Source organism: Lacerta agilis, chromosome 4 (assembly GCF_009819535.1).
Source record: "Lacerta agilis isolate rLacAgi1 chromosome 4, rLacAgi1.pri, whole genome shotgun sequence".
In the NCBI taxonomy this organism is placed as follows: Eukaryota; Metazoa; Chordata; class Lepidosauria; order Squamata; family Lacertidae; genus Lacerta; species Lacerta agilis.
In genome coordinates, this window is record NC_046315.1 from 69,135,007 (window position 1) to 69,195,954 (window position 60,948).

General features: G+C 42.5%; 3 protein-coding genes across 4 annotated transcripts; 2 read left to right on the forward strand and 1 right to left on the reverse strand.

Moving 5' to 3' along the window:
- Positions 1-3,049: 3,049 nt before the first annotated feature.
- On the reverse strand, positions 3,050-13,072 carry AKAP17A (A-kinase anchoring protein 17A). Its single transcript, XM_033147478.1, has 4 exons — positions 11,879-13,072; positions 9,356-9,504; positions 7,844-8,084; positions 3,050-4,950 (listed from the first exon to the last, which is right to left on the reverse strand). Exons 1-4 carry the CDS (start codon positions 12,638-12,640, stop codon positions 4,054-4,056), a joined length of 2,049 nt encoding a protein of 682 aa, XP_033003369.1. The 5' UTR covers positions 12,641-13,072; the 3' UTR covers positions 3,050-4,053.
- A 14,990-nt stretch (positions 13,073-28,062) lies between these two features.
- Positions 28,063-29,764, forward strand: LOC117045912 (P2Y purinoceptor 8-like). The gene has a single exon (XM_033147480.1). It carries the CDS (start codon positions 28,084-28,086, stop codon positions 29,137-29,139), a length of 1,056 nt encoding a protein of 351 aa, XP_033003371.1. The 5' UTR covers positions 28,063-28,083; the 3' UTR covers positions 29,140-29,764.
- A 12,382-nt stretch (positions 29,765-42,146) lies between these two features.
- LOC117045913 (P2Y purinoceptor 8-like) lies at positions 42,147-60,217 on the forward strand. Of its 2 annotated transcripts, none has more exons than XM_033147481.1 (2): positions 42,147-42,195; positions 58,538-60,217. In XM_033147481.1, the coding sequence occupies exon 2, from the start codon at positions 58,605-58,607 to the stop codon at positions 59,682-59,684; it is 1,080 nt and encodes a 359-aa protein (XP_033003372.1). In that variant the 5' UTR covers positions 42,147-42,195; positions 58,538-58,604; the 3' UTR covers positions 59,685-60,217. The 2 variants fall into 2 exon arrangements, with proteins under 2 accessions (XP_033003372.1, XP_033003373.1); XM_033147482.1 differs by lacking the exon at positions 42,147-42,195 and adding an exon at positions 53,253-53,360.
- The last annotated feature ends 731 nt before the right edge of the window (positions 60,218-60,948 follow it).

Genomic DNA, 60,948 nt, shown 5'->3' on the forward strand with positions numbered 1-60,948 from the left:
AATTACTTTGATTGACTATATATATGATTAAATCCAGATGCAAAAAAAAAAAACCCGCTTTCCAGCTATGGCTCAAATGGCATCTGTCTCTTTAGGAGGCCAAAGACAATCAGCTGAAAAGATTTACTCAAGTAGTGCTTCTGAAAGAGGATTGAAGGTTCCAGTAACTAAACTGATTGAACACATTGCAAAGGTTGCACAAGCTGCTTTTTGTCCTTGATTACTACCATCTAAGCTCTCATTAGAATATGAAGATAAAACTAGAGTTTGGTTTCATTTGCCAAGAATATTTTAAGGTGCTCAAGCCTAATGCCCGAAGTGCTTTTTATGAAAACATTTTCCGTTTTTGTGGATACCTCTTGTTATCCCATCTCAAAACGGATATGGTTGAGAAAAGACGAAGTAAAGAATTGGAGCACCTTCCCAGTGAGGAAGATGGAAGCAGGCAGTAAGCAAAATTTGTGCCTCACTTGTGACAAAGGGTAATCCAGTCCTCACATATTTATAGCCAGATCAATGACAAAAAAACACAGGCTTCTGAGGAATGCAGCACATGTTCTCTTTTGATGCCAATTAATTAATTAATTAAAATGTGTTGTTTTTTTTAATTAAAAGACAGGAAAGCTTCTCTTCTCGGGAAACTGAACTGTGCAATAATAATGTGTGCTGCTGCACAGTACAATCACGGAATGTACAGAGAGCTCATTTCATGAGATCTTTTAGAAACAGGCCAACATTTTCTGCAAGGCAGCATTTGGACTACTTACGACATTTGCACACTACCTTGATTCCAAGTTCTATGTATATTAATGTGAACTTTGTCCCATTTTTTCCTCACAACTATTGTTTAAGGTACAGTGAGCCTGCAACTTATGCACATTTAACTTATGTGAATTTAGCTTTACACTTGACCCCCCCCCCCCCAAAAAAAAGGGAGAGGAAAGGGGTTTGGTGTCTGTGGGGGGAAGAGAGAATTTGACAATTCCACCCGCCATTGCACCCAATGCATGATTTTGGCTTCAGGCATGATCCCCGGAACTTAACCACATGCAAGCTGCAGGCTTACTGTATGTTAAGTTCAGAGAAAGTGTGGCTGAGCTTCAAAGCTGCGTGTGGATTTGAATCCTAGTTTCTTTGATGCAAGTCCAACTATCCCATGTTCTTCTGATGCATGTGTCAAACTACAAACATTAAAATTAGTAGGCTGAGGGACTAAAGCATATTTTATTAGTGAGCTACTGTTTTGGATGTTCTAATTCACTCTACTTTTCTTAAAACGGCCTTGTTCTCCAGCTCCATTTCATCAGTCTACATCTGTATGCCAGACATGGCTCTAATCTGCATCTGGTTATGCAACATTGTGCACATTACTGTGTGAAGTGGATGGAGTGGGTTTTAGCTTGTAAACATGCTCATTTCGTTCTAAGAGAAAAATCTCGCCTGAATTAGGTAACACTCAACATTAGAACTGCTGCAAAAACCACCAGTGTCGCATAATTGTTTTCCGCAAAAAAAAAAAAGCAATGTGCGAAAGTAACTATGTTCATGATGATACCTTTTAAGAACCTGGCCCAATTAGCCTGAGGGCTAGAAGTTCATAGTTAAATTGTGTTAACAGGAGTATCTCTTTTAAAGCCATCAGAGATGGCAAAGGGGGAAAAGGCTAAGTGAGGGTGAATTCATTCAAGGCTATTTAGGTAATAAAAAAAAAGCCACAGCAGTGATGTGGCGGCTACTTTCAAAAAACATTTTTTAAAAAAACCTGTAATTTGCTTTTAAGTTCATAGCACAGAACCCAGAAAATGTGTAGAACACTGTTACAGCAGTGCTTGATCTCTTAGGCATTTTGGAAATGCAGGTACACAGGTGTTCTCAAACACAAGCATGGCTACAAAATTTGAGGGAAGCATTAGGATACCTATTATCCACCATCAAGGGGCACACATGGAACTGTGGAGTACTTCCTGTGCAAGTGCAAACTTGACCAGACTCCAGAAGACTATGGGGTGGCTTCTGGGCAGACAGGACTTCCCTAGCCTGCTCTTACCACTGCAGCCTATGTGCCTCTAAACCAGTGTTTTTCAACCACTGTTCCGCGGCACACTAGTGTGCCGCGAGATGTTGCCTGGTGTGCCGTGGGAAAAATTCCAGCCAGAATATCAGCTTTGTGTTCAGCCAAACAGGCCCTGGTTGCACACTGAATAAAGTATTTTATAATTTTTCATATTTCTGTTTACTTACTATTTCATAATAAAGTAATTATAAAATACTTTCTTTGTGTTTGTTTGATTCCTATTCAAGAGAATTACTTTATATATAGTCAATATAGGCACAGAGTTAAATTTTTTAAACATTTTCTAATGGTGGTGTGCCTTGTGATTTTTTTCATGAAACAAGTGTGCCTTTGCCCAAAAAAGGTTGAAAAACACTGCTCTAAACAACCACTCACAAGGGTCAGGGGATCTTGCTGTACAACAGCTAACATGGTTGCAAAAAGGAAACTATGGCAAAGTGCTGTGTGTAGGTATGAACAGCTTCACACAGAAACAGGGCATTTGAGATCCTGTCCCCCAAGCTTTCAAATTTGTGAAATTCTGGATGCAAAAAAAAAAAAAAAAAAAAAAGGAGGAGGAGGAGGAAGGAAGGAAGGAAGGAAAGAAAACTGCAGCGAATAATATCTGAAATCCTGTGACTCCAGTTTAGGTCAACTCTTGCTTCAATGTAGATAGAGCAGCATTAAACTGAAATGCAACGGAAAATATTACATACAATAAGATCAAGGTATCGTTGGAAATACAGAAACAAGATTTCTAGTATTATGCCAAAGGTCAAATGTGACCTCAGGGACAAAGTTTTTTGTGCAGGAAATAAAACAAAAATCTTCCATCAATGTGAAAGATCTGCTGGAACGTTCCTGCTTCTGGGAAGAGCAAAATAGCAGATAAAAATGAAATTATCTTGTAAAAGAGAAGTAACTTTAAAATAGAACCACTTTATGTTCAGGATTCTGCATAATAAGTTATTAAAACAAAACACAAACCAATTCATATTTAATGGTGTATATATCTTTTAATGTACCGAAATACGAAACAGTAATTTGGGTTCACTGGCAATGGCTTCTGTGGTTTTACCATTAGATGGTAAAAAGCTGGTTTTGCACTGCAACGTTAATATTTTGGGGAAATTCCCGAGCTTCATTTTCAGAAGCAAAGATATTATTTAAAAAGTTACTTAAGAGAAAGTACAACTCTGAACCTGAACGTAGCACATAAAAATAATTTAGCAGGAAGGCCCCTCTTTCAAAATAGACATCTGTGAAATTGCATGTAGAAGACTATTTCAACCAAATGGTTTGAACAAAGAAAAGGTCAAATGTGAATACTAAAACTACAGCAGCCTGTGTATCTGCTTTCCAAAGGCTCCAAAACCCTGGCATATTTCCTTCAAAATGGAACGAAATGTGTAAAGTAGCAAACACAATGTCTATTCGGGCCCTGTAACAATCTATCAAGTTTGCAATTGTCATAATAGCAAAGAAGGCATCACAGCAGTGTATAAAAAAATATGGTTGCATCTAGCACCAATTAAGATAGCAAAAAATCCTGGATGGAACTTCCTGGATGGAACTACTTATTCCCTGTGAATCAAGTAGGTCAATGTGTCAAGTTTACATTTCCTTTTAGAAACATACACATGCCAGTCTCTAAACAAAAGATTGCTGTGGCTGCAATCATTAGAAATGAAAAAGGACCCAATAATTTTGAAAATAATGTGAGATGCTGAATGCCTAATTAGGCTGGTTATCACACCAAAAGCGTGAGCAAGAATGATCAGAATTCATAGCACTGTAGAAAGCCAACACATCGCTGACAGATAAAAGAAGCCCCCCAAAATATTTCTGAAAAGCGCAGCTGTATGTATTGGACTCCATAAACTAAATTCAAGTAAAAAAGAAGAAGTCCCAATCAGTTTTCTTTTCCTCCCTGGACTGAATAACGAGAGCTCCACTACAGTCCTTTCTGAGATAGCCCTTACAAAAGGCCAAGTCCTTCATTACCTACTCCAAGTGCTTCTTTGGTTGCTCAAAGATCTCTTCCGGTGCTTTTGTTTCTTGCTTGTGCTCTTGTGGCCATGACTGCGTCCTCTTTTATCTTCCTTCCTGTCCCTGCTTAAGGATCGCCTGTGCCGTGCATATTCCCGACTTAAGCTCCTCAGGCCAGGACTGCTCCCTTTCGCCGAGTATTTCTTATGGAGGCGCCTTTCTTTTCTACATTTTTCATCATCGCTACTTAAGTCTCTTCTGTGCCTGCTTTTTTCAGTCTTCTCCTTGCTAGGATGGTTGCCCACGTCTCTGCACGAGCGAGTCTTCCCCTTGCTCGGCTCCCTGTTGCATTTGCCTTGCTCAGACAGCAAGTCTTTCTTGCAGGTGTTCTGCTCACGGTCTGGGGTGGTCTTGTGTTGCTGATTTGTAGGAATGCATGAAAGGACACCTGAACTACTTTCATCGGAAACGGTGTCCCTGTTACTGACATTAATCTTAGTGTCTTTGATGAGAACATCCTCATGCAGGCTTCCATTCAAGTACTTTGGCTGACTGCTCGCACTTTCATTAGCCTTTGTGCCGCTAGGACAGAGCTGCATCGGTTTGGCTAAAGGGGACTGCATGGAAGTAGATGCCACGCAATGGGGAACACCCACCAGAGCTTTCAAAGGCACAGACTGCAGTGCATTAGCTTCACTCTTCTTCAGATGGGTTTCTTCTACTTTCTTATTCATGAGGTTGCTCAACAGTTTCTCCCTCAACTCTCTTTCTTTTCTCTGCAGTCCAAGCGCTCTCTCTTTTTCTTCCTCTACCCGTCGGAGTTCAGCTTCTTGCAGCCTCCTCCTTTCTTCCAAGTGCTGAAGGCGGATTTTTTCCTCGTTGTGCTCCTGTTCCATAAGCTTTATTGCCTAAGAATATAGAGAGAAGAGATTTCCCTTAGTTCTATATGAAATACACTCATTCCACGGCAGGGTCAACCTCGCACAACTTCAGAGAACTGTTAGGAGGGAAACCATTCCCCAAAAAGGGAACTACACAGACCACAAAGGAGGCAGGCTGCATCCCACAGAGACCTTCCCCACAGCCCAACTCAATATGCCCCATCAGCCCAACAAACATATATGCAGGGAACACAATTTGCATAGGTAGAAAGGGCTCCCTCCACCATTTGCTTTACCGCCTATTGCAATAGTGCTTTCCTCGGCCTGCCAAACAGCTGTCTGATGGGCTGGGGGAGAACGTTGCCCAAGCCAATGAACTGGAGAAGGGGGAGGCATGTGATAGGACCTCTGCCCATCGCATCCCTCCCCTTTCCTGCTGCTCAGCTGACTGGCACTGGGAGGAGCTGAGAATTCATGGACAATGGGTGTGTGTACCCATTGGGTTCGCTGAAAGAAAGGTTTGTGAGCTTGCATGTGAGTGTGTGTGCTCTCCACCCACCAAATGCAACTTTCAGGGCCAAAAAGAATTGCCCATCTCAACACTCACCAACACACTAAAGGACAGAAACATAGCAGATTTCCTGCTTCTAATTCTTAAATTGCTAATGCAATCCAGCAGCCTTTCTGAAATAGGTTAAAAGCAGATCAGTTCCTAGGAAACAAGTCTGAACAACCCAACAAAGAAGCTCAAAAGAACTGAAAGATAAACTCTACTTTATACTGATCAACTTTTGCAACAAATAATTTTGCACTGTTGTCAACTTGGTGAAATGAAGACTTTGAGACTGAAGAAAGGCTTGAGATTAAGGAAAGTCGGAACTTTATTTTAGTTTTTTTTATTCTCCTTGAATGAATTGCTAGATTTCCCTAGGATTTCAAGTCTCTGTAAATTACTATTCAGGTCCTAAATAAATTTACAGGCAGAGTAATCTCATGAAACTGACAAATGTTATTTGTGCCACAGCAGCAAAATCAGTGTCCTAAGCCTGGCAAATGAGCACAAGCTATACATGAAAAGGTCCTTGATACAAACACCTAACAACCTTCACTCCTCAAATGCAACAACTGCATTCTTGTTAACTCAAAAAGGCCTTTGATGCTGAAAGCTTCATGACTATTCCAATGCTGGTCAATGATCCCTTACTGGAGAAACTCAGGCAATGGCACTGGATAAAGTGAGACCCAGGTCCTTTGCATTCTTCCTGGATACAGGTTTTTGTCCCTTCTGCACAGATTGCATCACACACTGGTTCAACTTTATGATATCGGAAAACACAGTAGCCTATTTGTCCTTCCAACAGGAAAGAGGAGTGAAGACAGGGTTGGGTTGTTAGCCTAGCCAAAACACAATGCTAACAGCAAAATACTATGAGCATTATATAAAATGGAGTAACTGAAGAGGCATCATTAAAAAACAGAAAGAAGAAATCCATTTGTGTGTGTGTGTGTGTAATTTGGATCCCTTCCAGTCGGGATTCAGACCTCATCATGCGACTGAAACTGCCTTGGTCGCACTGGTCGATGATCTCCGGCGGGCTAGGGACAAAGGTGAGAGCTGTATCCTAGTTCTGCTGGATCTCTCAGCGCCTTTTGACACCATCGACCATAACATCCTTCTGGACCATCTAGAGGGGTTGGGAGCTGGGGGCACTGTTATACAGTGGTTCCGCTCCTTCCTCCTGGGCCATGTTCAGAAAGTCGTGGTGGGGGATGAGTGTTCAGACCCCTGGGCTCTCACTTGTGGGGTGCCTCAGGGTTCTGTCCTCTCCCCCATGCTTTTCAACATCTACATGCAGCCGCTGGGAGAGATCATCAGGGGGTTTGGGCTGGGTGTTCATCAGTATGCGGATGATACACAGCTCTACCTCTCTTTCAAATCAGAACCAGTGAAGGCGGTGAAGGTCCTGTGTGAGTGTCTGGAGGCGGTTGTAGGATGGATGGCGGCTAGCAGATTGAGGTTGAATCCTGACAAGACAGAAGTACTGTTTTGGGGGGACAGGAGGTGGGCAGGTGTGGAGGACTCCCTGGTCCTGCATGGGATAACTGTGCCGCTGAAGGACCAGGTACACAGCCTGGGAGTCATTTTGGACTCACAGCTGTCCTTGGAGGCGCAGGTTAATTCTGTATCCAGGGCAGCTGTCTACCAGCTTCATCTGGTACGCAGGCTGAGACCCTACCTGCCTTCAGACTGTCTCACCAGAGTAGTGCATGCTCTAGTTATCTCTCACTTGGATTACTGCAATGTGGGGCTACCTTTGAAGGTGACCCAGAAACAACAACTAATCCAGAATGCGGCAGCTAGACTGGTGACTGGGAGCGGCCACCGAGACCACATAACAATGCTCTTGAAAGACCTACATTGGCTCCCAGTACGTTTCCGAGTGTTGGTGCTGACCTTTAAAACCCTAAACGGCCTCAGTCCAGTATACCTGAAGGAGCATCTCCACCCCCATCATTCTGCCCGGACGCTGAGCTCCAGTGCCGAGGGCCTTCTGGCGGTTCCCTCACTACGAGAAGCCAAGTTACAGAGAACCAGGCAGAGGGCCTTCTTGGTAGTGGCACCCGCCCTGTGGAACGCCCTCCCACCAGATGTCAAAGAGAAAACAACTACCAGGCGTTTAGAAGACATCTGAAGGCAGCCCTGTTTAGGAAGGTTTTTAATGTTTAATGGATTATTGCATTTTAGTGTTCTGTTGGAAGCCGCCCAGAGTGGCTGGGGCATAAATAATAAATTATTATTATTATTATTATTATTATTATTATTATTATTAATCAATTCCTCATTTATAAGCTGCTGGGGTTTTTTATACTGCTTTCCCATGCACACATGTCCAAACCTTAAAAACAAAAAACCAGTTACCTTCCCTCTGCTCAGCAGTTCAGCAATTAATCGAATAGACTGAAGGTTTCTCTGAGCTAAGAGAAGCTTCCTCTCCTCAAGCTTTATTTTCTCTTGTAGTTTTTTTTGCTCTTCAGCTTGTATTTTTTCAAGCCGCTTTTTGTTTCTACGAATTTCACGATCCTTTTGTTTCTGCTCTCTTTTGCGCAATTTCTCTTCTCTCTTTCTCTCTCTCTCCAATTCCTCAAGTTCCTTCTGTTTCCTAAGGATAAAGATTGCAGTTAGTCGCAATAGGTACAATTTTAAAGGATTTTAGAGAATTATTCAAACAAACGAAACTATTACTAACAGTTTCAAATTCATTTGGAGGTTACCGTAAACCTCACCAATTTGAATGGACTGCTCCAAGTTAAAGATTGAAGTCTTACAAAACAGAAGTAAGAAACGAAGCCATATTGAGCGCAAAGCAACATTTCTAAATATTTTCCCAAGCCACAATGTAAAACAGAACTGATACTATTTTAATCATTTTGTGGGTAAGAGCGTGGCATCAAGAACACTATGAATCACATCCTAATTTGTTAAGTCTAATACACATTTAACAGAATTGGACATTAAAACACCTGTTTTCATCATGAAGGTGGTAATGCAAGGTGTGAGAAGCACTGCTCACATTCTGATATGCTGTGGATAGATGTCATGCCTTCTATTTGGCATAAAGCTAGCTCTGCATCAGTAAGTTTGGGTGAAATTTATGCAGCTAAAGCAATCAGTCTGCAAGAGCTGTGCTACTGCAATAGAACACTGCCAAGAGTATCAAAGAGCTACTGAAAGCCATTTGATGCTATCCATATTCAAAACAGAACCACTGAAATCAGTGGACTTTATTTCTGAGTATGACTAAATGGTATCACCCCATGGTCTAGAATCATGGAATTAAACATGCTTGGTGGCATATTAATTATCTCCACCCACAACCCAACAAAATATACCAGTCTTATTCGTAACATGCTCAGTAACACTTTGATAAATAAGATGCTCAAGAGAAATGTACAGAGTAACCATTCACAAGAGTGCAGTGTCAATGGAACTGCTCTGAAGTCATTCCATCAAAGACTGCAGCTTGGTGTTCTATCAGAAGCTTTAAACAGATTGTACTAGACCAAGGGTAGCCAACATGGTCACTCCAGATTTTGTGGAGCTATAAACCCTTGTCATCCCAAACTACTAGTCATGCTGGCTGGAGCCGAAGGGAGTTGTAGCCCAACAACATCTTGAGATCACCACGTTGGCTACTTCACATTAGACCTACAGGAGCTTAACTAAAGACACATATTAACAGGATCAAGTGTGTTAAGCTTAATTAGCTGAAAGTTCCCCTCAGCGGGCCAGGTGGCAGTTCCCTGACAGTTTACAATATTCAAAACATCTCTGAGTAATAAACTGCCCAAAATATAAGAACACAAATAACTATGTTACATTTATCAAGTACAAAATGTAAACAGTTTGTTATTTCTTATGAAGGAAGTGTACCTTTCCTCCTCTTTTTGTCTTTCCTCTGCTTCTTTTTCTTTACGTTTTTGTTCTTCTCTCTGTTTTTCAAGCTCTTGGAGCTTCTGCCTTTCAAGCTGACGTTTCTTAATTGAAGAATCACTCAGGTGTTTTGTTGAATCAAATGAAACCTTTTACAGACACAGAACAAAAAGTATTCACATTAAAGTACACAGACAGATTTTTAAGTGTTCCATTTGATTTCATTGTGCATTTTAGTATGGAACACTTGTGGTTACCAGTTACAAAAGCTTGAAAAATAAGCCACATCAGGTCTGGCCACACTAGTAGACACTCTAACTTAATGTATATCATCACGGTTATGGATATTCATTCTTAACCTTTAACACTCCTGAATGACAGTGGTCCTCATATTTTGCTGCAGTGTGCCTCCTTAATTATCAAAAAAGCCTTGCAAGACATGCTTCCTGGTGTTTACTTGTCCTTTACTCAGTAGGAAGAACAAGGAAAAGGGACACCCAGAGGACATTATTCACTAGGTGGTATGTAAATACAATTCCGATTAATCCATCCATAAAATGGGAACACTGAAAGATTCCAATGCTGAATGCATCATTATCAAAATGAACGGCAAATCCCTGCTCACATAGGACTTTTGATTACAGTTGCAATGGACTGCATTCAAAAGGAGCACAAAGGTTGCATGCCTGAAACCATATTGCAATGCAGATAACAGTGAATTCCCAGTAATTGAGGGGCATCTATTTTCCTAGATGCCCACTCATACTGTTAAAACCACTAACTTATCCACATGCCTTTCTAGTTAAACTGAGTATCTGCTGACTAGATACTGGATATCTAGATACTAGATAATTATTGTTATAACTAGATAAATATTATTACTTCTAAATGCAAACTCTAATTTCACATAGAGTTCACTCTAGTCTTTAACAAAACATATTAAACAGGAAATTATATACTATTAAAAAAAATCAGCTAGAAAGATAAACATGAATAATGCCAGAACAATTGCTCTTCTTTTCAGTGTTATGATTACATGAATGGCAAAAAATAGGAGCCTGGCAAAATAACTTTCATTTTAAATTGGGAATTGCATGATATGGTATGAGATGCCCAACCATTCGTCTCTCACAAGGCAACTTTAGCCAATTTTCTTATGTCACTCCTACTCTCTGTTCCCACATGTAGCAGAGCCCTATTTGGGTGTTCCAATTCCCCAATGCAATTAGAATAATATAAGGGAGACTGGAGGCACAGCAGTTGGCCCAGCCCCCATCATGTCCCCATACCAGGCTCCATGCCCTTCTACTTCTCTGGATGGTGAATATGTGCAGTGGGGAGCTTGCTTTACTCACGAGATCCATGTGCAATTTAGAATCACGTAGTGTTTCAAATCACACAGGGAACCTCTATGAATGCAGCAAGCTCCCTGCTATAGATATTTCCATCCCTATGTTGAGAGGGGGAACAAGGGTAGGCACAGGTGAGCACTAGAAGGTGAACACTAGAATATAATGGAGAAGCAGCTAGGCATGTCCCCACTGTCTCTAGTGTGTGAAACGGCATGCTTCGATAGGGCTAGAAAAGGGCACATACTTCAAGAAAGCACAAAATGAAGCACAGGAAGCAACGCAAAAGGCAATTTAGAAGGATGCCACAAAGTACTCAGGTTTAGAAAAAGACTGGTGTAGTGGTTAAGAGCGGTAGACTCGTAATCTGGGGAACCGGGTTCGTGTCTCCGCTCCTCTACATGCAGCTGCTGGGTGACCTTGGGCTAGTCACACTTCTTTGAAGTCTCTCAGCCCCACTCACCTCACAGAGTGCTTGTTGTGGGGGAGGAAGGGAAAGGGGAATGTTAGCCGCTTTGAGACTCCTTTGGGTAGTGAAAAGCGGGATATCAAATCCAAACTCTTCTTCTTCTAATGTATTTTTTGAGACTATGGGTGAGATCAAATGTAGAGTAAGCGGGCATCCACACAGGAAACAGGGCTTCCCTTCCTATCCTCCCACTACTGGAGCAATTTTTTTTTTTTTTTTGAGGGGGGCAGGGATGCTGCTGAAGGAGAAATAAGAAAACCAGAAGCTCTTTTGTGCAAGTGGATTTGTGCTGCACAAAGAGAAGCTGCACTGACAGCTGCTCTATATATTTAGTCTTTCAGACGTCTGCTACATCACTATAATTCTTAAACTGTATGCCTATATCTTGTTAAGAACTGGTGACAGCACATTCCCCCAATTCATACTTCACAGTTACTATAATTTGTGACATTTTCTTTGCGAGTTTCTTCTTTTGTCATATTCAAAGTTACATTCCCCACACCATTTAGTTGGGCAATGCTTTGTGTATCATTTGTGGAAAGGTGACATACAAATGTTTAAAATAAATGCCTCTAAATGTTCACTATGGGGTGCATGCACCTAAAACTGGTAACTTAAGCACCAACTCATCAAAATATAAAGGAAAAGAACATGCAATGTTTCTTTGAAGAATTTTCTACTAGGAACAGCTCAACAGTATCTCACCTTTAAGTTACAAGCCACTGCTTTGCCATCTTCACCTTTGTACATCAGCTTCATCCCTCGCAAAGCGTTCATAGCCTTGATGAAACCTGCATATTCCTCATACTGAACATAAGCTTCAAAATTCAAATGGCCTCCAAAACTGAACGTATGAAAGTTTCTGCCGGTCATTTCTTCCCTATACGGGTCCAACATGGGTATGTCCACATTCCGTATTTCCCCAAATTTACTAAACACTTTAATAAGAACTTCTTCACTTGGTTTTTCTGAGCCAGAGTCTTTCAGCGCAAACCATTTACAAGGCAAGCCCTCCAGATGAATAGTGTCTGGCCTTTCCCCTGGCAGAGTTTCATTCATATCTTTTGCATCACGAAAAAAGGAGTCCCAGTCATGTCGAGTAGGAAAGTCAATTTTGTATTCTGCAGCGCGGACTTTTAAAATGTCTGAAAAGCCACTAAGTTTTATAGTTTTGCCATCCAGGCATGCAAGGAAGGATTTAACCAGACTCTTATTTTCTACCTCTCCTTCAAAGCGGATGAAATCCATGGTGCTTTTAGATATTCGCAAGGTTGAGAACTGATGTGTTTGCACCATTCCTTTCAGCCTTTCCATCACTTCCCAGTTTGAAATAGACTTCCCAGGCTGCTTTAACTGAGGAAGTGCCACACTGATAGTCATTTTTGTAATGGGCTTAAGGTATAGCCCATAAGGAGCACAAAGCTCCACTGCTTCTGATGTGTCATGAACTATTGTAGCAGCTGCCATAGCTACAAAAAAGACAATAAGCAAACAAGGGATAGTAGGCTTATCTGTGATTTAGACACTGGCAGAAAGTAGTTCCTTTCTTTGAATAAATGATCATTTTAACAGTTTCCTGAAAGCAGCATTTAAAGGCTTAAGAACAAGTCCTCTGTTAAAATTTATCAAAACAATATATATAGAGTCCACAACAAAATATTATGTTCTTTCCTAATCACACTGCACTTCTGTGCTCCAACTGCAAGAAGAGAAACTGCAAAGCTGTGTGATGGGTACTAAGAAAGTTAACTGTGTTTAAGAAGAAACTGAAGATGTGGAGAAAAAGCTGTAGTCTTTTGCTTCAAATTCATTGCAGGTTGTTTGATGCATCACAACTGAGATGAATTCGAGTGGATACAGAAACCAGAAATCTGTGTGAAATTGAAACAAATGAATTAAGAGTCTTACTTTCCATCCTATTAGACCAAACACAGGATTATTTTTACATAATGAAGCACTGAAGAGCAGCAAACACCTGAAAGCCAAAATTACTATAAAATGATTTCTGGAAAGGTATTAAGTATAGCATGAACATTATATATTTGCTATGCAGAGCAAAATTTACAAACTATTGTTACACAGTGAGAATACATCCAACTGACAAGTACTGCAATCCTAATCCTGTCTACTCAGAGGTAAATCCTACTGAATTAAATGGGGCTTACTCTCAGGTAAATGGGGTTAGGAATACAGGCTAAATTGATAATATTTTCATTAGCATTACCTGCATGAAACATAAAATGTTTCAGCAACCCTAACTCAGAAATTAACTACAACAGTTAAGATAAAAAGAGAATTTACTAAATTGTCATCCAAGTTAATAGTATTTTACTATTTATAAAAGGTGAATGAATATATTCTACTTTCAATTACTATAACAATTAATTTAACACCATAAAATTAAATTATGCAACTACATAATATTATTCCATGCTGGTCAATGGGGAAAGCAGGAGTCCTGTAAGGAGAGTCCTGCTGGCGCAGGCCAAAAAGCCTATCTAACCCAGCATTTTGTTTCCGACAGAAGCCGGCCAGATTGTCTCCGGGGAGCATGAAGGTGACAGCCACCTCCAGTTTGCTCCTAGCATTCGGTGCACACTCCCTAAAACACAAGGAAGAAGAAATTGGGCAATGAATCGGGTATGCCCCACTTCAGGCTGGTGCTAAAAAAGGGGTTCCAGGTCCGAAAGAAAGAAATGTGTGGTGTCCTAAGGCCAGTGAGAGAGACCTGGGTTCACATCCACCCCCACCCGGCCATGGACTAGAAAACTGCCCTAGCCTGCCTCAGTGCTGCTGTTGAGGATGAAACCAGAGGAAGGCTTATTGATGTAAACCCCCAAAAATGTATTTTCTATGGTTAAGTTTTTACCTCTACCTTCAGTACATTTTATTTTATTGCTATGGCTAGTGCCTGATGCAAATAAAGATTCTTCCAATTCTGATTCCAGAGGAAGGGCAGGGAAGCCTAGTGCCCTGAGTCCCTGGAAAGGAAGGCGCAGGTGAAAGGAGCCACCATGAAAACGGGCTCAAGGAGCCGGAGGGAGGGAGGGAGACAGACAGACGACGTCGCGCTAGGGCTGCAGGCTTAGAAAAAGGAGCTGGTGGAGGGGGGAAAAGGGTGGCGATGAGCACAGAATAGAGAACTTCAGCAGAGGACATTCGCTTTTTTCGCAGGCGGGGCGGTGGGCTAAGTGCCATAACGGGCCCGAAGGCAGACTGGCGTCTCCCGCACAAACACGCACCGAGGAAACGTGTCGGTCCTGACACACACACACACAAACAAAAAACATGCGCGCACTGTGAGCGACTGGCTATAGGCGGAGCGGAAGGCGAGAGGAGGCACCTACAGCGCGCCGCTCCCCGAGCCGAGAAGCGTCGCCCGGTCCTTGGCACATCTGGCCTCCGACAAACTGAAGATGAAGGGCCGACGCCCGTCTCCTTCCTCCTCCTCCTCTCCAGGTTAACTCGCGGTTGCCTCGCTCGCTCGCTCGCTCGTCCGGCCTCACGCGCACGCGCGCACCGCACCGGCCTTCCCACAGTGCCCAGCGCCACCAAAACAAAAGCACTTCCGCTTCCTCCGAGATAAACGAGGGCGGGCCCATAGGACGCCCGCTATAGAGGGAAGGGGATGCCCTTATAAGGGTTTGGTGCACACAGAGAGATGGAGAGCGCGGAATGGTAGAGGGACGCGCGTGATACTCACTTCAGGTTTCAAGACGCAGAGGGAAAAGTTTTCCGAGTTGCTCGCGGGTCGGCGGGACGCGCGGCTCCTCCTGCATGCGGCAGAGGAGGAGGAATAAATTTGGGTAGCTAGAGCTTTAACTGTAATGTGATGAGTGTTTTGTCTTGGGATTGTTAATTAAAAAAAACAAAGAAACTATCAGCAGTCTCAGGTCTCTTCTTACAGAGTCATAGAATTGGAGAATAGGAAGGGGTCCCAGGGTCATTTAGTCCAACCCGCTGCAATGCAAGAATCTCAGCATCCAATTTGAAACCAGCCTGGACCCAGCTTGGCTTTGCAAATGTGCTAGCAGTTTTATTGCTGCGCCACTTCAACTTTCTATGTCGCACAGCCAGCCTGACGCGCAATACAGTATTAGCAGCGCGGGCTATGATCTTGCTTTTCTTTAATTCTCAATCATACCGTTCTCTAAATTTGAAGTATCGTGGCAATGGATCGCGTTTGCTTTAGAATTTTCACTGTTGGGACTACTTGTATTATTATTTTAAAGCCATTCATACAAAGCAAGACTGCAGTTAAAAGGAATACAGGTGCCTCTTTTTGCTGCTAGAAGCCTGCGACTTTTTGATTCTGAGTGAGTGGGCTCGCGCTGTGTCTAAGCACAGCTGCGATACATAAATAAATTAAGGTTTTTTTATTAAATAAAAAAAAGACTCACCAGATTCAAATATTCCCAAATATGCTGATTTGTCACTTCCAAGGAAAGCTGCAAGAATGACTTTTCCTTGTTGAGACAAAGATATACTACAAAGATTCTTATAAATATATATAAATCTATAGAACTAAGATCATAGAGTTTAAAAAGAATTGGGCTTCCCAACCGTAGAAAAATCACCGTCTTCCTGGAGTTACATCGTTAAAGGTGTGCTGCCATCTAGTGGTTCAGTGCGAATTTTCAACGTATCATGTCAAGCGAAGGAAAAGACGTTGAGACTATTCTGTTCTTGTTTTGAAATTTCCTATTGACAATAAAGTGGGCTTTTAAAAGAAAACTAGACAAATTTTTTTGTGTGAGAGAGAGCTGAGTTGTGATAAATTCAGCAGCCAACTCAACATAAAATCTGACCCACATTGACCATGACAATACAGCAGTGTCAACGTACATCACACTGAATAAGGGTGTACTTACTTAATTTTATTTCTAATTATATCTCACTTTTCTTCCAAGGAGATCAAGGTGGCATACATGGTTATCTTCTACAACAGCCCTGTGAGGTGGGCTAGGCCAGAGCTTTCCAAACTTTTCATGTTGGTGACACACTTTTTAGACCTGTATCATTTTGTGACATAGTAGTTCAGTTTTACTAGCAAACCGGAGGCTAAACTACCGGTAACCCCTTTCCAGCCCCTGGAGGAATGCAGGGAGAGTTTGCGCGACACACCTACACACTGCAGCCAACACACAAACATGCCGCAACACACAATTTGGAAAGCTCTGGGATAGGCTGACTGATGGTGGCTGGCTTAACGTCACCCAGTGAACTTCATGGCCGAGTGGGGATTTGACCCCTGGTATTATTCCATGTGTGTGCTTTCATGTGCTTTAATAGCTGCTGTGTTTGGACCATTAAGACCATCGTTATATGACAGCTCATAAGTAAACTGGCAAGCTGTTTCCATTGAACAGTATTAGTTTCGCTGAAGTGGCGAAATTAACTGGAAAGCTCAGAAATCAAGATGGCAAGAAATTTTAAAAAGAATGGGAGATGTTTATTATGTATTTACAAAAGTATTGTAAACAGGTCATTACATTGGCGGGATTTTAAGAAATAATACAGGAAAGCTGAGGTAGAAAAATAATTTGGAGTAGAAATGATACGCAGTTGAAAAGGAAATTTAAGGAACCAGGGGAGGGCAGTGAGAGAAGTCAAGGGATTCCCTGTGGATTTGATACTGTTGTTGTGTATATTTTTCTTTGTTTGTGGTTGTTATGTTTGTTGTTGTTGTTTTCTTTTTTGTTATTTCTGTTGAAAACAAACAAACCAGTATTAGTTTGGATGATGTAGGGTTGGATGATGTATATTGAATACAATAAATCCCTCATTAAGGGATGTTGTGCTCCATTTGGCTTGGAAAGTGAGAGCACTACTGAAGTCTCTTCCTTAGATCCTTATGATCAGGGTGACTAGAGGCCAGAGTCTAGCCTTCCTTTCATAGACCAAATGGTTTGGCAGACTGTGGCCTGCCTATGGTGTCTATTTCTTTCTCATATGCAGGTCATCAAGCAAGTTATGTAGATACAGTAAGTTATGTACTTCAGACTCATTTCCCAAGAAGAATAGACTATTCTAGTTACAGGTGGGTAGCCGTGTTGGTCTGCCATAGTCGAAACAAAATAGAAAATTCTTTCCAGTAGCACCTTAGAGACCAACTGAGTTTGTTCTTGGTATGAGCTTTCGTGTGCATGCACACTTCTTCAGGTACTTCTGTTTCAGTACATCTGAAGAAGTGTGCATGCACACGAAAGCTCATACCAAGAACAAACTCAGTTGGTCTCTAAGGTGCTACTGGAAAGAAATTTCTATTTTGTTTAGACTATTCTAGTTCCCCATATTGACATCTTACAATTATTCCTTTGCAAATAAAATTCTTCCCAGACCACGTTTTTCAAATCTGTCTCTGATTGTGTGACATAGCTGTCAACCTTTCCCTTTCCCTTTTTTTGGGAAAGTGGGAAACAGCAGGGAGGGTTGACAGCTATGTTGTGTGTGCTTATGGCTGATTATATTGCATGTTGTTAAATAACCATTCAGTAAAACTAATATATTACGTTAGAACTCCACTAGAGGAAGCTGTTTCCATGAGATTAAGCTTTGAGGGAATCTTAACTTCTTGAAGCTGTTTCATAGTCTTAGACTCAATTTACAGTTGGCCAAGCAAACATTCAAAAAAGAAAAATAGGTCTATCGGTGATTATTAGCTGTGACAGCTAAATGTCATATAGTCAATACAGTAGTAGCATATCTCTCAGTACCTTCTATAGAATAGAATGCAAAATTATTGAATTCAATCTCCTTCCTTTGTTTCCTCTGTGTTACCTTTTAGATTGTAATCTACTCAGGTCAGGGCAGCAGCCTGTTTTGCTCTGCAGCGTGATACTTGTCTACTCAGAAGTAGGGTCATGAAAAAGTGTGCAGAATAGGAGAGGAGGGGAGCTTCAGAATTGGGTGGAAGGTGGGAAAGGTGCAGAGAAGTTGCAATGTGTGTGACTAGGAAGATGCTGGGTTGTACAAAAGGAGGAGAAGGCATGGGCACCGGGGTTAAAACAGAAGCAAAATGCGGCTGGAAAACAAAAAAAAGAGAAGCAGTGTCAGAATAAGGGGATGGGAAGGTGAAAAGTGAGCTGAGTAATTGAATGGAGTGGAAAGAGGAAGCTTTAGGAAGTTAATGTGGGAAAAAGGTAGGGGGGCTGGCGAGCAGAGCCAGCAGGGGTGCAGCCCCTAGTTAATAAATGAAATTCAAGTGCATTTCTAGAATTGCCACTTTTCAGGGTTTATCCAGCTCCCACTGGTTCTTTAGAAGTTAAGTATAGTTTGTAAAGTATGTTGAAAGATGTTAGAATATCCCTATTTCCCTCACAAAAGCACGATACAGATACCTGTCAGCAACTATTAGGGAGTGTTCATTAAAAATTGTGGCAAGATTTTTGAGTGACGCCATGAAATTACATCATCATTAAAGGCCATTTTCGTACCTCATGATGTCTGGAAAGTTTTATCCTAAAGTATCTGTCTGAATAGAGACATTGGATTCTTATCTCATTATACATGACAAAGCTATTTTTAACCTTCTCACCCCTTGCTTTTTTCCTGTGAGACCAATTGCATTCGTTAACAGTCAACAGATTTACCACAGCTATCAGCCTATCACCCATTCCCACTACCCTTCTGAATCATACCCCTCCCCACCCTCTCACTATATATAAGGGTCTGGTGACTTCTGTTTCAGTGTATCTGAAGAAGTGTGCATGCACACGAAAGCTCATACCAAGAACAAACTTAGTTGGTTTCTAAGGTGCTACTGGAAGGATTTTTTTTATTTTTTATTTTGTTTTGACTACGGCAGACCAACATGGCTACCTACCTGTATCTCCTATGTTTCGTTAACAGTGTTGTGTTCTGATCCACGTATACAGTGTACTTTTTCTATGCCAATAAAGGAGACTGGTTGGTTGATTGATTGGAAAAAGGTACATTAATGGTATTTAACACTGAGGCATCTATCTTATATATGAAGCTCAATAGCTCTCTGTTATGTTGGAAAGGGTGCCAAATTATAGGTACATACCAACATATGTGATGGGAACGTCCACAAATTTTTGAAGGAAGCTTCTACAGAGATCAGATTACAGCTCAGACAATCCCAATAAGTTTTAGACTTACTTAATGTATATACTTCAGATATGGACCAATTTAAAAGTAAGGAATTAATAACGCATTTAGTAATAGCAGTTAGAACATTAATAGCCAGCACTTAGAAAACCTTGCAATTAATGAATATTGATCACTGGTATAAAATAGTCTGGCAAAAAGCCATAATGGAAAATGTATTGCAAAAAAATAAATAAATGAAGGTGGCAAGGGGAGAGAGAGAAACAAGATACTTTTTTTACACTGTGTGGTATGGTTTTATTAAATATACAAATGAAACAATACATGGATGAGAAATACCTACAGCATATTGCAATATGGCATAAATAAGCAGGCACTGCTCATTAGCTCACTTCTACAGTTCTATTTTCTGAGTTGATTTATTGAAGAATTCATTGAACTGGTTTACTGTAATAATTTCATTATTATGTACTGTAAAACAATATGTTTAGTATTCACCCTCCACCCATGACCCATTTTTTTGTCAGCCGTGTCATATTTTATGATTTACGTGTGTACAATTTTGTAAAAGAAGAATTTTATACAAAGAGAGAGGGGGTGGGGTTAAAAAAAAAAGCGGTGTATAAAATTTATGAAATAAAGAATACATGAATGTGACTGCTGTATTACCACTCCTCTCTCCTACCACATCCCAGCCGTACTCTGTTCACACCTAATGCATGCAAAGTCTGGGCCACTGCAGCCACCACTTTTCCGTGTGTGATGTTGCGTCCATGCAATATCCTGGGTGCTTTTCTGCCACCTTTATTGATGCAATTGCCTTTCACTTAATCCTATATGTTTCACTTAATCCTATATGTTTCATTTTTGCCTTGCACACTAGTGGACTATGCCTCTCATTTTAGCTGTTGGGAAGTGAAGGGGTGGGGAAAGAGACCACAACCATTTGGGAATGCCCCGGGCAATGAGTGCGTTATTATTCAGAGTGCTGTCAGACCACAATGGGAGTTTACTTAAAAAATAGACAACAATTTGTAACATTGCTCAAGTTCTGCTTTTGGAGTAATGTTTGAAGAAATGCAGTATCCTTACAACTTTCTTCAGAGTTCATTTTGAGCATTTTGACACACTGTATTGAATGAAGGTATTAATTGCAGATCTGAATAATTTGCAACTTCCAAACCAAACACAGCCTAGCAGACTTAATATTATAGCCTGCTTGATGGCTGGCAACTCCTCTCTTTTTTCAGTTTTCAACAGGCAACACCAGGAGGCTATTTAGGCCCTTGGTAGCTTGTAGTCCAGTGCTGTACAGGGTTGATTTAGTTGGCTTGTGAGAAGCCCAATTCCCAAAGGTAGGAGGCAGATATCAGTCTAACGTTACCCTCATTAAACCCCTTTCCTTGTGTTTTTAAATTGCTTTAACGAGGGCTCTTTTTCAGCTGTAACTCAAACTCGGTTCCAGCACCTCTCGGGTGGGTGCCATTGTTATTATGCGTGTTCTCCTTCATAGAGAGCACGGGTTGCGGTGGGGGCCAGTAAATCCACCCTTCCAGACTGGGTTGGTTCTTAGTTGGTCGCTGTTCTGATTGGGGCATTTTGGTGTTGTTGGGGAGAAGTTAATGTTGCAATTTGTTTGATGGACAGACAGAGGGTTTAAAACCTAGGCACGCCCTGTATTATTCCTCTTTGCTCTTTGCAACGGATCGCCCGCCCTCCCCTCCCTCGTTTTAGGCCTCTGCGTTGACCTTGCTATGCCTGTCATGGGGTCGGTCGTCTGCCATTGGTGCAGGGGCCTGGTAGGAATTTTTCCAGTTGGCTGATTGGCTGGTGCCTTCTGGTTTTCGCCTACTGCGTAGCAATTAGTCACAACTTGTAAGGTTGGCGGTTAGGCATTGGTTTCGTGTTCGTTGCTGGAGGGGTAAGGATTGGCTGTGTCTGCCCCTCCAATGCTGCTGCTGCTGCTGCGTGGGAATTCCGTTAAAGGAATCCAGGGGCTCGCAATGCTTTTGTCCGTATCCCCCGGTCGGGGGCCAGGGCCACGCAAGAGCCCCTGGGAGCATTTGGGGAGAGTCGTTGGGTCTGTCCCCCGGCTCCTATTCTCTCCCCAAAATGCTTTCCCTTACTGACAGTCGTCAGTTCTGTCCCCAGTGGGTCAGATAGTCTAAACCAATGCCTACACAACCACTCACATATCTTGTATTTTAATAAAGTTGTGGCCAAAATTTATGCCAAAAACCAAACCAAAATTATTGTTTCTGGTGTGAGTTATTTCCTGGAGGGTGGTTGGGGACCTCAACACGCAAAAAGAGAACAAGGGAGATATTCATAGTGAGTTCTGGCACCTCTTTTTCTATATATATTAAAAAATAGCACTGCCCTGGGATGTTATGGTGAGGGGTAAGAAATCTAATGCCACAAATATCCCGACATTGCAAGGAAGCTGGTGGCTCAAACACCAGTACATCACAGAATCACAGATTTGTAGAGTTGGGAGGGAGAATGGGGGTCATCTAGTCCAACCCCCTGCAGGGCATGAATCTTTCACCCAGCGTGGAACTTGAACCCATGACTCTGAGATTAAGAGTCTCATGCTCCACCAACTAACGAAATGTGGTCTGTACTAGCAATGGAAAAAACCTCAACACACCATCTACAGATATTAAGAGGAACACCTGAAGTGGAGTCTGTCTATGCACTCTTGCGAAGACTGTGGTGTCTTTCTGATATAGTTTATTTACATATGCATACAACCTGAGCTTGCGAAGGAGAGGCTCACAGTATTAACACCCCACTGCCATGGCTCTCTGACCGTCTGCTGCATTTTTACAGGCGGCCACTTATTTTCTCAGTGCTCACATTCCAGCCAACTGCAATCCTAAGCAACTACTCTCCTTCCAACCCTGGTCTTTGTCCTGCTAACTAACTCAGAGCTGGAGGAGGGGCTCCTCCCATTTTTCCATCAGGCACAGAGCCCCTCTCCATAGCTTTCGTAATGGACCATTGCCTTTCTTTTGACTTTGGACAATGGCTGATCTCCCAGGTGATTTCCTGAACACAGGAAGCTGGTTTGACCTGTATTTTAACACTTTGCTAAATCCAATATCCGGCATCCAAGAATCAGAAGGGGATTCCAGGCACCCCACAAATTCATAGCAATACTAAGGGACAAAGCAAAAATGACATGGGTAATTGGGAGTAGATATTTCCGTTTTTTTTGGGTTTTTTTGGTGTGCTCTTTTTAAAAAACAACAAACTTGAACCATGAGGATAGAAGAAGATCCTGTTCTCCATGCAATATGTGTTATTTTTGTGCGCAAAAGCATGAACATGAAAAGGAAGTAGGTGTTGCAATATAATCTGCAGTCAGCGTTCAGACACTTGAGACAAAATTTGAACCTCAAACCTTCACAGCGGCAGATGTGAATGAATAAACAGGTAAACTAATTGTTTTTTTTTCTTTTTTAAAAAGGTAACGGAAGAAGCAATCATTTTTACTAACAGGCTTAATACAGCATTAGTTTTGACTTCTATTTCTTTTCTTTTTTAAACTATTTACGATTAAGTGTATTGCAAAGTCTAGCTCTGTTACTCAGGAAGCTGCTTTGGAATTCAACTGCAAAGTTATATAACTAGAAGGGGAGCATCTACAATGAACATTGAAGGAATATAAAATATGAGTACTGGTACTTACTAGTATATGTTCCGAATGTATTTAGTGTATGTGCTTCTGTGTAAGGGGTTTCTGTGTGTAGTATTAGCAGTATTAACAGGCTAATATAGATCTATTTGTATGAATGCAGGCATCTGGATGCTTGTGAATTTTTTACCAGACACAAATTTACCATCCACTTGGGTCAGTTTTATTCCCAGAGTAAATAGCTCTTCCATACATTAGCAAGCATTTTGCATTAATTGTGATAATTTCATTCATTAGACAAATTCTCTTTGAGAAATACTGCATGCCTTTTTGAGAACAGAATTTCTTAATGCTATACTGCAGGTTTAAGGACCTTAGATAATTTCTGTCAGTCTAAAGAAACATAGTTTCCCTACCCCCCACCGCCTAGCAAGATCTCTGAATATTTATATGCATTGGATAATAGTTATTGTGCCCCTCCCACAATTTTAAAAGCACCCCCCCCAAAGTATGCTAGATTCTTTCTTTGTTTTTTTAAAGAGCTTGTTTGAAATTCAGGGGTGTGTTTGGGGAAGAACAGTTAATAATACAAATGAGGTCAATGGGCATTCATTACCTCTAGTTTACATGTCCCAGAGAAAGATAGGGGGAAATTCTGATTGGCAGGAAAGGATCTCCCATGAGCCTTTGCAGTAATCCTGAGGTGCACAAGCTTACTAATTGTTATGTGTGCATCTGAGCCCCCCAATGCAACTCACCTTTAAATAGAGCATGGGGTTTGGTAGTTCTCTCCACACACCCAGTTCATCAGGAACTTGGAATTGGATTGGATGGCTTCCTCTGTCTACCTGACCAAAGAAGATGTCTCGCCTGGCGTATCAGTGGATTGGTTTTATTTCACACTGTTTTATTTATACCAGGAGTTCATAAGAATAATCTTCCCAATCAGAATGACATGCAATCCTGGGGAGGGAAGAGGAGGAGCACAGGTTGCCATTTCTTGCAATATATCTGTTGGCTCACTAACTGGCTTTACTAAACTTAGTCTGTAAGAAGACAAAAACCTCTCACCACCATGTTTGCTCTGAGCCTCCTTTTGTGGCACACTGTCTATTGGGATGGCACTGGTTGGTTGGTGGTTTTACAGGGGAAGATATCTGGAAGATTGTGACTTCGAACTAGTGGTGTGGCTGTCACTTCTGTAGGGCTGCCCCATACTCATAGTCAGGGCTTACCTGACCAATAGGCGAGGTGATACGAGTACCTCAGGCAGCAGATGCTGGGAGAAGGGCAACAGAGTATCTGTTTCTCCTGACCCATAACCATTCTCCTTTATTGGAGGATAAAGCTGTGTGCGTACCATGCGGCTTGTCCTGTACTGTACTAAGCTAGCCTGCTGCCCTCAGGCGCAAAGGTGGATGCTGTCCTGTCACCAGTGCTGAAATGAGATTCAGTGGCCAGCCTCCTCATCTTCTATATATGGAATGCTGTAAAGGGGGTGCTATTTTGTTTTGGCCTGACCCTATCAATGTTTGATGTAGGAACACCATGTGGAAGGTATGAATGACATGAGGGAGGTTCACACATCCCTCCCATGCATTCATGAGCATTGGCACGCATGTATCTTATTTTTGTTTGTTTTATTAAAATATAAACATCCCACTTTACAGCGTCTTCACCATGGTGTCATGCTGGCGCTGAACATGTAGGTGGAATTACTTCTCAAGGGTGCATGTTGACATGCAAGGCTGGCATGTACAATCCTACTCCCACCATGTATTTATGAATACAGTTACAGGTGGGTAGCCGTGTTGGTCTGCCATAGTCAAAATAAAATAAAAAATTCCTTCCAGTAGCACCTTAGAGACCAACTACCTAAGTTTGTTCTTGGTATGAGCTTTCGTGTGCATGCATGCACATGAAAGCTCATACCAAGAACAAACTTAGTTGGTCTCTAAGGTGCTACTGGAAGAAAAATTTTATTTTATGAATACAGTATGTGAGATGGGCATGTGCTACTCATGGCAGTGCCATCAGCTCCCCGAAAGCTACTGGAATTGAAGCAAAGCTCTGGTATTGTTCTATTCTTCATGGATTACTAATTTCTTTCCAGGTATGATTCAGAAGAAAATGGTCTTGAGCTTTTAAAGCCCCAAATGGTCTAGGACTGAGATATCTCATGGACTATCTTGAGCTATCCTCCTGCAGAAACCCACACAAGTAACTCAGATCAACTCTTCCACTGCCATTTGATGCACACCAGGTGAGCAAAAGAGGCAGCTTTTTCAGCCATGGAATCTGGGCTACAGAATGCCTTCTCCAAGAAGGCCCACTTGGTTCCATCACTGGAGGCCCTTGAATTTTAAAGGTGCTGCTTATATTTGGGTACCACTTATATTTGGGCCAACACGGTATCATTATGCAATAGGATGTCCCTATTTTCATAGGAGAAATGTTGGAGGATATGAGATCTGCCCTCTGAAATGGACTGCTTCACCCTTCTTAAAGGTTGTGGTGGCTTTACCAATGGCCTTAGCTGTTAGTCACTTGAACACGGGTCATGGGGATATTTTTTTAAAAAAAAAATTGTGCACACCCAACACTTGTAACATTGGCAGACTCGCACAAGAAGCAACTCTCAGCATAAAGCATATAAGGAAACACTTAGCAACAGGAAGTGCATGAGTGGGCCAAGAATTTCTTCAACCTCCTCTCGGGGAGCTTTTAGAGTCTCTGGAAGCAGGGCTCCCTCTTCTTTTCTCGGTTACAAAACAGCAGTGAGGAAAGACGGTCATGAAAGGAAGCGTATTTCACAAGAAGCGAGTTCCTGCAAGTGAAACACACAACAGGAAAGAAAACAAAAGAAAAATGGGTTTATTTCCTGACTTCATCATGTCTGCAGCTACTCACCCAAACTGCTCTCAAAAAAATATTTCCCCCCCATTTCCCCCTCTCTCTTCTGTATCCCTTGACCTCTGTTTTAGCTAAAATGGCCAGCATACATTCCTGTGTATTAATCCAAAATAATACAATTCTCTTGTTTTTAGAAGCGTACCTGGATCTCCAGTGTAGAATGACAGTGAGGCTGAACTTTAGGAAACAAAAAAGAAATGCTCTTCCCTACACAGCTGTCTAGCTCAGTGACCCTATGAAATACATCAGAACAGAGGAAATAGTATGCTACTACTTCTTAGGGTGATTTGAGACCAGGGTTTAATATTATAAACGAGTCACTGAGAGATTTCACGTGGCCTGTTGGCAACAGGTTTTTTTTAAAAATGTAACAAATTTTCTCTGGAAAGCGACGATCCGAATTAAAGGCACAGGGTGGGGAAATGCAAGCTGTGAATGCCTAAGAATGCAATGTCATGTGAACAATGTGCAAGCATGAGGTGTGCCGATCCCATTATGAAGAAGAGGAGTTTGGATTTGATATCCCGCTTTTCACTACCCGAAGGAGTCTCAAAGCGGCTAACATTCTCCTTTCCCTTCCTCCCCCACAACAAACACTCTGTGAGGTGAGTGGGGCTGAGAGACTTCAAAGAAGTGTGACTAGCCCAAGGTCACCCAGCAGCTGCATGTGGAGGAGTGGAGACGCGAACCCGGTTCCCCAGATAACGAGTCTACCGCTCTTAACCACTCTTAACCACTACACCACACTGGCTCTCTAGTAGCACCCTGCTCTTCAAATGGTTTCTAGTGATAATTAGCAATAAAATTTCTGAGCCTCTATGTGCACTTAAAAAAAAAAATGCTGGAACTATTTATGGAAAGGAAAATCCTACACAATATAGGAAAGGGCACCTCGTGTGTAGAAGAGGGTTGGGTTTTTTTTGGTTTTTTTTTGCAAATGTAGCTCTTCATGGCAGGACGCGGGTGGCGCTGTGTTCTAAACCACTGAGCCTATGGCTTGCCGATCAGAAGGTTGGCAGTTTGAATCTCCGCAAAGGGGTGAACTTCCATTGCTCGGTCCCAGCTCCTGCCAACCTAGCAGTTTGAAAGCACGCCAAAAATGCAAGTAGATAAATAGGTACCGCTCCGTTGGGAAGGTAAACAGTGTTTCCGTGCTGCGCTGGTTTGCCAGAAGCGGCTTTGTCATGCTGGCCACATGACCCGGAAGCTGTCTGCGGACAAATGCCAGCTCCCTTGGCCAGTAAAGCGAGATGAGCGCCGCAACCCCAGAGTTGTCCGCGACTGGACTTAACGGTCAGGGGTCCCTTTACCTTTACCTAGCTCTTCATGGCATAGCACTGGGTGAATGAGAAAAGCTGCACCCACTACCAAAAGCACAGGATTCTGGTCCTCTGTCAGCTCAGCTTAGATGCAGCCTTATGTTGCTGAACCTTATTAACTTTCAGGTATAACATAGGTGAGGATACACTTAACTGATTTATGTATGACAATAATCAAGTGTTCCTTTGGTGACAGTCCCTATATCTTCACAGGCACTAAGTGAGCCCAGCTTTGTGCCACATTTTCCATAGCCCCTGGCTCATATATATCATTATGTAGACTGAAGCATCATCCACGTTGCAGGTTTACCTTCTCCTGAGCGAGTCACGATAATCCTACTGAGAAATTGTGGTGTTAGTTAGGATTAGGGAACTGACCAGTTGGCTATCATGGTTGAATAACACAAACTATTCCACCTTGTCCCAATAGCACTGCATAATGGCAGAAAGTACCCATGTAAATCTAGAGAAAGGTAGGTAGTGTGGACTTGTGTGTGATCCCTGTAATATAATGCTTTCCCCCCATCTAACTTCAGGCATTTGCTGCTGAATTTGTTGGTTCCACAGCAACAGATGTTGCCTCTTCTTTCTTGTGGAGCTGCATGTTTTCGTGCCACCTCCTGTCCATCTTCTGCAACTGCATCAGGCATCCAATTTCTCCCTATGGCATTTGCATGTTGAGGTAAACCAGATGTGATGCCATGAAGTGTGAAAATACCCAGTTTTTATTAGTAAAATGGTCCACTATCCACTATCCCTAATGGTTATGAGCTTTTGTGGTATTTACTTTTTATGTGCTTTTACGTATCCATTAAAAAAAAACCCCCACCACATTTGTGTAATAGACAGCGGTTAAAGTACATATATTACCATACTGCTTACAATGAAGGATGTTACATATACGTTTCCTTTTTAAATCTAGGACTAAGACGCGCCACCAGTTTTCAGTTATTTTCAGAAGAACGATGCCTCAAGATATGCCACTCATCCCAACATCGAAAGTCTTGTTCCCTCCTGTAAGGAATGTGTCAGACGACACACGTGAGATGCTTCAAAGCTATGCACTCCAGGTCACTTTGTCTACCATCTTCTCAGTTATTGCCTGCATCAGCATCCCACTCAACTTCATCTGCTTGTGGTTCCTGTGTCGGTATTCGAGGCCTTGGACTCCCACCATTGTGTTGTGCATCAATCTGGCCCTTGCTGATTTAGTATACAGCATGATCCTCCCCTTTCAAATAGTTTACCATCTACGGGGAAACAACTGGCCCTTTGAGGAAGCTCTGTGCCGTATTGTCACCGTTCTGTCCTATGGTAATGTGCACTGTTCCCTTTTGACCATGATGTGCATCAGCATTGAGCGCTACCTAGGAATTGTCCACCCTTTGCGCTACAAAGCCATGAGATCCATGCAAACTTCTATCCTGACATGCGCCCTCATTTGGGTGTTTGTCTTACTGCCCCTCATCCCGCTCATGAAGAACAACCTAACGATTCGTGTACAAAATCTGGATATAATCACCTGCTTTGATGTTTTGCCTAAAGAGATGTTTGACAACAAGACAGAACGTTTCATCGCTTACTTTGGCTCTCTGGTATTTTTCTTCTTTTTCCTACCTGTGCTCATCATGGGGTTTTGCTACTTCTCAATCATCATAACACTTCTCCACTCCCCTTCTACCCAACTCAGAGAAACCAAGAAGCAGACTGTCTTTTTAATAATAGTGTTGCTACTAGTGATTACGGTTTGTTATTTGCCTCACATTATCATGTCAATTATCCATTACGTCTTCACTATTCAGAACAAATCATTTTATTTTGAATACAAAATTTCATTTGCAGTAGCCACCATCAATTGCTGCCTTGACCCATTGGTTTATTACTTTGGTTCCAAAGAGTTTCGGCGAAATATACGGAAGAAGCTCTGCAGATGCGTAAATGTTGGTGTCAGTGAAAACACTCCAATCTTTTCAGAGCATGATATGCAAATAGCACCAATGCAAAAAGTATTGAATAGATAGTCTGTATTGCTCTGGAATGTAATAAACTTTGCCTGTGCACTGTATTGACCTCAAGAAAAATCAGGAGCTATTTCATTGCAGAACCTCAACTTCCAGATTACACAGAACTATTTTGCCAAACGTTTCTGGAAGATCAAATGGACTACAATTATCACACATGATTCTGTTTCTGTTGAGTAAAGGCAACTGATGTCAAAGTCCAGTTAGACTTTTGCAGCTGAGAGACACCTGTCTTATTAAGAGACAACTGCAAATGTAGCATGAGCAGGAAAGCATGTATTTAACCACTTTTGACTGTGCAGAATTTATGGAACAAATATTAATAGAAATATTTGGTTGGCTGGAAACAGACATTTGTTAAGACTGCTTTCCTTGAATGTCACAAATTACCTGTGCCACTAAGTCACAAAAGAATGCAACTACCTGGAGTACAGATTCTCAGTCATTAGAATGATCTTGTAATTTGCTCTTTGATATTGATGTTGGTCTGACAAAGCTTTGTATGGACAAATCTTGCTATGCTGTGTAAGCACCTGAGATGGTGCTTGCCATCTCAGGTAACAATATTGCAAGTGCCGTTCTTAAATACTACATTCATATAGTTTTAATAAAAGAATGTTTATTGTGTCTGCATTCCAATCTTAAGTTAATGTTCTTCTTTGCTGTCTTTGGAATATTCAAATTTGGGATATCCATGAGAGATCAGGGCCAATTTACACAACTGGCAGAATCAAGTGACAAAACTGTTCCTGAACCATATCATTGCTATGGAATGAAATAGGGTGGAATCTCAATATTGTAGAGAAAGACAACTATTTCTCGGGGGAGTTCTGTGCTGAACTCACTTAAATGTTATTTGTTTGCTAAAAGGTTTGAGCCAACACACAGGCTTCGATTTGTGAACAGTTACTAATTGTGCTTGGATAACTTCAGGCTTTTTCTCACCTGTCTCCAATTTTGTTGCCCATGTTCCATTTGCTTGGTACTCCTGTCATGTAGATGGTCTTCATCAGTATGGGCCAGGGGCTGATGAATATCAGTCTGGCCTTCAGCATTGCCTAGCTACAAGACTTCCTGGGAATCACATGTAAGTTGCACTGAGTTCCCTGGAGGGAAAAACAAGTTATAGATATAATAAATAACAACCAGACATGGACAGTCATGTGTGTTATATCAACCAAGCCCCGTGTTTCATTGTGATTCTTTTTATGTATTTATAGCATTTTTACCCCACTCTTCAACCACAAAGGCTCTGAGAGTGCAGTCCTCAGGCTTATATTTGACTAGAACCTGGGGCAGAACCTGGGGCAGAAATTCAATTCAGTTTGCATTTAAAGTGAACGTACCTAATTCACATTTTATGAAACCTACATAAGCTGAGACAATACATGAAACACAACCATCTATCAAAATTTGTGCTTCTCTGAATGTTGCAATACAGTTCTCCAGCCAAGTAATGTACATATACTAGGGCAACATGTTCCACAGACATGCATATATTAATGAAAATAACATACAAAAATGCATTATGTTACAAGGAAATGCTGTGCAAAGATGTGCCTATTAGGGGAAATTACATTTGAACATGTGTACATTAGGAGGAATTTGCACTAAAAAGCTGGTGAATTTTCATGAGGTTGAGAGATAGGCGGGGGGCATCTGTTTCAGCTTCTTCTCCTAAGATAGGATACTCTACATCAGCGGTGGGGAGCTGGACCCACTCAATGGGGCTGGCCACTTGTCAATCTCATGATAGCATCAGGTGACAAATTCAAAGCGGCTTGCAGTCAAACTATACCTGCAAATGGAGAGGGAAAAGGTATGTTTGCAGGTACTGTAGTTTGAATGCAAATAAGCTTCAAAGGTGTGTATTTTCTTGCAAAGCCCTTGCCTGACAGCATGCCTTCGAAGGAGGTCATAATGGGTCATGGGCCAAAGAAAAGGAAAGAACTGCTTGGCCTAAATAGGCCTGTGGGCTGACAGTTCCCCACCTGTTGCTGTGTATGTAGATGTCCTTCCCTGGAAATCTCCAGTCTTGAAGACTGCAAAATGTTCGCCTAATAAACTTGTTCTCATTTCTCAACTGTTCTTCCAGTTACAGCATTTCCCCTAATTTTAAAACTACTTCAACCTTATAGTAGTTTAATGCTGCAATCTTTTCCGTGAGTTATGCTGGCTAGATGAGAAAAGGACAGTTGCCCAACTCCTTACGCTGATGCAACACCAAATTGGGCTGATTTACTGAAATGATGAGCAAAGATGGGCAAACATACTTGTCTACTCATCCCAAAACCAAGCAACCCCCCCAAAAAAAGAAAGGTAGAGAAGAGAGAGGACCATCAAGCAGCTGAATTCCCCTTTCTCTTCCCTGTCAGTTCCACAATTTCCTCAAGGTGTGTGTACAGTGAGGGATCTTTACTGTAGGGAAAAGATCGGCTTTCTCCTTGGTGGCAGATGACACTCATCAGAGTCCGATGGAATCAGGCCAATTGCTTATCCAGTCTAGCAGCTGATTCTCACAGTGGCTAGCCAGATGCCTATGGGAAGCTAGGAAGAAGACCCTGAGCACAAGGGCTCTCTCTCCTTTTGCAATTTCCTGCAAATCACACACAATTTCCTGTTGAAAATCATGGAGCTTATAGTCAAGCCATGGTCCCTATCCTAGCCCCCACTGTGTGGTACCCTTCACTCCCCACTCCCCCCTTTTTTTCCTTGTGTGAAGGGGGTGACCAGCAGAAAGGAAGAACAGTAGGAGACAAGGGTGCAAGTCCCATTTCATACATACATACATATCCTTTATTCGACCGATAGTCAGAAACAAAGAAAAAAAAAACATTTCTCAATACAAAATTATAGAACTAATAAAAAAAAACATCAGAGGGATACACAATTAAAATAGGACAGCACTAGTAAACCTCATACAGATAACCCACATCGAGACATTCGATTTTGCGCTTCCGACACTTGAGCGCCAGGAAGAGGAATTTAGCCACAGATAAGGCTATTTTCCCAGTGGGCTTATTCAGCAGATATGCTACCTGCCTTTCTCTTAATCGAGAGCTAAACTGAGATAAATATGGGGCTATGAGACATTGCCTTGAGTCCCATTTCAAATTTACTCCATTGTGGCAGCAGTACATAGACCCAATTTGAAATTGTGCTGCTCAATCTGACTAGGTGGGCTATGGCTGGCTGTATATCTTGGATGCTTGCCCCTAGTTATGACTATGTGATTATGCTCTTAGTCTGTCAATAACTTCTACCAGGGAAAAGTGTGGTGCTGCTGTTAACGCCTACAGAATAAAGGGAGGGAAATTTTGACATTGGGGCATGGTGGGGGAATACTAGAGGCTCAGGTGGGCTTATATGTAGCCTCCCCAAAATCATATAATAACAACAGTAAATGAGTTGTCATAAGTAAATTGCACGCCCATAGGAGTCAGTGAAGAAACTGATTACCCGATAATTTCTACCCCTCTGCTTTAGCATCATCAGAAGATAAGATCCTCACTAACCCAGGAACTAATAAAGGAACAGCATTGCCTTTTACAAGGCATCCACTCAACACAGTCAGCCAATTATTTTCCTTGTGGTCTATTCCACACGTTATAAGACCACCAAAAAAGTCCAACTTTTTTCAGAAGAATGGAAGAGTAACACAATCTTCCTCATTGCATTTTGTTTGATTACAACTCCCATCACCCAAGACCACCACCTGAGATGGCCAGGGATGATTGGAGCAGTAGTCCAAGAACATCTGGAGACCCAAGGTTGAAAAGCACTGCGCTCAAGTGAGAGAGAAGATCTGGCCCTTTAATATTGTTACTGCTTAACATATGATGAAACCAGTATTGTTGCAGCCATGAGGTGGAGAGGTGGTCACCGATAATCTGTTGTGCTGGACTAAAAACAAAAAACAACAGTATATGAATTGTGGGAGGGTAGGACAAGATGTGATAAAAGAGGGTGAACAAAATGTATGAATAAGTCAGGCAGTAACCTGACTGCAGCCATTGGTCCACATATACTGGTAAGTCTGACTGATTAGCTATCACAATCAGTGGTATAGTGGTAAATTTTGAAGAGGACAAAGTTCATCCTATCCACACCCTCAATGAGAGTCCAAAATTGCAGGCAGCGGTATTATTCTATATACACACCAAAGATAAACAGCACACACAGCACAATACCCAATTTATTAGGATCACCCTAGACTGCAATTCTATATGCAAAGTTTCCTGCGAGTATGATGTAGTAAACTCAGTGGTGCTCATTTCTGTTTCATATGTTAGTTGCTTTATCTTACCCAAAGTGACTTACAGACATCCAGACAGACAATCACCATCCGCTCACACAGATATATTAAAACCAAGGGAAAAAGAAATACACTCAAAACATTCCTCCCACTTTTAAAAGGACAAAGATAGTTAAGGGCCAAATGCCTGGTTGTAGCCTAAATATATATAATGATGGTGTCAGGCAAGCCTTCCTGGGAAGAGCACTCCACAAATGGGGAGCCACTGCAGAAAAGGACTGTCCCCATGTTACCACCCTCCAGACCTCCCTTCTAGCCCTCAATAGCCTTTGCTTTGATGAATTTGGCTAATTTGACTAATCCCCTTATATTCTTGAACACTGTGGCTGTCATGGATTGGCTGGGTGCAAAAGAGTGGTGAAAGGCACCAGTTGGGGAACAACCATGAGAAGAAGGCTCAGAACCAAGGGATTGGTGGTGGGACAATGATGAGTGGTCAGAGGGAGAAAAGAGAGCAGTCTGGGGGGACTCAGCTAGATTGGTAAAGAAAAAGCACTTTATATGCGTTGTATATGCAATATAACACCGTGACACCAGATGGCGCTGTGGAGTCCCGTCTTTTCCCTGTATGAGTTTACAATGTGTTTAACTGAATCGCTTCTTTGACGTGTCTAGATCCAGCCTGGGAGGAGGAGGTGTCAGAAGCTGAAGAGGTAAGCAGGGTTCAGTGAGCAGGAAGAGGCTGTGGCAGAGAGCAGTCCAGAAAAAGAGGCAGAAGTGGAGGCTGGAGAGGAGTGGGGCTAAGAGGCAGCGATGAGTCAGGCTGGTGAGGAAGCCAGGCTGTCTCCCCCTCCTGCAGCAACCACCGCCCCTCCCCCTGGGTCTCCTAGAACCCAAAGAGGCATGAAGAGGGCAGAGCAAAGACAGTAAAGATGAAGGAGCCTCAGAGTGTTTAGGAAGGAACCAGAGGAGGAAGGGACTTAAGGAGCGATGGGAAGGTGGGGACCTGCAGTCCTCACAACTGCATCGTTGGGGTGAGATCTACTGGAGAGGGTAGCTGTGATCACTAGGCCTGCTCTATTTGGGTTTCTTTGAATAACAAGTTGTTATTGCTGACCTACTCCTGATAGCAGCTAAGAGAGAAGTGGAAAATCTTGGGACTTGAGAGCATATTTGGTTAACTTTTTAAAAATCTTATAGAATCTCTACAGAAACTGAACTCTATTGACAAGTTTTTAAACTGTTTTGATGTCTCTGTGAACACACCCCTCTCATGACCTACTTGATTCCTAACATGCAAGAGGAAGGAAGTACAACACCCTGCAACCTAGTCTGTTTTTCACTATCACAGTTGTATTTGTAACCACAACATCACAGTTTACTAATGAAAAATATAGAGACACTAGCCCTCAAGAGTGCTTATCTGTTACCTTCTCTGTCATAAGTGGTTAATCTGTGAACTTCCAAATATGGATTTCTACTAAGCAAAGAAATGTTTGCTGTAAGCAACATAAGAAACCCATGAATCCTACTTTTACCATGGGACACTTGTCGTGTTCTCTCTGTGTGTATGTGTGCATGTTCATTCCAGTTTCAGCTGGCAGGGCCATTTCCATTTTGTGGGGTGCTTTCAACTAACTGGAGAAGTCCTCAGTAAATATGATAAGGGTATGGAGAAGAAGGCACAGCTTGTAAGGACAGGAGGAAACAGAGAATATGTTCAAATATAAAACAATGAAAAAGAGCCATGACACTTTTGGCTGTGTCTGTCTTTCCTGATGGATAGCAAACATTGCACCCCTTCCCCTAATTACCTCAGATGTCCTATAGAAGAAGAAGAAGAAGAAGAAGAAGAAGAAGAAGAAGAAGAAGAAGAAGAAGAAGAAGAAGAAGAAGAAGAAGTTAAAAAGTTATTGTTTGTACGCCACCCATCTGACTGGGTGCCCCAACCACTCTGGGCAGCTTCCAACTTATATAAAAACATAATAAAACATTCATCATTTAAAAACTTCCCTATAGAGGGCTGCCTTCAGATGTCTTCTAAAGGTTGTATAGTTACTTATCTCCTTGGCTTGGTGGGTTTCATAACTCCATACCCTCCAATATTTCTACGATCAAACTAGGGGTGTCCTAAGGAAAAGTGGGATATTCCAGGATCAAATGAGAAACTGGGACGGCTTCTGACACCTGGAGGGTTTGAGGGAGTTCTCTGTCCCCAAATCCTGCTTTTATGACCTTGCTAATGGAAGATCAACTTGGGTAGGACTGCCATACGTCTGGATTTTCCCAGACATTACTGGGATTCCAAAGGCGGAATTGATGTCCCAACCATTTTGGGCTTTCCCTTTTTGAAATATGGCAACCCTGTTGTGTTGTTCAGTCGTTCAGTTGTGTCCGACTCTTCGTGACCCCATGGACCAGAGCACGCCAGGCACGCCTATTCTTCACTGCCTCTCGCAGTTTGGCCAAACTCATGTTAGAAGCTTCGAGAACACTGTCCAACCATCTCATCCTCTGTCGTCCCTAAACTAGGGACGATGGCAACCCTAAACTAGGGTAAATCCTATCATTGGATTATGAAATAGAATCTCACTTTGTGTAGGCCTAGCCAAGTCATGCTGGCCACATGACCTGGAAGCTGTCTGCAGACAAACGCCGGCTCCCTTGGCCTATAGAAGAATAAGAGGAGGAGGAGGAGGAGGAGGAGGAGGAGGAGTTTGGATTTGATATCTCGCTTTATCACTACCTGAAGGAGTCTCAAAGTGGCTAACATTCTCCTTTCCCTTCCTCCCCTACAACAAACACTCTGTGAGGGGAGTGGGGCTGAGAGACTTCAAAGAAGTGTGACTAGCCCAAGGTCATGCAGCAGCTGCATGTGGAGGAGCGGGGAAGTGAACCCGGTTCTCCAGATTACGAGTCTACCGCTCTTAACCACCACACCACAGTGGCGAGATGAGCACCGAACCCCAGAGTCGTCCATGACTGGACCTAATGGTCAGGGGTACCTTTACCTAGCCAAGTCACAGAGGATGAGAGCAAAGATGACTTTTGGTTTGTGAACCCTTTCATGCACCTGGACCCTGGCAACTGCCTGGTTGTTTCTTTGCAGCTGAAGCGTTACCTGCCCCTCAACTGACATCATATGGCATCAAGAGTAGGTGGGGATGGGTGGATCTGTCAATCTTGGTTTTGCTCAGTTTCTCTTCTTTTTCTCTCTCTTCAATCTTAATTTTAGTCTTCCACATCATTTTGTGATTTATTTATTTAAAAAAATCCTCGTGAAAATTCATCAGCATTTCTGCGCAAATTTATCCTAATCTACACTTTTTTTGCAAAACAATTTCCCATAATATAATATGTATTTGTATGTTCTCACCAAATATGTATCCATTTTGTTTTTAGTCCCACCCCTAAACAATTCCTAATATGCAATATTTGACTTTTCTAGGATAATGCCTTTTGTCAAATTTGCTTAGTACATGGGTAGGTAAACTAAGGCCTAGGGGCTGGATCCGGCACAGTCGCCTTCTAAATCCGGCCTGCGGATGGTTTGGGAATCAGCGTGTTTTTACATGAGTGGAATGTGTCCTTTTATTTAAAATGCATCTCTGCGTTATTTGTGTGGCCTGCCTGGTGTTTTTACATGAGTAGAATATGTGATTTTATTTAAAATGCATCTCTGGGTTATTTGTGGGGCATAGGAATTCGTTCATTCCCCCCCCCCAATATAGTCCAGCCCCCACAAGTCTGAGGGACAGTGGACCAGCCCCCTGCTGAAAAAGTTTGCTGATCCCTGGCTTAGTACATTAAAAAATATATATTATGTCACTGTGAAAATGTAATCCTCCCATGCCCCAATATACAGATTATTCGTTGTGATAGTGAATACCTTGTGTAATATGCCAGTGCAATGGGCATGTGGTGGATTGTGTCTGTGACATAGTTAGCGATTACACAACTTGTATCCATTCCTGGACAATTTTGTAATGTTTGAGACATTTATTTTAATTATTGCAAGATTGTGTTTTTTTCTTTAGAGGAAGCACAGCCTCACTATATTTCTCAAACAGTGAAATGTACATGAAGTCCTTTTAAAAAAAGGAAAAGAAAAAAGAATGACATTAAGGCGGTCTATCCTGTGATACAATTTAATGCTTAGAAGGCTGGGAATATAAATGCAACCATCACTTTCCACACTATTTCTGCGAAGGAAGCATGTAAAAGACCCATGATTAGCAACTAGAAAGGGTATTGGGCATGGTCTGGCAAGAGCTTTGCTCAGGCATGCCCAGGCACGTTCATGCTCAGCTGCTACTTTTGCAAATGGGTGGCAGAGAAGGTGAGATGACTCATCCTTTCCCCCTCCTCTACCAGGCCAGAGGGAGGGCAGCAAACTAATCCTGCAATATTCAGGATGCTTAAATTCTGCTCAGTTCAGGCACACCAGCCAATCCCCACTGAATAATTTTGCCCCCTCCATATATATGCACTTTTGCAAGCTCTTGGATGCCTCTAAGCATCACTTCACTGTCATATGTGGCTGTTTGTGTGCTGGCTCTCTCTATCGGACTTGGAAAGCATCACAGTTGGAACATTTAATTGTGTTATTAGGAAGTCAAATGAGCATCCCAACATTGGTCTACAGGTTACAAGGCACCACAGAGATTTATGATACATGGCTAGGCATAAACTAGGACATTGTTCCAACAATTGGTATGCTCACCCGCCTCATGCTCTGCCCTGTGGGTCAGGCACAGCTATTCACATGGTTGACATCCCAAGTCTCAGGACTGGGCAAGCAAGCTGCTACTCCTCCATAGAGGCTGGGCATGCAAGGTTTGTTCATGCCAGCACTGTCAACTCTATGTGTTTGGAAGCGAAGGTGGAGTCAGCAGGGTCCACTCGCCTTTGGATTCATCCACAGAAGGGAATGGCTATTTACTGATAGGTAGAGCCACTGGAGACACCTCAACAGGTGGTGATGTCACTCTTGGGGTACCTAATGACATGTTCTCCTGATAGCCCTTTCCCACGATCTTGGTCAATACCTCCCCACCTGGCACTCCCTAGGCAGACCCTCTAAGAGTCCCTATTTTCCAGGGACAGTGCTGGATTTACAGAAGCCATCCTGGTTTCTGATTTGATCCCATAATGTCCCACATTTCCTTAGAAGTTGGAGTTCTTATTTGGATTCACCACATTTCCTTAGGACATCCCTATTTTCATCAGAGACACGGTGGAGGGTATGTTAGGACGTCCCTATTTTCATTGGAGAAATGTTGGAGGGTGTGGAGTTATGTGACCCGGAAGCCAAGGAGACAAATAACTATACAGTGACACCTCGGAAGTCGAACAGAATCCATTCCAGAAGTCCATTCGACTTCCAAAACGTTCAGAAACCAAAGCACGGTTTCCAATTGGCTGCAGGAAGCTCCTGCAGCCCACCAGAAGCCGCAGAAGCTGTGTCGGACGTTTGGGTTCCAAAGAACATTCGCAAACTGTAACAATCACTTCCGGGTTTGCGGTGTTCAGGAGCCAAATCATTCGACTCGCGAGGTGTTCGGAATCCAAGGCAGCCCTGTGTAGGGAAGCTTTTTAACATTTAATGCTTTATTGTGTTTTTATATATGTTGGAGATGCCCAGAGTGGATGGGGCAACCCAGTCAGATGGGTGGGGTATGAATAATAAAAGTATTATTATTATTAAATAGGACATCCCTATTTTCCTCAGAGAAATTTCGGAGGGTATGTCTAGGCCAGACTCCTCAATGTCTCAGGCTGTCCTCCCCCAGCCTGCTAGGACCTTCCCCTGGGTTGTCCTACCCAACTCTCTAATCTCCTCCCACTCCTCTTCCTAATACAACCCCGCTCTCCTTGACTCTCCATGGGACTCATGACAGTTTCCTCCCTAACAATTGGCACTCACCCCAAACACTGTTTACAGAGCAAATGATAAAGAATGCATAAAACACCAACAAAGAATATAGCAAGGTCATCATTTTCCTAGCTTGCATGTTCCTCTCTACACTAAGAATGGGAAAGTGAGCTGAGTGAAAATGAGACTCCCAGCCTCAGATATGTACTAAAAATAGTCAAGGAAAGCGCCACTACAATCTGCAAGCAGGTGTTGGGTTTATCAAACTGAAATCTGCTTGGCATGGCTAGCAATTGCTCAGGAAGGAGCATGCAGCTCAGTTAGGAGTTTACACTGATGAATCTGAAAAAAGGCACGCTACCTGAATGTGCTCTTTTGTTTGCAGGGAGGTTATACCACAATGAGCATTCATCCTGTAGTCATCCAGATTTGCTTGTGGGGTGATTATACATCTTCCCATTCAACATTTGCTCACCCCACACTTCTCTCTCTCTCTCCACACACACACACACACACACACACACAATTTTCATTACATTGAAAACAGCAATTATTACCACACATAATTATTGCAGTCACAAGCTTGTATAAAGCAAAGCAGAGCACAGAAGGAAGAAAAGTATCCACCCGTGGAATATTATGAGCACTTTGCTCTCATGCATTTGGAGATTCATTTCAATGCAATAATCCTATGCCTGATGCATAACCACACTTTAAATGAGCTCCTACCTGGCCTCTCCATCTAGGAACTTGAGAGACACTAGGGGATACAAAGTATGCTGTCCACTGTCCCTTATCTATAAAAGAGAAGAACCAAAAAACCTCCTCAAACGTATCTCTTTTTGACACACCCCATATGGTCCTCTTTCTCTGCAGAATAAGTTCTAAGAGGGCAGTGTCCCAGACATAATTAATTCAGGTCTCAATTAATTCAGTTTTCTAGTGATGAACTGCAGTCAGCATCCCACACTTTTCAATGCATTTCCCTGTCACATTCCTAACCCAAAGGTCTATTTGCTTGATTTGTTGTGCTAGGGTGATGGAACGCTTTAATCCACTTTGGCTGCACAAGCCAAAATTTCCCTGCACATGCTCAAACCCTCCCTCAAATCACTGACAGTGAAGCAGAAACAACTTCTTTCAAAGCAGCTCGAAAACCATCTCACTCTTTCTCAATGAATGCCATGAAATCTGACCTAATTCGAAAGAAAAAATATCACACTTCCTCCGCCCACCTGTCTCGCCTTGAGCACCGTTTGCTATGGAAATAAATAAACATGAACCTCACAATGTGCAAAATTCTTCTGATTCAGTTATAGGAGGTGCAATCCAAGTTGTCCGTTTTGGAATTTGTAGCATGTGCAGCATCTTAAGATGGAACCTCCATGGCTGTTTTTAAAAGGTTTGAGAAGCTGATTTAAAAAAAAAAAATACGCTCTGGCATACAATTTAAAAAAAAGAAAAACGCTCTGGCATACAATTATCTGTGTGCATCTTCAGATGCTCAGATGGCTGCATTTCATGGGTATTCACACAAACTTTGGAGCTCTATCTTCTCTCCAGCCTTTTTAACCCCCTATCCCTTTCACCATGGCCCCTTAAAGCAGCTACAGAACAGCTCAGGGAGACAAGGATCAAATATAAATGGGGATTTCCATTTGCTCCCATCGTGGAGATTGAGGGCATGCTACACAAAGGCACCAGAAAAGGAGAAGTGGAACCTGTCTTAACACTAATGAAATGGAAGGTCCCCTGGGACGAAGATCAATTGAACATGGCAGACCTGCAGGAACCTAAAGCAAAAAGGGACAAATGGAAACTGGAGGACTGAGGTGAAGGAGGTTTTTTGGTCGGCGCACAGTCTGTGACGCTGCCCTGCGATGAGCCTTTCTATTGGTTGTTGTTCAAAGTCTTCAGTTCTGTTGCTGGTGACACGTAATGTGTGCGCCATTTTTTTGCCTTTATTCTATATTTTAGGCATGATAGGTGTGTTGTTTTTTTTAATTTTTATTATGCCAGATCCTTCCTTGATGGTCATGTTATGCTGTGTCCTAAATTTGATGCGCTTTGGTCCAGCAGTTACAGAGAACATCGGTGTCCGCCACGCACACAATGGGAATATATATATATATATATATATATATATATATATATATATATATATATATGTAAGTGATGCAGGTGGCGCTGTGGTCTAAACCACTTAGCCTCTTGGGTTTGCCAATCAGAAAGTTGGCAGTTTGAATCCCCATGATGGGGTGAGCTCCCGTTGCTCTGTCCCAGCTCCTGCCAACCTAGCAGTTCAAAAGTATACCAGTGTAAGTAGATAAATAGGTACCGCTGCAGCGGAAAGGTAAATGACATTTCCGTGTGCTCTGGTTTCCTTTATGGTGCTCTGTTGCACCAGTAGCGATTTAGTCCTGCTGGCCACATGACCCAGAAAGCTTTCTGTGGACAAATGCCTGCTCCCTCAGCCTGAAAGCGAGATGAGTGCAGCAACCCCATAGTCGCCTTTGACTGGACTTAACCACCCATTATTTACTGATGTAATACACCTCTAAATGGCAGCTGTTAGATCAGATAAACAGACACATGCAAAGGAAACAGCCATCTGAAGATTAATTTGCCCAACATCTTCCTGCTTCATAATTTGAAATGGTACCAAACATTCCAATCCACTTTAATAACAGAAAGTTTGACATTTATGGATGAGGAGGAGAGGCCCTGTTTGATAACTAGCTAAACAGACTGGGGTCTCTTGAGTTATTTGTGATCAGCACACAAGTGAGGAAACAGTTAACCGTTGCAAAATATTATGTATGGTCATTTCCTGAGCTGCAGGGTGCTGCCAAAACAACATATTCTCACTTACTTCCTATCCCATCACATGTGGCTCTTGCATGCTATGAATTACACACCAGAGCAGGTAAGTGCTACTTTGTCATCTAATACCTACATTCTATTTTTCATGTCCCTTGTTTGATCCTAAGTTTTCTTACAGTGAACTATGTGTTTGTCTACTGATAAGACCATCACTGATGGCCCTAACCAATTGTACATTGCTATCAAAGCAACTTGCCTAACAGCTCGCAATCAACAACTAACTCAGGGAAAGGAACGGTGTTATTAAACAGGCACAAGCAATATTAAGATTAAATTAGGAACTGCTGTTAAAATTAAATTAGTTGTGTATAAGCCGACTGTTTTAAAGTGAAGTTGTATTGCATTTAAAACACAAATGATTTAATAAACGTTTCTGTGCTTGAGACAGGCAAACAAATGAAGTGATGATTTGTCGCAATTTTGAAACTGCTCTTATCATTTCACACAACCCCTTTAAGAATTATTAGTATGTATCTTTATCAGGAAAGCAACATTTTCATTCTCTTGTCACCATGAAAGCAGAACTTGGTGGCTTGCAGAATTCAACCACAATTTTTAAAATCACAGTGCATAAAAGCAAACTGTGCTTACCGTCTCTTACATAGGCTAAAACAGTTTGTCAAAAGCGGCTTTTACAGACAACTCCGGTCTATCCTCTGAATTGTAAAAATGTTGCCAATTGCTGACCTATAGAAAATTTCAGGTACTGGAAAGTTTTTATGGTCTTTAGTGCTCCTCTAAGTCCACTTCACCATCTGTGTACCATTTTGGAATTAGCCAATCTGCTTATCTGCCTTTAATGTTTTTTTTTTATTATTAGTTCTTTAATCTATTCTGTACGTAGTGGTTGGAGTTGGGGAGACCTGGCACCCCACACTCAGGCATGAAGCTCACTGGTCAATTTGGGGCCAGTCGCTCAGACTAACCTACCATATAATGTTGTTATGCAGGTAAAATAGGCTCCTTTAAGTAATGATGAGATATAAATCTGACAAGATTAAACCCATGTACTCTTCGGCTAGTTGGATACATGCAATAGTTTTTAATTGACTTCTCATGAGATATGTATACCTTCTCTGCTATATCCGGTACACGCGCATACTGACTGGTGGTTAGGCACATCCTTGATGCACATTATATATATATATGTTGCACATATATGTATATCTTATACATCAGGCTTCCTCAACCTCAGCCCTCCAGATGTTTTTGGCCTACAACTCCCATGATCCCTAGCTAGCAGGACCAATGGTCAGGGATGATGGGAATTATAGTCCCAAAACATCTGGAGGGCCGAAGTTGAGGAAACCTGTTATAGATTGTACAATGGTTTCCTTCCTTCCTTTTTCCAAACCTTTATTAGGCATTACAGATATAGACCATCTTAAAAGATCCATATGCAAACATTTTAAAATATGTACAAAGAAGCAGTCATATATAGTAACAGAAATTTTCATTGGATTGTCTTCCCGCTAAACCGTGCCATTCACCACTGTGGTTTTCAACCAGGGTGCCATGGCACCCTGGGGTGCCTTGAATGATGGTCAGGGGTGCCATGGGCAACACTAGCCTCTGTCCCTCTTTCCTTTCCTCCCTCCTCTGATGCCCTCTTGCTTCTCTGCCTCCCAAAGGCTTGTGTGGCTGTTTGTTGCAGCAGCCCTGGTTACAAGCTCCCCAGGTGAATGGTGCCTCTGGAGCTGGCCAGGGGGTGCTTCTCAGGCCCCTGTAGGGCAGTTTGAGGAGGCACCTCTCTTTGGGGTGGGGTGGGGCAGCTTAGAGACCAGGGGCACTTTGTTATGACTGTCCAGAGGACTCCCAAGGAGAGGAGAGGAGAGAGGAGGCTGAGGGAACACTCCACAAGGGAGGGTGTTTGAAAAGGGGTGAGGGGCTGCCGGCTCTGCATAACATAACATAACTGGGCTACTGGGCTCCCCAAAAGGTTGAAAACCTCTGTACAGTATTAGTATATACAGTAGCTACCTTTGGGATTTCACTATGAATCACATACTTGCAGTACTTGAGTATGATGTAAATATCTTTGCCATCTCCTGCAATTTATTTGTAGAGGACCTCAAATAGCATTTTAGTGTTGTCGCCATCCCCCACCCCCATTATAACTTTGCCTGGTATATTCTTGCAAAACACAGAAGCACCAGGTGCAATGCATTTTGTGGGAAGACCGTGATTTACCCATATACATAGTTTCATGAATGAAAGAAAAAAAAAGGAAAGTTTGGGTTCGGATAAGCAAAGTACAGCTGTAGGAAACCACATACTCAGAATCAACTTCCAGCCAGTTACAGGTGGGTAGCCGTGTTGGTCTGCCATAGTCAAAACAAAATAGGAAATTCTTTCCAGTAGCACCTTAGAGACCAACTGAGTTTGTTCTTGGTATGAGCTTTCGTGTGCATGCACACTTCTTCAGATACACTGAAACAGAAGTCACCAGATCCTTAAATATAGTGGGGGAGTGGGGAGGGGTATTACTCAGAAGGGTTGTGGGAATGGGTGATCGGCTGATAAGTGTGGAAAACCTGTTGACGACTCTAAACAGCTGCAATTAGTCTTGCAGGGAAAGGCAAGGGGTGAGATGGCTAAAGATAGCTTTGTTATGTATAATGAGATAAGAATCCAATGTCTTTGTTCAAACCAGGTTTCTCCATGGTTTTAAGTTTGGTGATTAGTTGCAATTCAGCCACTTCTCTTTCCAGTCTATTTCTGAAATTTCTTTGTATTAAGACAGCTGAAGTTGGAGTAGTTACCCAGGGGAAAGATCATAAGTATAGTCTGAGACCAGGTTTGCACCATCAATTCACACAAGTGGATTCAAAAGAAGAGAATACTTCTTTCACCAGGAATCGTGTGGCTTGATCTTCCTGTAGTAAGGATGTCCTCACCAACAAATCTCCTGCAATATTCACTGGTATATAGGTATGGATATTGCACATTCCTTCTGTGCATGCAAGCCTACTATGGTACACACAAGAGCAATGCAGATGCGAAGAACAATGCAGATAATATATACACAGTCTGATTGTCTTATACTGCAACTAGTATCATTTTTGTTCTCTTGATTTCTCATTTTTCCAATATTAAATTCAGTTCTCCATAGTTCTGTAGCAATTTTTTTAAAAAAGTTAAGCATTTTAGTGTCTATTTCTCCCAATAAACACAATTTTGTATGCTGTTTTGATGAATGTATAGATTTCTGCGAGCCATTTCTCTTGATATAATGCACCGTTCTATGTAATTTTCACCAATTTCTTCATTTTTGTGCACATTTCCCCTGATTATATAGATTTTGGTAAATCAGTGTGGATTTTGAAGGATGGCTGTGGTTCAGTCAAGGAAAATTTGATAGATTTGACTTCAAACATGAGAGAAAAGGCGGCGGCAGCCCTGCTGAAGCATGGTATTCTATGTGCCTCAGGAGCCATGAATGTCGATCTAATCATGTGACTGTCTTTCACAATAAGTGGCAAGAGAGGGGTTAATTCGAGTGGGCAGCAAGGCTAAGAATGTTAGTTATGACTGTGCACACTACAACAAAAGTATACTACAGAAACAGCTTTCCTGTATCATCAATGCATCCAGCAACATTTGTGTATATGAAGGGAACACTCCACTAACTAAGGTCTAGATCACCCAGCAGTAAGAATGATCACCATGCTAAGGATAGCCCCACCCACTTTTTCAGAAGTATTAACTTGTTTATGGGTGCAGGACAAGTGACCCAAAGCCTTCGTTCTATCCTGTCCAAGTTGTCTTTGTTGCAAAGTGCATGTGGCAAAAAAAGGTGTTACCCCTTGTTGTGTTGGAAACAATCAGAAAGAAAAGCTTTGCCATTTTGAATTGTTATCAGCTTGAAGGAAAGAAGAAAAATCAGTATACGGAAATAAACGTCAAATATCAAGCATTTTTTAACATAAGAATTAAAATAAAATAGATAAAAAAGAGAAGAAAAAAGATTGAGGGTTTTTTTTCCTATCAGCTTTAAAAACCTGTATAAAATTCTTACCGGTACTTCACAATAACATCCAGCTCTTCTACTTTCCATAAACCAACCTGCCCCCCACATAGTCTTCAAACCCTGATACGACAAGTTCTTTTTCCTTATTGCGCAGAAAGTCCATAAGGGGTTTCTAGTCATTAATAAATGTCAGTAGTAGTGATTTTTCTCTACTTATCATCAGAAAGAAAAGCTATGGTGCAGCACCCCACTGCGAGCTTCTTCTTCCCACCCAGGCAAATTGAAATGATTGGTAACAACAAGGGAGGGGCTGGTTGGTTGGTAGAGAAGTGGTCACTTCAAAGCCAATTCACATGTTACTTCAGGCTCTACCCCACTCACTGAAGTTGCTCGTTGGCACGAGCCAGATCTTCTGGAAACTACCCGTTAGTTCACAGATCTCAACTGCTAGCACAGCCTTCAGTATTCAAGTCTCACCAAAGATAAAAGAGATAACATTTAGAAATCCACAGGCAAGGACGCTTTGCATGCACGTACGCAATCTGCAAACTGCCTGACACTCCATATTGCCAAATTGTAAGGTTTAAATGGAAATCACCTTTCCCCAAGGTTACTCTATGAATTTGCAAAGCTTATTTGGTTCAAGTTAAAGCAGGCTTCCTCAACCTCGGCCCTCCAGATGTTTTGAGACTACAGTTCCCATCATCCCTGACCACTGGTCCTGCTAGCTAGGGATCATGGGAGCTATAGGCCAAAAACATCTGGAGGGCCGAGGTTGAGGAAGCCTGAGTTAAAGGCTTGATCTGGCATGTGTGGGGAACCCTTTTCAGCCTTTAACCTTCTAGGGACTGCCTAGAGGCAGAAGCAGTAGAGGCAACAGCTATAGATGTGGTTCTTATCTTTGTACAGTAGACCGCATTCTACCCATGCCAAAATCAGAGGTATCCCACCCACACCATGCATCGCTCCATCTTCCAACCAGGCAAGCAAGAGGCATTATGACAGAACTGACACAAGCAAAAGCACCTGAGGAAAGTTGGGAGCATAGACAGTGAAAGGAGTAGTCTACAGAGTTCTGAGGGTCACTTTTGAACCCTTGGAGTTTACTGCCCCAATCCAAGACCAGCATCAGAATATCCACTTGAGATGAAAAGGCTACCACCCATTCTGTACTTAATTACAGCCTTGATTTATCCTTCTGAGGCAGCTGATTTATCGCTCTGGGGCAGTTATCCAGAGTTTTGGAGCATGTTGCCAGCAATATGCTGATGATACACAGCTCTACTTCTCCTTTACATTCGCAGGTGTGGCAGTGGATGTTCTGGACCATTGTATTGCCTCGGTCATGGACTGGATGAGAGCCGATAAACTGAAACTCAATCCAGATAATAATAATAATAATAATAATAATAATAATAATAATAATAATAATAATAATGATAATGATAATAATTTTATTATTTGTACCCCTCCCATCTGGCCGGGTCCCCCCAGCCACTCTGGGCGGCTTCCAACAACTATTAAAATACATTAAAATCCCACAGAATAAAAACTTCCCTAAACAGGGCTGCCTTCAGGTATTTTCTGAATGTCAAGTAGTTGCTTATCTTTTTGACCTCTGATGCGAGGGTGTTCCACAGGGCAGGCGCCACTACCGAGAAGGCCCTCTGCCTGGTTCCCTGTAGCTTTGCTTCTCGCAGTGAGGGAACCACCAGAAGGCCCTCGGCGCTGGATCTCAGTGTCTGGGCAGAATGATGGGGGTGGAGACCCTCCTTCAGGTATACAGGACCGAGGCCATTTAGGGCTTTAAAGGTCAGCACCAACACTTTGAATTGTGCTTGGAAACGTACTGGGAGCCAATGTAGATCTCTCAGGACTGGTGTTATGTGGTCCCATATGCTGTATGGTAATTTATGGACCTAATAGGTATCTAAAGCCATTTGCACATGTTGCCATGCAACCAGTCCATCAGGTAACAGCATCTGTTGCTATGCAACCAGTCCTACATCAGGTAACAGCCAACTAATTAATACTCAGAGCAGACCCACTGAAATATATGTACTTAAGTCCACTAATTTCAATGGGTCTACTCTGAGTATAAGGGACTCTCTCTTTTTAGTTTACAGCCATATTTATTTAGCATATTTGTTTGTTAGCAAAACAGGGTTTAAAGGTTACTTTGAAGTTTCCACTCCAGTTCGTACACAGTTTTTAACCATGCACCCTCCAATTTGTGCTGCACTTTGATACAAATCATTGCAACCACTTCCTCATTGCTCATAGCTTCTGTTTCACAGCTTGAAAGGCTGATTTACAACACACCCCAGCATTCAAGGGTGAGCAGCGCCCGTGCAGCTGCCGCACTGTTTTCAAATCACTCTGCAAGGTGACGGCTTCCACGTGGCAAGTTGTTTGTGTGCAGAGCTGCCATCAGCAGATCAGGCAATCCTCTGCATGATGGCTCTGGACCTCAAAGGTGAGGTCTTGCAGTGCCGCGGAGGAAATCAGCCATTGTCCACTGCACAAAGACAAATGCCGCAGGGTGCAAAGATGGCCGTCCTGTGGCAGCTGCATCAGAATTTAAGGTTTTTGTTTTTAGAGCGCTTTATTCCAGATCATCGCTATTTTGGGGTGGGATCCAAAAACGTGCCAGTACATTCTGCTTCCACAATTAAAGTTGATTTGGTGCTCTTGCTCCCCACACCGTGAACTTTTTGCAGTAAAGAAAGTGAAAGGATAATGCACTGGCTATGCTTGATGAAATACTGTATAGCCTCAGTGCAAACCAATCAGAATGAATGTCTGCAGTATTTAAACTCTCCCCACAAACGTTTGTCTAAAAAAAATCAGGATAATTGCTCATAAACAGTAAGTCTGGAAGTGATCTTACCTTTCTTCTCTGAATGGCAATCAAAGGAGAGGCTATTTTTCTTTTTGAGGTTGTATACATACAATGCACTTAAAGCACATGGCTTCTCCTGGGAACTGTAGTTTGTTAAGGGAGCTGGGAATTGTAGCTCTCTTAGGGGTTAACTACAGTCCAGGATTATTATTGTTTTTGGGGGGAGGACTGCTTTCAATGTAGGTGACAATTAAGCATGATCGCTCTGTGTGTGTGTCTATTGTATATTTTTCGGGCGATTAGGAAGTGGGGTATGGAAATTTCTCAATAATAATGTTGCCAGAAAGATGGTTGTTGGCTCACTCATTCCCGCTAGCGTTCTTTCTTTTGCAATATAGTTATAATACGTAGTCATCTTGGCTAACCAAGAGTTATTGCTGCCCCTGGATGAAAACTTTCAGTATTGCAGGGGCTATTTACCTTCAAACACATTTTGTTCAGAGCCTTGATTCAAAGAAGGAAGGAAGGAAGGAGGTTGCTTTTGAACAGAGGAATATTTGAGGGAAGAAGCTATTTATCTGCTTCATTTTACATACACAGTGGCCCACAAAGAAGTATGTGGAGTCCCCACTCCACTATCCCTCAGCTGGGCACAGTGGAATGCTTCTCGCCATTACCGGGAAAGGCCGGCCCTCCTGCACACCATAGAGTTAGGTAGAATCTACACACATACAAAAAAACAAAACAAAAAACTGTCAAAATGCTTTTAAAAAACCATTTTGAAAAATGCATTGAATTTTGCATGGCTCATTGTCCCACCCAGTGTCACATTTGTATATTCCACTTTACAACACATTTAAAATGTTTTATTTGCAGTTGTGTAGATGAGTCCAAGGCTGTAGAGCGCAGGCTCTTTCACAAGGGGCCCGAGCTCTTTGTGTACATAGGGATCGGGCTGGAAAAGTCCTTAGTCTGCTTGATTAAATGCCACTGAAATTCCAGATCCAGCAGGCTAGAATCTAATTTGGCCTGTTTTCAAGCCAGTCCTCCAAGCATCTTATCTTCCTTTTGCCCAACATTACATTCATTCAACTGTTCAACTATTCCGGGCAGCTTCCAACATATATAAAAACACAATAAAACATATTTTTAAAACCTTCCCTATACAGGGCTACCTTCAGATGACACAGTGACCGGATAACTCCATGCCCTCCAACATTTCTCTGATGAAAACAGACGTACTAAGGAAAAGCGGGACATTTCAGGATCAAATCAGAAACCGGGACAGCTTCTGTAAATCTGGGACTGTCCCTGGAAAACAGGGACACTTGGAGGGTCTAAACTATCCCCCCCCTTTTTTTGTATATGGATCAATGTATATACAAGAAGCAAAAAAAAGGGACATAGAAAACTAGATTGCGGTATTACAGAGAGCAAATTCTAGGAAGAAGCACTGGAGCAAACACAGTTCTTATTTCTGTCTCCTCTCATTATGTGCTTATGGACACATATTGAAGAAAACACAAGCGAAACGTGACTATGGTTTCGTCCAAGTGATGGGTTACGGATCTAATCCTTTTCATTTCTCTAGTGTTAGCATAGTGATTCTGCTATACAGTTGCCCTCCCTCATTGCTCCCTTAAATGGAGCTACACTAAATCCAGCCTAAAAACCTCTAGCCTTTTCACCCACAGGGAATCTCAAAGCCCGTAGGGTGGTGCTGCCAATTCTGACAAAGGGTTAAAATGCAAAGTGCACTCAAAAAGCATTTCCACGCCCTGCATTTGGCAGTATTGTACTTTCTATGTGGTAACACCAAGCCTGACCTCAATGTCCCGTTTTCAAACAAATGACTTTTGCTAAAGGAAAAGTCTGCCACTTTTTAGTAGACGGCATAGGTTATATGGTTTTCCTCTCCGCTCCACCCTGCCAACCCCTTTTACAATGTAAATAGTTTGCTTGTAAATATATACCGCACTTTCCCGTCTATTAGACACCCCCGTGTATAAGACACCCCCTATTTTGGGGGGCTGGATTTTAAGAAAATGAGGGGAGCTGGTCCAAAGTTGTTGAGCCTCTCCCCCCCCCCCATGCAGCTGCGGGCAAGAAGCACTCTCTAGATCATTTCCCGCGCACAGGTAGGTAGTTTTTCCCTCATGCAGCAGCTTTGAGGGAAATTGCGCTCCAGCCAGCCAGCCGGTTGGCAGGAGGGCATCTTCCCCCATGCCACTGCATGCAGGAAATGATCCAGGGAGTGCTTCCCACACACAGTGGCATCAGGGGAAGCTGCAGGCCGCCAGACAGCACTCCCAGATCACTCCCCGCTTGCTGCGGCGTCGGGAGAAGCTGGCCGCTACTATCCGTGTATCGGACAACCCCAGTTTTTTGGCATGGTTTTTGTGTCAAAAAACCTCGTCCAATACATGGAAAAATACAGTATATCCAGACTGAATAAAGACACCAGAACGCAAGTGCATGCATTCAGTCGCCGAGTAAAAAACAATCCTAGGCCACATTCACACCATACATATAAAGACCTGCGATGCCGCTTTAAACAGCCATGGCTTCCCCCAAAGCATTCTAGGAATGGTGTAGATTCATAGAACTGTAGAGTTGGAAGGGACCACGAGGGTCATCTAGTCCAACCCCCTGCAATGCAGGAATCTTTTGCCCAACGCGGGGCTTGAGCCCACGATCCTGAGATTAAGAGTTTCCTGCTCTACTGACTGAGCTATCTCATAGTCTGTTAACGGTGCTGAGAGTTGTTAGCAGGCTTGTTTTTCCCCTCCCACAGCTATAATTCTCAGAGTGGTTTAGCAATCAATCTCTCTTCACAGGGATCTCTGAGAATTGTAGCTCTGGGATGGGAGAATTCTCAGCAATAGCCATGGATTATGGAACTGAATCAACAACCTAGGTGAGCCACCACAGTGGCCAGCCCTATTTTATGGAGTTTTCAGCCTGAACCCTACGTGGAGCTGTCCAGGATGCCACTGAATTCTGAAAGCCTTGCCTCATCTCAATCTCAGTCTATAATTTTTGCATTGGGTCAGAACAAGGGATGGGCGAGAAACTTGGTTTAGTTTGAATTTCAGTATGAACCTAACTAATAATGCACTTCCCAAAACGATATGTGAACCGAAACACAGCTATCCTTTGAAATCCACACTTCTCCAAACTTTGCGATGCAGTTCTCCAATCCAATAATGTGCACAGAAATACATATATCTGTGTGAACAATATATAAAACGCATTGTATTAGAGAAGTTTCTTGCCAAAAAAAATGCATAATGTGAGATGTTTACACTAAAACGCCAACAAATTTCCACATTAACTAGTTAAAATAAATAAATAAATTGCAAGCCAATGCAGGGATGTGCGAAATTGAAATTAAGATTGGCAGAGTGAGAAACTCAGATTGACAGATTCATATATCCTTAGTCAGAATCCTAGAACAGAACAACTTCATTCACACCAATCGGAGTGTGAACCTTGTCCTCAGTAGCTTTTAGCGGCTGATTTGGTGTTCCCAGAAGCGTGTTGTTTGCCAGAAGCGTTATTTGCATAGTTATTTGAGGTTCTGCAGTGAAATGGCTCCTGAACTTTCTTGATGACAATTCGCTGCAACGACCAGGTTATTTTAGTCCTGAACAGCACGTGCATGTCCTTTCGTGTACCACATTCAGAAACAGCCAGGCTCATGCAAATCTTCTTTTGCACCTTTCATCAAAAACCTTTGCTGCCTGACACCCCTCTGGGAGGATGGGCAGGAGAGAAATGCAATAAATCAATAGCGATAACTAGGGGCTTCACCCCTGCTGGCTCCGCTCGCCAAACCCCCTGCCACTTCTCCCCATTGATGTCCTACAGATTCCTCTTCCCACTCTAAGCTTGCAACTCCTAAGCTTGCTCTTCACCTCCCAAACCCCATTTCTGAAGCCGCTTCTCCCTCTTTTTCTGCATGCACATGCCTCCCCCTCTCCCAGCATCTATTGCATCTGTAGTAAGTTCTCCTTTGAGGACTTGGGTTGTTGACTTGACCTGACTCTCCCTTTCCGTGGCAGCCATTTCTGTGCCACCAATCTGTGTGACCAAATAATAATAATAACAATCAGTGCCTCGCATGCCTGGACAGATGTTTCTTGGTTTGTTTTTAAAACTGTGCACCAGACAGTTTGCACATGATATAATCTATGAAAAAAGGAAGTCAAAAACATCAGCAGTCAAAAACACTCCCTTTATCTTGTGATGCACATGACCCTGTAGAAATATTTCCTGTCGCGCTAGCCTAAATGTTTCATTAAGTGTACTGCCATGTGCTAGTGAGATGCCCACCAAATGGTGGGAATGTGGATGGAAATGAGGCCAGCATGATGGACTGCAGCTGAATAAGTGGGTGAGTGCACAGACCCAGATTCCCTCCCCAAATTGTTTTGCATCCTCTTTCTTTCCTTTGACCCATTTACTTCCCGTCTTGGCCCCTTGGGATTCTTGCCTCTGTCTGCGGCTTGATATGCACCCTTATTTCAGCTGCCTTCTTCCCTTCCCCTTTCAGTACTATTCATCCAATTATTTCTCAGGTAATAGATGTTCGTATCTTTATGCCCGCACTCATTCTTGGCCCTTTGCTTCCAGGTCTGTTAAGGATGACAGCCTTTGCACCTGTTCCTAGTGGGCAGTTAGTTGCTAAACATGCAAATAGGATTGAGTTGACAGTGGTGATTGGTGGACTGGTTACTGTTGTAAAAAGGGCATAGCTACCTCTCCTAAGCAAACTGCATGACGGATGCATGTGTGAAATGAATATCGTGAAATGCATCCGTCTACGTGTGTGAGGACCATCTTGAGAAGGACAATTATTTCAGCTGCAGTTCTCCTCCCTCACATCCTTTCACTTTCTTGTCTGATTGCTACTCCACTCATTCATCTGTTGGACCCAGCAAAAGATTGCACAAAAGGAAAGGTCTTTGGCCTCCAGTTCTGGTCTTCAGAATTCAACTTCAGTCGGGGAATGTGATAGATATAGCTTACTCTTGGGTAAGGGGTGGCCTATGACTGCTTCTTCTTTTTCTGACAGCCACAGGCTACTTTCAAGGTCTTGGACTTGGATGCCTTGCTTCAAAATCCAAAGCACTATTGTTTTAAAAAGCAAAACACCGTTTTATCTAAAGATTACTGCATTGCAGGGGGTTGGACTAGATAACCCTCGTGGTCTCTTCCAACTCTACAATTCTAAGATTCTGTCTTGTATATACACAAAGCCTTCTATCTACTAATCTGGATGTTTTCTTTTGCCCCGTTTTTCTCTGAGAGACACAAAATGTTTCTTTTGTAAATGAATGTTTTGAATATCTTCACATTTTTTTCTAAGAATGTGTCAAAGTACTTTTAACAGTGAAACCAACAAGCCAACATCTTGTTGTCAGCTATGTTTGAAACATTAACGTATTTCGGTGAAAAAGTACTTCAGCCTTTAGAAAATCTTGTGCTGGCACAGACCTTCTTAAATGCACAAGCAATTTGATAAATAAATCCACAACTGTTCTAGGACTCAGCTATACAGCTACAAATAAAATGCTTTAAGTGTGTTTTAAATGCAATATACAATGTGACACTACATGGCGATGGTGAGCCTTATGGAAAATTCAATGTATTTTTTTTAATGCTTTTTTAAAAAAGCATTTTCAGAATGGTTTTTTATATGTGTGTAGATTCCACCCTAGACTTACCATTTTCATATTGCCAATTACTGTCTGAAAGAGCAGCGGATATACAAATCAGGTATATTTGCAGAACTGGCAGCAGCAGGGTCATATGTTAAGGTGTGGTCCAACTGAGGAAACCACATCCAAGTTTCCTTTCACATCTCTTCCCCCGCCCCCTGCAAGTGCTATACTTCATTTGTCAACCTGGTTTCTCTCAAGCAGCACAAATAGATATGAGACAAAAGCACAGAGTGTGTTATGTCTTAGAATGGCACACAAGAAAAAATAGGTGGTGTAAGTCTCAGCACCTGGTTCAGGGCGGTGCCTAATCCTAGGACCCCACTTCTGAGCTTTGTTGTGGGGAAGGCAGCATCACATCAAAGAGGCACTAATTTTCGCAGAATGGGCCTTGAGATGTCTAAGAGGCATTGCGAGGGATGTAGTTTCACAGCGTGCATCCGCAACAGAGCAAGCTGCTTCCTATACTCTGAATAGTTGCGAAGAAGAGTGGAAATCTGGAAGGTCTCACTTTTGGAGCCCATAAATCAGAGGTTGCCTATGTTTTTGGACCAGCGAGCACATTCTGAATTTTTAAAAAGTGCTGTGGGTACTGTCACAAAATAGCTGGTGTGTGTGGCATAACACAAAACTAGAGAAGCAGCCACTCCCGCCATCCATGGAAAGACAGCTATGTCCTGCTGGTTCTGACTAGTAACAACAACAACAACAATTTTATTATTTATACCCCACCCATCTGACTGGGTTTCCCCAGCCACTCTGGGCGGCCCCCAACAGAATATTAAAAACACAATAAAACATCAAACATTAAAAACTTCTCTTGACAGGGCTGCCTTCAGATGTCTTCTAAAAGTCAGATAGTTGTTTATTTCCTTGACATCTGATGGGAGGGCGTTCTACAGGGCGGGTGCCACCAAGGAGAAGGCCCTCTGCCTGGAGGAGATCACACCATATTTCACATATCACACACACACACACACACACACACACACACACTGTTGCCGCTGCTGCCTAAAAGCAACAGAGAGCATTTCTCAGTACCAGGAAAAAAAATACACAAGGTGGCTAAACCATACTCCCTCTCATTTCACAGAAATCGCTTAGAAGGCACCTACACATTTTGCCACATACCTGTAACTTTCTTTTTAGAAAACCTAGAGACTTACCGTATTTTTCCATGTATATGACTAGGTTTTTTCCCTAAAAAATAATGTCCAAAATTTGGGGGCATCTTATACACAGATAGATCTTCCCCCATTTTCTTAAATCAGAGTCCCCCAAAATAGGGGGGGGGTCTTATACATGGTGGTGTCTTATAGACAGAAAAATACGGTACTTATTAAAAAAAGAAACAGCTTTGAGCCCAGGGGCAGCAGTGAAATCTAGATGGGCAGCAGCTTAGTGACCCCTGCCCTAAATGATAAGCTGCAAATGTCTGTATCATTTGAGGATACAGAAAGAGGATACAGAAAGAGGAACCTTCCAAATCCTCTCTTCTATACAACTGTTAAAAGTTATGTATGATAACAGTACAGGAAGCTTGCCCCACCCCTCTGCATTAGTTTACTTTACAGTGTTCCTTTGCAGAACGAAGCAGCAAGATGAAGCGACGTTTCACCACTAGTGTAGGCTCTCCAGCCTGCCATTTGGTGTGGAAGGTTCAGGTGTTTACCTGCTTCTTGCAAAAAGCTGCCTGCTGTTTCAAGCAGTGAGCATTTTCAGCAAAGAAGCATCCCTTGACCTGTTCCAAGCAGCAAGCTGGTGCACCTCCTCTTGAGTAGGTCTTGCATGGGGCGCACTGAATTAGTTGTCTCCTTTCTAAGCTCAAAAGCCAATATACTTAATTTGAGTACGACAATGGCATAGCATCTCAGTAAACATCAGCAGTGTGCTCACACCCTGAGTCCGGCATGACAGTTCTGGTCACTCCATTAGCTATATAATATTTAATGTTTAATATTTAGCATTTAATCTTTTCTTGTGCATGACTCAAGTTGTAGCACAATGATATGATGCTTTTCATCAAAAGATCCACACTGTGGTTTGAAGATTTCATTACTTAATCGGTAGCTGTGAGGTTATTTTTTGGTCAGTTTGATTTACTTTGCATTTGTCAACACACAGATGTCATGATGTGAAATCAGATATATGGGGCTGAAATCTCTGCCTTTTACATCTTTGGCTTAATCTCTGAGGTTGACCTTTCTGTTTCGGCAATAAATGGCATATGGTTATAATCGCTGCCATCTTCAGTATTGGTTACGTGAAGAAAGGAAGCAATCTGTCACTTGACCAATGCAAAGAAACCACAACAAAGTCGGCTTAACTGATGGACCCTTTCCAGTCCTGTCATTCTGTGCTGGTGGTAGTGACAATAATATAGAAAATTGCTGGGAACCCAACAAGTATTTCATTACGGGCAGATCAGTCCTGAATTCTTTACAAATGTTGGTGAAAGTGGACCTTTGTCAACCTGGTTGGTTCTAGTTCCACTGAATCTGGACTGGTTTAACAGAGAAACATTAAGGATTTGGGGCCACGTATGCCAAAACATCTGAGCTTCCTAAATGGTGAAACTTCTCAGCTTCCTAAATTGGATATGTTTTATTCAAACCGTAGGTTAAAAATAATGAGTGTTTAGTAACTTTTAAAAATGTCTACTCTACCCTCAATAAATCCTCACCTCAAACTGAGCCATCTAGGTATGAGGGTATGAGAGAGAGGGGGGGGGAGAGAGGGGGGGTTCTGGTCTGACACTACCTTTAAACACGCTCATATACTTGGGACCTGTGCATTTGAGAAACTCTCTTCTCTACATCAACTGCCCTTATATTGCTCTTGCTTCAGCAGTGAAGCAGCTCAGAATGGGAGGAAAGGAGCCTTCCTATCCAGGCAGACCCACCCTTCATGCTCCCCCAGGACTGCACAAGTAGATGGAACAGGCAGCCACCCAAGTGCCTGCTTAGCTGCACACAAACTGTTTGGAAGAAAGAAGCAGCACATGGAAGTATCTGAGAGTTGGCCAGGGACCCAGACAACTGATGTGGAGATCTCTAGTCCTGGGGACACCGAGATCTGATGGCTCCTCGGGGCACTGGCAGTGCAAAGCTGTTCTGGGAGGTCCTGCCCTCCTCGCTCCTCATCTGTAGAAACCTCAGGTTTGAGGTTTGAGGTCTGGGCATGGCTGAGCCATAGCATTCTGCCATCGTTTGAGGGGATGTGGGCAGTACCTGGGGAGAGAGCCTTCTCACCTGTGGTACCCTGCAGGCAGAATTCTCTCATCAAAAGGAGAATTCTTAATTAAGTCTTAAATAATTAAGTTAAAGCCTTCAATCTCCTGGGGGTTTTAATTCCTGCTGAAATACAGAGAGAGTCCTACCTTCCCCCTGAAACATCTTTCCCATTCATTGCAGTGGACAGGCCAGCTCATGGCATCCAACCCTTTGAGTATACACTGATCAGCCCCTCAGTGCTACCTAAATGATGTATTATTAAGCATAAAATAATTATAATAAAAGCAGTTATTTTTATATCATCCAATATAATCCCGGGATGCGCCTATTGATGCAATATTGCATTTTTGCACTGCTTGTGTTTGTATTATGTTCATTGTAGGAACAACTTGCCTTTGCATTTTACTTATGACAGCAACATCAGCCATAATAATCATTTAAGTATTTTTTATGCAACAATCTGAAGATATCACAGTATTGCCTAATAGCAAGATATAAGGGCAACGTTGTTGTTGGTGGTTTTATATAGCTGGAAATGGATTTAGCCACAAAGGAAGCTGGAAAATCGATGTAATTGTTGCTACATGTTGTTTTCACTTATCTCTTCTCCACCCTAGGTTGCAGACCTCAGTTACATGACAGAATTCTGCAGAGCCTCAAGCACCAACAAGCCCATCATATGAAATGTATTTAAATAGTACCAATTCAGCTCTGGACAACGCAACCATTAATATGCTCCAGAACCAAGCCATCATGGTCGCCTTGCCAGTTGTGTACTCCCTGACAGCAATCATCAGCATCCCTGGAAACGTTTTCTCCCTCTGGATACTCTTCTTCCACATCAAGCCCAGAACCACCTCGGTCATCTTCATGATTAATCTTAGCATCACCGATCTTGCTCTGGCTTCCTGTTTCCCCTTCCAGATTATATATCACCTCAAAGGGAACGACTGGACTTTCGGCAGGCACATGTGCAGCGTCGTCACGGTGATGTTTTACGCAAACATGTATTGCTCCATAATCACTATGACCTGCATCAGTTTGGAGCGCTACTTGGGAGTGGTAAAACCAATGACGTCCCAGAAATGGAGAAGAAAGAGATACGCGATTGCAGGCTGCCTTGGAATGTGGTTTCTTGTTCTGTTAGCCCTATGGCCATTAGAAGCGGGAGACCTGACTTTTGAAGTGAAAGAACTGAACATCACCACATGTTTCGATGTGCTTAAGTGGAAAATGCTTCCTAGTATCGGGGCATGGGCAGCTTTCCTTTTACTGCCCTTCTTCTTCTTCTTCTTGATCCCGTTCATAGTGACCATAATCTGTTACTTTAGCGTTATCCGGAAGCTGATCCAGGCCTCTCAGAAATATGGCAATGGGCAGAAGACCCGATCAATCTACTTGGCCGTCATAGTCGTCTTGGTTTTCATCATTTGTTTTGCTCCCAACAACTTTGTCCTGCTGGTGCACATCATCAGCCGCCTCCGCAAACAGGAAGGCTACTACCACATTTACAAACTCACCTTGTGCCTCAGCTGCCTCAACAACTGCATCGATCCGTTCATTTACTACTTTGCATCCAAGGAGTTCTATCAGACGTTCATGCAGGTGATCGGCAAGAAGGTACCTCTGATAGAAAGCTGGGAAAGCAGAAGGGAAAGTGTGTTCTCTGCCAGGACGACGTCGGCAAGATCGATGTCAAGCGGACACGCAGAAGGGATGGCGCCGCTTAGACCATGTTTGCAAAGAAGTGAAAGTGTGTTTTGACACCGGGGTTCAAATGGGAAGCGGGTGCCATCTTTGCTCCGTAAAATGAAACCATAGCACTGGTGTCATTGAATGAAGCCACTGCTGGTGTCCTTGGAAGGTATAGATATCAAGGAACCCCTTGACTTGCACACAGAAGGCAGAACTACATGTTACCGGAGAGACATGGTGCTGCTCCCCTCAAATGGCATTATTTTTATTATTTATTAAATATCCATCCAAATATTATGGTCTCCCCAAACCTCCCTTAAAATGCAGTAAGCTAATCATGTGAATAAATGTCGTCATGAAATGCATTTCAGTGCCTGCCTCAACATCAACCAATGATATGGGCCCAGGGTGGAAAAATTATAATATGATGGCATTTCATCAAGGGTTAAGTAATATAAATTATGAGGAACTGGAGTAGAGTTTGAGACAGGGTTACGGCCTTTTGTGGCAGCCCAAATGTGCTGTAATGTGGAGTTCTGCCCTAAGGAACCAATTCTAAAAAGGCATTCACTTACCTGCTGAAAATAAATGTTTAACATTCACCACTTCCACATCTCTTTTCGGCTCATGGCAGTCAAGCCATTTGCAACTCATTCCTCTCTGTTTTGACATATTGTGGCTATAGTATCTAGGAAATCTACTTTATGGAGATCTTAATATTAAGCTTGAAAGTGCCGCCAAAGGTCAGTAACGCCTTCACCTATTTCCTTATCTATGAAACATTCAATGGCTGCACTTTTGTATGTGTACAAATACAAGTTCCATTGTCTCTTGAATTTTTTTATTTTATTTTTTGAAATCATTTCCGGCCTTGCTTCTAAGTTGGAGTAATTGTTTTTAATTTCCACATAATGCTTTATACAATTTGATCAACAGAACTTTCAACCTTAATATGGAGACATCAATAAAGTATATTTCCTTGTTTCATAGGCAAGTCAGTGAATGGAAGTGCTACTGACCTTTGGTGGCACTGTAAACAAAAATATTAAGACACACTAGGCAGTCTTACATGACATTTAAACTGAGATACGAGGTTTTCATATTAAGTGTTTCATTGATGGAATAAGTAAAGGTATGGCTCATTCCACAGCCAGGAGCGGAGGAAGCCTCCTCGCTACCCGGGGCGGCGAACGGAGGCACCCCCTGGGGGCGGGGCGCCGTGACGTTGCGTCATGACATCACGACGCAACGTCAGGACGGAGTGCGCATGTGCAAAATCCGTCACATGAACACTCAATCGCCGGGCCACCGTCGCTGCTCCCGCGACGACCTT

Coding starts and splice junctions, on each gene's coding strand:
- LOC117045913 (XM_033147481.1), top strand. CDS start 58,605: ATGTATTTAAATAGTACCAATTCAGCTCTGGACAACGCAACCATTAAT.
- AKAP17A (XM_033147478.1), bottom strand. CDS start 12,640: ATGGCAGCTGCTACAATAGTTCATGACACATCAGAAGCAGTGGAGCTT. Junction 9,505..11,878: donor CAGTGGCTTGTAACTTAAAG/GTGAGATACTGT, acceptor TGTCTGTAAAAG/GTTTCATTTGATTCAACAAA. Junction 8,085..9,355: donor AGACAAAAAGAGGAGGAAAG/GTACACTTCCTT, acceptor CTTTATCCTTAG/GAAACAGAAGGAACTTGAGG.
- LOC117045912 (XM_033147480.1), top strand. CDS start 28,084: ATGCCTCAAGATATGCCACTCATCCCAACATCGAAAGTCTTGTTCCCT.